Source organism: Gracilinanus agilis, chromosome 4 (assembly GCF_016433145.1).
Source record: "Gracilinanus agilis isolate LMUSP501 chromosome 4, AgileGrace, whole genome shotgun sequence".
NCBI classification, from domain to species: Eukaryota; Metazoa; Chordata; class Mammalia; order Didelphimorphia; family Didelphidae; genus Gracilinanus; species Gracilinanus agilis.
The window spans coordinates 265,124,662-265,196,750 of record NC_058133.1 but is presented as its reverse complement, the minus strand read 5'-3'; the positions used below and the strand labels follow the sequence as shown (position 1 = coordinate 265,196,750).

At 41.5% G+C, this 72,089-nt stretch overlaps 2 protein-coding genes across 2 annotated transcripts in view; one reads left to right on the top strand and one right to left on the bottom strand.

The window, feature by feature from the left end:
* The first annotated feature begins 29,466 nt into the window (after positions 1–29,466).
* Positions 29,467–56,113, top strand: MTCH1 (mitochondrial carrier 1). The gene is made up of 12 exons (XM_044674351.1): positions 29,467–29,775; positions 34,472–34,556; positions 41,801–41,907; positions 42,928–43,005; positions 45,058–45,115; positions 47,162–47,213; positions 49,381–49,440; positions 50,885–50,978; positions 52,115–52,162; positions 52,312–52,379; positions 53,015–53,090; positions 55,207–56,113. Exons 1-12 carry the CDS (start codon positions 29,482–29,484, stop codon positions 55,276–55,278), a joined length of 1,092 nt encoding a protein of 363 aa, XP_044530286.1. The 5' UTR covers positions 29,467–29,481; the 3' UTR covers positions 55,279–56,113.
* A 7,904-nt stretch (positions 56,114–64,017) lies between these two features.
* The window catches only part of PI16 (peptidase inhibitor 16), a 31,709-nt gene continuing 23,637 nt past the window's right edge, over positions 64,018–72,089 (bottom strand). Inside the window, exons 2-6 of the mRNA XM_044675292.1 lie at positions 69,753–69,974; positions 68,310–68,419; positions 67,934–68,022; positions 65,957–66,391; positions 64,018–65,634 (exon numbers count right to left, since the gene is read on the bottom strand). Of these exons, the coding sequence (XP_044531227.1) occupies positions 65,537–65,634; positions 65,957–66,391; positions 67,934–68,022; positions 68,310–68,419; positions 69,753–69,974 (954 nt within the window). The 3' untranslated portion in view covers positions 64,018–65,536. The remainder of the gene's footprint in view (positions 65,635–65,956; positions 66,392–67,933; positions 68,023–68,309; positions 68,420–69,752; positions 69,975–72,089) is intronic.

Below are 72,089 nucleotides of genomic sequence, written 5' to 3'. Positions count from 1 at the left end.
GAAACGGGGGAGAGAGAAAGATAAAGGAGAGGAGTGAGAGGGGGAGAAGAGAGGGAGAGAGAGGGAGGGAGGGAGAGAGAAAGAAAAAAGTGATGAAGGGAGAGAGGGAGAGAGAGAGAGAAAGATAAAGGAGAGAGTTATACCTCTAGAACAGAAATATTTTATGGTCAGCATATAGATATCATTCTAGCTGTATAACCTGTGCCTTCATCTCAGGTATCTCACTGTCAGAGTGAACATAGCCCTTCCACTTTCCACAAAGGTAGGCCAGACCCTAGATCCCTGTTGGTGAACCTATTGCATGTGTGCCGGAGGGGGCTGCTCCCCTTCTCCTCTCCACGTGCACCTAAGGATATTTCTCCCATCACCTGCCCCTCTGCCCAGCAGCCCAATGGAAGTGTTTCCTCCCTCCCCTATCTGGGGTAAGGGGGCAGCTCACATGTGACATCAGGGTTGCAGTTTGAGCACTTCATTTCTAAAAGGTTCGCTATCACTGCTCTAGATCATATCTATCCATGCCACCTATAAACTATTTCCATATGGTAATATATTTATACATTATGGTTTTGCACAATATACATAACACATGACAGAATATTATATATTATATATAACAGAATATAGAATACATCATACATAATAAACATTTAATATACTTTATGTATTTATATATTTATAATTACATACAATAAAATTATATATTATATATAAATATACTTATGTTTGTAAGCAGTTCACTAGGGATGGGATAGATATGACCTGGCTAGAAAATGGATAGACATGAACATATTATCTAAACTTAGATAACATGTTTATGTATATATGTAAATACATGCCAGACAGTTTGTATGTCTATATACCCAAGGGTATACACATATGTGTCACCCAAGGAGATGCTGGAGCCAAATACTAAATTTTAAATTAATTTCATCTGTTATTTTCTGAGAGCCAAGCCTGTATCTTACAAACACATACAGGAAAAGGAATTCTTGCTACAATCTATAGAACAGGTAGTTATCCAGTCTCTGTTCAATCATCTCCAAAGAGGGGGATCCCATGCCCTCTCAAGTCATTCCGTAACTTATTCAAAGACTTAGGTTAGCTGTGTGACCCTGGGCAAGTCACTTGACCCCCATTGCCCACCCTTACCACTCTTCCACCAAGGAACCAATACACAGAAGTTAAGGGTTTAAAAAAAAAAAGACTTAGGTGAACTGACAAGAAATGAAATAAAAAGAACTATAGAAACACCATACAAAATGACCATAATAATACGTAAATTAAAATATTAATAACAGCTACAAAGATGCAATAGAACACTGTAATTATTATGATACAGTTTGGCATCAGAAATAACAAAATGCACCTTCCTAAGGTCGAGAAACATGTATTTTTCAATATGGCCAATGTGTCTATTGGTTGGATAAACTGTGTTAGTTTGTTACAAAAGAAAGCTTTTTTATTTTGGAAGAGGAAGGGAGAAGAGGACGTGCAAGGGAAAAGTGGGGGGGGAAGATGATAATTGTGATACAAAAACTAAAACAAAGAAAACAGTGTCAATAAAATGGTTTTTGCTTTTGTTTTTTAAATACACAGAAGAAAATGGAAGCAAGTTCAGAAAGGGATATGTCCTATTGAGTTAAACATGATACATTTTTTAAAACCTTTACCTTCTGTTTTGTAATAACTACCAAGTACTGAGTATTGGAGTGGTAAGGGCTAGGTAGTTGGGAATAAGTGACTTGCCCAGGGTCACCCAGCTAGAAAGTGTCTGAGGTCACATTTGAACCCAGGACCTCCTGTCTCCAAGGCTGGTGCTCTATCCACTGAGCTGTTCCATGAATTACAATTTTAAAAATATGATCCAGACTACACAGTAGAAGTTCAAAGTTTCATATACAGTCCTTTTTTTCTGTTTGTTTGTGTGTGTTTGTGTGTGTGTGTGTGTGTGTGTGTGTGTGTGTGAAAATGTCTGTGTTGGTTTGTTAAATTAATAATAAAAAAGAAAATTAAAAAATTAAATTAAATGTACCTCTCTCCTTTTGTAGCAGACTAAGTTTGGAAGAGGCAGTGGACAGATCAGATCTAGAGCCAGGAAGAGCTGAATTCACATCCAGCCTTAGACACTTATTAGATGTGTTACCCTGGGTAAGTCACTTAATCCATTGTGCTCAGTTTCCTCATCTGTAAAATGAGCTGGAGAAGAAAATGGCAACCCACTTCAGTATCTTTGCCAAGAAAACTCCAAATGGGGTCATGAAGAATGGGACACAAACTGAAACAACTGAGCACCACTACACTGCCTTTTGTTTCTCTTGCCTTCTAGTCCTTCCTTGACTCATTTCATAGCTCTTTCCACTATTCCACACTTCTTGATAACCAGAGCACTTGATTTGAACCCTAAGGTCCTGGATTCCAATCCTAGTTCTGCCATTTACCCACCTTGTGACTTAGGACACAAGTCACACTGCCTCACTGGGCCTCAGTTTCCTCATCTGTAAGATAAAGGAGTTGGACTAAATGACCTCCATGTCCTTTTAGGTCTAAGGCTATAATCCAGTTTCTCTGCCTATCAGGATCGCAGCTCTCCCAGCAGGATGAGGGCTCTGCTAGCTGTATCCAGATACCATAACTGTTTTCTGTTCTATATTTTGTCTCAGTTTCTGCTTCTGCATTTCTACCCCCAAAAAACCCCAATTTAGTTTCTATTTCCTCTTGTCTCCAACCCTGCTCCCAAGAAGCCAATAGCTACGGAGCATGTAAAAAGTTGCAGATCCTCTAAGGAAGTACCCCCCTTCCCCCAAAGAGCATCAGGAAGGGCTTCTCCACCCCACCCCCTACACACGTACAATAAGGGGTTAGTTAATTCTGCCTATAAAACAGAGGGTGATCCTGGTGGATGATTCCAATTCTGACACCTTTGTGAGAGAAGACAGATTTGGCTCCTGAGTACTAGGTAATGGGGGTTCACTAAGGGCAGGGCAATACTGCAAAAGGACTGACTAGCTACTGTGCCTAAAGTGCTGAAGAGAATTGGGATAGGTCAAGGATTATAAGAGCTGTTGTGAGATCCTAGATTTAGAGTTGAGAGGAACCTTGTTGTTGTTCAGTCGAGTCCAACTCTACATGAAAAACCCACTTGAGATTTTCTTGCCAGATACTGTAGTGGTTTGCCATTTCCTTCTCCCTTCTTTTGACAAATGAGGAAACTGAGGTAAATATGGTAAAGAGACTTGCCCAGGGTCACACAACTAGGAAGTGTCTAAGTTTGGATTGGAACTCCAGGTACCATACTTAAAAAGAAAAATGTTTTTTAAACCCTCACCTTCTGTCTTAGAATCAGTACTGTTCCAAGGCAGAAGAGTGGTAAGGGCTAGGCAGTGGGAGTTAAGTGACTTGCCCAGGGTCACACAGCTAGGAATGTCTGAGGCCAGATTTGAATGCAGAACCTCCCATCTCTGGACTCTCAGTTCACTGAACCACCCAGCTACCCCAGTTTCCATACTTTATCCACTGTGCCACCAGACCTTAGAGGTTATCTAGCCCCACCCCTGCAAAAGAGATAAACTCATTAGAATTTTATTTACTATTTTCTAACTCTGCTCCTTCCTACCTGTATGACTTTAGGGAGGTCATTTAATCTTTCTAGCCTCAGTTTCCTCATTTGTAAAATAAAAGAGTTGGACTCCCTGACTGTAAGGTCTCTTCCAGCTTTAAATCTATAACCTGTGCTGGAAGCATGCAGCCTTACCTTACAGAATGTAAGGGTTTTAGGGGGAAAAGAAAAGCCTACCTCACCAGGTTGCTGTCAAAAGAGACATTTATAAAGGGCTTAGCACAGTGCCCGGCCCTTAAGAAATGCTTATTTCTTTCCTCTTTCCCTTCTCAGCCTGAACCTCAAAGAGGAATCCTCTCTACCATGTAGCTGACAGACTGCTTCCACAGTTCATGCTTGAAGACTTTGAGGGAAGGGGAGCCCACTAAGGAAACCCATTCTTCATCTGGGCAGTGTTCATTTTAGGAAGCTTGCCCCTTTATCTGACCTAAATTTGCTATCAGCAGCTTCCGTCTAGGGCTCCTATTTCTGCATTTTGGGACCAAGAAGGAAGAACCTAAGCTCCCTTCAAACACCCGAAAACCACCATCATGTTCCCGCTGAGTCCTTTCTTCTTCTCTAGGCTGAAAATGTCCATTTCCTTTCAGTGGGTCCTCAGAAGGCTTCATCTCCATCACTCCCACCAGCCTGGGGACCCTCCTCTGCACACTCTCCAGTTTGTCAATGTCCCTCCCAAAATAGGATAGCCAAGAACAAAAACAATGCTCCAGAGGTAGTCTGACAAGGGCAGAATACAGTCTATCATTCTGGATGCTTCATTTCTCCTTAAGCTTCCTAATATGGTTTTATTTTTATGGCTTACCTTCTGTCTTAGCTAAGAGTGGCAAGGGCTGGGCAACAGGAGTTAAATGACTTCCCCAAGGTCACACAGCTTCATGTCTGAGGTCAGATTTGAATGCAGGTCTTCCTGACTCTAAGCCTGGTGCTCTATCTACTCAGCCACCCAACTGACCCCCCTCCTAATATAATTTCAGTTTTCTCAATGGTCCTTTTATACCATTGACCCAAATTAAGTTTGTATGTCCATATCTTTTCACATACACACACACACACACACACACACACACACACACAAATACACACACAGTGTAGTCTAACCACAACTCCCCTGCCATGTCATTGTGAAAATAATTTTTTTTAAACCCTTACCTTCTATCTTGGAGTCAATACTGTGTATTGGCTCCAAGGCAGAAGAGTGGTGAGGGCTAGGCAATGGGGGTCAAATGACTTGCCCAGGGTCACACAGCTGGGAAGTGTCTGAGGTCAGATTTTAACTTAGGACCTCCCGTCTCTAGGTCTGGCTCTCAATCCACTGAGCTACCCAGCTGCCTGCTTGAAAATGATTTTTTGAAACCAAGTGCAAGACTTGTATTTTTGTTGAAATTCATCTCACTAATTTTGGCCTTTCAAGATCTTTTTGAATCTTCCCTCACTTCACATTTACCGTGTAGACCTTGTATAAAAGCCATTTGGATCCACGTCCTATTATCTTTCTCATTTCTCATTCTTATTCTCATTCTCATTCATGTGTGTATTCTTCCTTTCTGTATTCTTCATAGCACCTAACGTAATGCTGGTCCTATAGTAAGTACCCACCAAAATTTTTTTTGAATGAATGTTACTCATTTCTTTTTCCTCTAAAACCCTTACCTTCTGTCTTAGCTGCATGTTTCCAGCAAAGGTCATAGATTTAGAGTCAGGGAGTCCAACTCTTTTTATTTTACAAATGAGGAAACTGAGGCTAGAGGGCTAAAATATACAAATAGAATGTTAAAGCTGCTTTTCCTAAGGTGAACCTTCCTAAGCTTCCAGGACGGGTGATGGACACTGAAGCTGCTGAAAGAATTCAGAGTCCCCAAGCTAGAGAATGTGGATCCATCTGCATCGTTGCCATGGCCTCCTTACTTCTGACTCTTACCATCTGTCTTGCGCTGCCCCTCCACCTTCTCAACTTCAAGTCCTTGCCATCTGCCCTGCTGAAATACCCTAAGGAACCACCAGCCTTGCCGTCCACCTTGTTGCTGAACCTTTAGGACTAACAGACCTTTCCATCCACCCTGAGGATAAACCCTCCTTGTATATGTTGCCTCCTTTCATTAGAATGTGAGTCTTTTCTGGGAAGAGATCATCTTTCTTTTCTGCCTGTATCCCCTGACTGTATCATTAGTGCTTGGCATATTATAGGTACTTAATAAATGCCTTTTCATTGATTCATTTATTCCCACTGTCTAGCACCAGAGGTTGAAGCTGGAACCCCAATATCATCCCAAACATACGAAGCATACAATGCCCTGTCTCTAGGAGTTGCCACGTGGTGTCCCATCTTATCTGTCTACAGAGCCAATTTCTGTTCACCTCCTCTCTAAGCTGAAGAGTCAGGAATGAGAGGAGAACATCCTGGAAGAGTTTCTACAACTAGAAATGGTGCCAGCGGAGTAGGTGGGAATGTAGGGAGAAGAGAGACATTTTAGGAGCCAGGCAGTGATTTGAGAGACAGAAGAGACTAAGATTGGAGTGGTCAGAAAACAGGAAAAGGAAGCAAGAGGGGAAGAAATGAGGTTACAGTTCAATCAGGGAGAGTTGTACAATCCCATACCAACTTTCACAGACCAGACTCTGACTTAAGAAGTTTTCCAGATCCATGATCATATATGTAGTACACCAATACCTATCCCTCCCATACAGTTATATGCCATCATATACATGCAAATATCCGATAAGCACATACATATATGTTTTATATATACATATATAGATTAAACACACACACACACACACACACAGCCTCTTTCTTGCCATTTTCTCCTACATCCATTTTCCTGACCCTCCAGGGCTCTACACTGTCCCTGGACAGGATGGGACATGGTTTGTTGGAGACAGAGAGAGGCACAAGCCAGGGAGAGAAATGGGGATGAGGTCAGGAGTTAGTGGGCTTTTGGTATCTGGATGGATTTGAGATTAGTTGTAGCCTAAGGTTCCTGAAGGATGGAATTCTGAATAAAGGGGACTTGGGACTCAGGCAAAATCATACAGGGGAAAGAGTCCTAGCTCTGTAGTTAGAGGACCTGGGGTTCGAATCCTGCCTCTGACTCTGCCTTGTGGGACCTAAAGCAAAGTTACTTCCTCTCTCTGGACTTCAGCTTCCTTATCCATAAAATGAAAGTATTAGACTAGATGGTTTCTGAGCTCCTTTCTCAGTCTAAATCTACAAAATAAAGATCCTATTACATTTTTTTAAGAAATACTCTTTCTGCCTTTGTAACAACTCTAAGACAGAAGGACAAGGGTTAGGCAAAAGGGGTTAAGTTACTGGCCCAGGGTCACACAGCCAGGAAGTATCTGAGGCCAAATTTGAACCCAGGTCCTTCCAGTTCCAGATTTATCTCTCTATCCATTACGCTATCTAGCTGCCTCCCAATCTTATTCATTCTTTTTTCAAGAAACCCTTACCTTCTGTTTAGAACTGATATTAAGTGTCGATTCCAAGGCAGAAGACAGATTCCTAATATGGTTTTATTTTTATACCTCACCTCTTGTCTTAGCTAAGACAGAAGAATGGCAAGGGCTGGGCAATTGGAATTAAGTGACTTGTCCAGGGTCACACAGCTAAGAAGTCTCTGAGACCAAATTTGAACCCAAGATCCCTCCTCTCCAGGTCTACTTCTCTATCCACTTAGCCACCTAACTGCCTCCAATCCTATCAATTCTAAAGATACTAAAACTGTATCCTATCTGCTAGACTAGTGGCCCTGCCTCCATCATTGCCAGCCCCCATCTACCAGGTTCAGCCTCTTCCTAAGGTCCTAGCATCTTTCCCAGGCTCCCCAAACCATACCTGCTATCTTCAAACATAGTCACCAGGTTAAACACCTTTACCAAACTATCTCCTTCTCTCTCCATCCTGTAGGGCACCAGAGACCTCTGCCCTTCAGTCTGCCACACAGAAATGAAGGGGGCGAGTTTCCAGCCACCAAATCCAGCAATGGTCCTACTGTCCTGTCTGCAGCCTAAGATATTCAGGAAGTGAGCCCCATCCCTGCTGGGTGCACACTCTGCAGTCTTGTTCCTGCCTTCCCCAGAAATGTGGAAAGAGGAAGGATCCCCCCCCCCCCAGCAATGATGCTCAGAGTAGGAGGAGCCCAATAGGGACTGTGTATCCTCCTTGGCAGAGGAACAAAATCTCGTCCTGGGGGATCTGCCAGCCCTAGGGTCTGCTAACACTGCAAAGAGAACTGGAGAGATCAAGCAAATCCCCATTTTCCAGCTGGTTGGGTTTTTTGTTGCTGGGTTTTTTTTTTAATCCTTACCTTCCATCTTGGTTCCAAAGCAGAAGAGCAGGAAGGGATAGACAATGGGGATTAAGAGACTTGCCCAGGATCATACAGCTAGGTAGAGTGTGAGATCAAATTTGAACCCAGGACCTCCTGATGCCAGGGCTAGCACTCTATCCACTGAGCCACCCAGCTGACTCAGAAGGGACATCACCCCCTTATTTCTAGAATGGAGGTCTTTCCGAATTCAACTTAAGACCTCTTTGGCATTTTTAGCTGCCGAATCTCACTTTAAATTCACATTTAGTTTACAGTCCACTCAAAATCCCAGGACTTCTACAGACAAACTGCTGTCTAACCATGCCTACACTATCTTTTGAGTAAGAAAGAGAATGAACCTAAGCCCAAAGAAGGGGAAGTGACAACCACTTGTCAGTGCCAACTTATTGTCCAATTGGCATTTCTTCCTTTTTTGTTTTTAAACCCTAACCTTCCATCTTAGAATCAATACTGTCTATTGGTTCCAAGACAGAAGAGCAGCAAGGGCTAGGCAATGGGGATTAAGTGACTTGCCCAGGGTCATACAGCTAGGAAGTATCTGAGGTCAGATTTGAATCCAGGAGCACTCATCTCTGGCCCTGGTTCTCAATCTACTGAGCCACCTAGCTGCACCAAAAGCTTAAGACAGATTTTTTTTAAAATTATATTCATAGAATTCAATTAAAAATTTTTTTTAATCACTGATTTTTCATGTGGTGTCAAACTCAAATAGAAATGAATCCCTGTAGCTTGATAAACTTAGAAAACTAGATGGTGCAGTAGATAGAATACCAAGCCTGGAGTGAGGAAAACTATCTTTCTGAGCTCAAATTCAACCACAGACATCTACTAGCTATGTGACCCTGGGCAATTCATTTCACCTTGTTTGCCTCAGTTTCCTCATCTTTAAAATGAACTTGAGAAGGAAATGGAAAAAAAACCCAACAAACCTATCTTGGCCAAGAAAACTTCAAATGCGGTCATGAAGAGTCAGACACAACTGAAAAATAATTGAACAAATGTTGTATCTAATTTATTAAACATTTCCAAATTATATTTTAATCTAGTTCACCATGGGTGGTTGGGGGACCTTGCAGTCCCTCAATTTGGCACTTCCAATAGACTAATTGGCCACTGAAATCCTTTCTCTTTCTCAAATTTTGTGATTCTCTGATGTTGACAGTATGCCCAGAGTAAATAAATGCCATCAATTGCAAATCATCTAAAATTATTCCAAACAAAAAGTATTTTTAAAAAACAAAAAAAGGAAAAATTAAATTATCTCTAACATATTTATGTAGGTGCAAGATTGAGCAATATTCCAATGTTTTTCATTATAATTTAAAAAACTGTATTAATGATTCTCTGTTCTGATTTGATTTTATATAAATTTTAGAAAATATATAGTTTAAATGTACTTGATTAAGGAATGTGGGAAAGATATACAGCCCATGGGTAACATTTTATTTAATCCACTTAGTTTCCTTCCTACATTAGCACTTGTCACAATGGTCAGTAGGATTAAAGTTGTTGTATTCCTGTTCTAGATACAGTTAGTCATCGAAAACCATTCATTCTTCCAGTTTTGAAAGCTTTGAAAGACTGCACTGTAAATACACAAAGGCAAAAGGAAATCTAGTTATCTGACACTCTGGTTTTTTTCCTTTGCTTAAAACCGCTCCTAAATATATAGGTGTATAAATAAATATATATAATGTGTGTGTGTGTATAATTTAATTAGCAATGACAAAGTAGGATCCATGACTTATTTGGTGATTCCTTTTGTAGCTCATTCTCTTTTCTCATTGATGTCTTCATGAGGCATTACTGCTTTTGTCCCCTTTGTCTAGCCTTTGCAGGCTTTTCCCCATAGCTTTTGTTCTCTTGAAATTGGTATCTAAAGGATTCAAACTAAGGAAGTGAGAAAGATACACTACCTGGAGTGATGTCCCTAGACCATTCACTTCAAAGTCATCCTCCAATTATCCCTTCATTTTCATTAGCTGTTTCTTCATCTTATTCATATTATATTGCTCTACATTCTGGTTTTAATTATATTTCTACAACTTCTTCAACAAGTATATCATTGAATTTATTGTTAGAAGCTCATCCTTTTCCTTCTTTAAAAAATATTCCAAATTTGTTTTGCTTGCCTTCTCAGCTAGCGGGAGAGGGGGACAAGAGAGAGTGAGAATTAAGAGCTGAAAATAAAATAAAATAGAATTTAAAAATAATTATTATTCCCAAAGAGTTACAATCTATTCTCTCTAACATTTTTCTTTTCTTTTTGCAAATCACCTCTTTAGTGGTTCCTTTAAGGCCTGGAACCCATTACATTTCCATTTTTGTCTTTGCATTTATTTTATTTTCTTTGAAATAGCTGACAGAGTTGCCTGTACTTAGCAATTTGTTCTCCATTATCTTGAATTTTCTTATATCTTACAGTCCCACTATACTTACTCTAATTTCACCTTGTTGTTTTTCTTCTATCTCCATCATCAGAAGCCAAAGAAGGCTCGAAGTCATGTCAAGTGTAGTAATATATGCCTGTAATCCCTGTTACCTAGGAGGCTGGGGCTCAAGAATTATTTGAGTTTAGGAGTTCTGAGCTGCAGTAGAGCTAAAGTCTATGGGTGTCTACATGAAGCCTGGCATCAATACAGTGAGTCCTCTGGGTGTGGGAGGCCACCATGTCTAAGGAAAGGGTGATCTGGCCCAGCTAACAAACAGAGCAGGCCAAAGCTTCCATTCCAATCAGCAGGGATCAGACCAAGGCTGTGCTGGTTGTTGCTTGGTTGGCTTTTGTCCTTCATCCCTGAAAAGGACCAAAATGACTTGCACAAAGTCATCAGCCTCACTCTCTTCCAGAATCAGTGAAGTCCAGTAGCCAGGCAAAAATCAAGATGTCTAGTGATGGTTTGGGATGCAGTGATGCAAAGAACTTGGCGTCTTTGATGTCTGACCAAATTCAAAGCACTGCACAGTGCCTACTTCAGCCACCTTCGTGACTTTTGGAACAAGTTGTTTTCATCGGCCCATTCCACTGGCAAAGTCATCACATGCCTAGTGTAGACACTCTTCTAATTCACTGATAGGTTTGAGGTCTGCTGGCTCCCCTCAAATTGTTTTAACCTTCCTATGGAGACAGTTTATCTTGGTTACAGCTTCTTAGAGCTATGGGTGAGAGCTCATTGGCAGGGGATAAAGGTGGATGAGTAACCCTGAAGAGGCTTATACCAGAGGTGTAACCTTCCATGAATACCCCTTACACCCCAAAGAACCAACCTGTACTTCTGCCTGGTGTGCTGATAACTGTTTAACAATCAGCTCATAGGATTGGGTGGAACTATGTATGAAAGACACGCTTTTATTATTTTTTTTAAAGTATATTCCAATTTGCATTCAGAGTTCATCATTTCTCTCTCTGAAGGTGGAAAGTATCCTTTCATCATGAATCCTCTCGAATTGCTTTGGATCACTGTATTGATCAGAGTAGTCAAGTTCTTCATAGTTGACCATCATTACAACATTGCCATTACTGTGCACAAAGATCTCCCAATTCTTCTCACTTCACTTTGCATCAGTTCATACAGGGCTTGCTATGTTTTTTTTCAATCCCTCCCTTCTGGATGGCTAGAAGGCACAGTGGATAAAGTGCTTGGCTTGGAATCAGGAAGATCTGAGTTTGAATCCAGCCTCAGCCACTTACTAGCTATGTGATCCTGGGCAAGTCACTTAAACCTGTTTGCCTAAAAAAAAAAGTAAATCAAAGTATTAAAATCACACCTTTCCTTAATTTCTTATAGCACAATAGTACACCATCACAGTCATATATGATCACTTGTTCAGCCATTCTCCTCTATTTCCACTGATGAGCACCCCCTCTATTTACAATTTTTTGCCACCAAAAGGGTTGCTATATTTATACATATGGATATGGTTATCTCTTTTTCCCTTTTCTTTGATTTCTTTGGTGTACAGCCCTAGTAGTGGTATTACTGGGTCAAAGAGTATCCTTAGTTTTATAGCCCAAATTATATTCTAGGATGGTTGGACTAGTTCACAACTCAATCAACAGTGCAGTAGTGTACCTATTTTCCCTCAGTCCTTCCAATATCTATCATCTGTGATAGGTGTACAATAATACCTCAGAGTTGTTGTAATTTATATTCTTCTAATCGATAGCAATTTAGAAATTTTTTTCATATGACTATAGATAACTTTAATTTCCTCTTCTGAAAACTGCCAGTTCATCTACTTTGACATTTATCAGTTGGAGAAAGGCTCTAAATTTTAAAGTTGAACTCCATTCTGTATATAGTTGAGAAATGAGATCTCTATCAGAGAAATTTGCTGTAAAAACGTTTGATATTACTTCATTTTCTATGGTACCGTTGAACAAAATGCTGTTTCTCTCTGATTATCCCTTTTAATTATTAGGTCTATTTTTGCTTTTGCTATGTCTGAGATCATGATTGTTACTCCTGCCTTTTAAATTTCAGCTGAAGAATATTAGATTCTGTTCCAAACTTTTATTTTAACAGTGTGTGTAAAACACACTTTTAAGTTTAATTTATATTATTAACATTTTCTCCATCACTTTCATAAGTCTAGAAGATCAACAAAATAATAAATGAAGACCAGATTTGTTTGTTTCTTGATTTTGGAGGTATAAAAGCTCACACTAAAATTTTAACAATGGCTCTCTCTAAACCTATATGAACTGGCTTCAGCATACTGGATAGGACCTTTGAGTAACTGTTGTCTTTCCAGGCAGAATGAGATAGGGAGAACTAGTTTCATTTTTTAAAAAAATCCTTTCCTTCTGTCTTGGAATTAATAGTAAGTATTCATTCTAAGGCAGAAGAGTGGTTAGGGCTAAGCAAATGGGGTTAAGTAATTTGCCCAGGTTCACACAGCTAGGAAGCATCTGAGTTTAGACTTGAACTCAGGACTTCCTATCTGTAGTCCTGGCTCTCTATCCACTGAGTCACCTAGCTTCTCCTGCCCTAGTTTCATTTTTTAAAAGAAAAAAAGAGAAAGGAAATATATGTAAAGAAACTTGTCTTCTGTAACATTTTTTCTGACTGCTATAAGTCTTTCATGCTCAGTCTCACTCAGGTAATCTCCACAAATGATGTTCCCAGCAGCACCATGGAAAGTGGAAGGAATTCTGAATTCAGAGCTGGAAAACCTGAGTTCAAATTTTGGCTCTGCTGCCTACTGTCTTTGCGTGATAGGATAAATCACTTAACCCTTCTGAAGCTCAGTTTCCTCAAGTATAAAATGAATAGATTGGACTAAATGCCTACTAAGGTCCTACAGGAGCAAATTGAGGACTAGCATCTCTGGTGTGAGGGCTTGCCATGTCCTTTTCAGGGCTGCTCATCCACCTTTGGTGTTCTCCTAGATCTCAACTCACACTTGTGGTTTTAAGAAGTTGTAGCATGCCCAGAGGCTACACCCTGATAAAACCATCTTGGTAGATGGCTAAACCAGGCTGAGGGTAACTGATGGACCACAAAGTCATTGGTGAGTTAGGGGGTATCTATTCCAAACATTTGAAGACTTTGCAGAGAATAACTTGTTCCAATGGTGGCTGAAGCAGGTACTATGGAATGCTGAGTGTCTGGTCAGCTATGGTGAATTAGAGTATTTTTTTCATATGATTATAGATAACTCTGATTTCCTCTTCTGAAAACTGCCTGTTATCTCCTTTGACCATTTATCGGTTGAAGAATGGCTTTTATTTATATGAAATCGACTCAGTTCTCTATGTTTGGGAAATGCAGCCTTTATCAGAGAAATATCTGCTTGGGCAGACCCTGAAGATGCCAAGTCACCTACTGCATCCTGGACTACTGCTAGTCATCCTAACTTTTGGTTTGCTCCTGGACTTGATTACTCTGCAAGAGAGTGAGGCTGATGGCTTTGTACAATTCTTCCTTGCATAATAATCCAATTCATTCACAAGTTAAGACATCACCCCAGTGATGTCATTGGCCTTCTTCAAAAATGAAGAACAAACAACAACATATCACACATGAAAAATTAGGATTGTACTTCAGGATAAAGTCCCTAAACAATCTGAATGAAAAATCCATCTTGGTCTTTTTTTTTTAATGTGCATATATTTTATTGATGTTTTTTGTTTTCACAATAATTATTCCTTAATATTAACTACTGCACTCTTAGCACTGAGCCCTCTATTGTGACAAAGTGAGAAAAGTCCATTTTAATTCTGTGTCATTTGATTACTAATATTAATTTGTTACATTCCCTTCTCCGTCAAAAGGTCATCTCTTATCACAACTTCAATAGAAGTCCTTTCCTGGCCAAATTGAGGAATGTCATTGAATAGTTCTGCTCTTCAGATATCTGCTCTTTTAGTAGACTAGATTGAGCCCCACCACAACTGGAAATCTGAGTTCTGTTTACTCTATAAACCGGACCTAGACTGAGTTACATCCCTATTCAGAGGGCATGAACTTGTGTCTTTTCTCCTCTCATTGAGGTTTGGAATGACTTGGATCATAAAGGAAAAACCTATCCAGATTGAAGTGGTTTTCCTTGCCCAGATTTCTGGGGCCTGTTGAAATTTCATGACCAGGCCACATTTTTAACCCCCCCCCACACACACACACACACTCAATGGTGTAGTAATTGGGAAGTCTTGAAAACTCTTAGCCCACCTTCTTATTATGTATCCACCAGCTAGAGTTGCCTTTTTCTGGTTAGGGTAGGGCCCAATAATGTGCTGTCAGGAAGGCGGTGGGGTATTTAAGATCACCCAAGATGCTGGGTCTTGGTCTTTGGTCACCAAGAAAGATCACTGACCATCAATTTATTGATTATTGCTAGTCTAGTTAATAAATTGATCTTTCGGGTTCAGAATTTTGTTTTTTGGAATTTTATTTACCACAAAACAGTTAAGTAAAGGCAATTTATATAATGTCAATTTTCTTTTAACTATCAGTTTCCAAATAATGTCTTGCACTAAACTCTTTTAACATCCTTTTTATCCAAGATCTAAGCAGTTACTAAGAGAAAGTCTTACTCATTCCAGAAATGATTCCTCCCCCAAATGATTGGGAGTAATGACCAGAGAAAAAGAAAGAAGAAAGTCTTCATTTAATTCAGGTAATAGAAGAATTTCTTGAGTTCACTGTTTCCCTGGCTGAAAGATCCTTGAATAGAGCAGTCAAAGAGGCTTCTAATATTTTTAAGAAAATGATTCTTCAGGGTATGCCAAAATGTAAGTTCTATTTGAAGAATTAAAACTGTTAACTGAGCTTTGACCTGGCTTCTATAAATTTGTTGTATCTTACTGTGGAATTTTGTCTTGGAGAATATTATAATTTGTGAGCAAAAATAGCTTGTGTGAGAGAAAGCAATTTTTAAAGGCAGGATGGATTTCTTTCCCTTTTTGGATTTCGCTAAGCAGAGATGCTTGTAATTAGAATGAATGAATTCACAAATTGTCTTTGGCAGCCTTTCACCCAAAACAGAGTATACAATTTTTCTTCTACAGTTCCTTCCAGTTTCAATTCTGCGATTTTAAGATTCAGACCTGCAGATGGAAAATAGCTGGGTTTGTATGTTGCTATGTCTATTTCTAAGGCTATATCATTTGGCTTATAATGATATTTATTATGGTTGCCCCTTTTTACAGATAAGGAAACTAAGGCAAGATGATAGTAAGGGATTTCTTCAGAACCACACAGCTAGAAAGGACCTGAGGCCAAATTTAAACTCAGATCTTTCTAACATCAAGACCAACGTGCTCTGTGCTGCCACAGATTATGTTTCATCACCAAATGTAGTGTCATTTGGAACAAACCTTTGATCTACAAAGGAACAATTCTATTCAAATTCCAGTTCATCATTGACTTCTTAAATTTTTACTGGCTGCTTCTGGGGAATCACAATCTCCACCTGAGTCAGACTAGTTTATGACCTTGAGTTGAGAATTCCTTAACTTTTCTCTAGAGGGCCAGGCTTTGTCTACTGCATTTTCAGGAGTATCTCAAAATTTTACAGGCTTTTGAACATATTCTTCTTTCATTCTCTCATTCCAACTATGAACAATTTATTGATATAACACTACCTTTAAATCTAAATCACTGAACAGAGCTAGCAAGTCTTTTGTCTTTAATCTATTCCATTTCTTGTTGCAAACTACTTGTGGAGGGGTAATTCCATCTGCCTGAGGGGCATTTTTATTGACTTTTCTGGATACGTGAACCAGGTTGCTTTGGGAACTGCTCAGTTGTATCAACTTCAAGTCATCAAACATTTATAAGTGCTTACTGTATTCAAGTAGGGAAGCTTTGTGAGCACTGGGCTTGGAATCAAGAAGACTCACCTTCATGAGTTCAAATCCAGCACCCTATATGGCTCTAGGGAAGTCACTTGATGCTCTTTGCCTCAGTTTCCTCATCTGTAAATGAGCTGGCAAAGAAAACAGCAAACTACTCCAGTATCTTCACCAAGAAAACCCCAATGAGGTCATGAAGAGTTGGACATGACTAAAATGACCAAACAAGAAAACTGTTTTTAAGTACTACTGTGTGTGCTGAGCACTATGAATGCAAAAGATGAAAACAAAAATGTCCCTCTCTCCAAGAGCTTACAGTTCCCTGAGGGGTTGGGGTGAGGGATATATGCACATAAATTTTTTAAATGACAGGGTAGACTAGATTCAGACAAAGTACGAAAAGAATATTTGCAAAGGAAGAAAACATTTTTATCTGAGAAAGTCAGTGATGGCTTCTGAGAGGAGGTGGCAATCTGGCTGAGCTTTGGAAGAAAGAAAAGTTTCAGGCTTTTGTTTTTGTTGCTGGTTTCCCAATCTTGCCCAAGCTTCTCAATGCTGGATCCCATTACTGATTCAGAAAGGGAGATTTGACTGCTCCCTTTTCTGTCTGGACTGCTTTGTTCCTTCTTGACCAAACTAATGACTCCCTATTTCCAAGGGCTCACCATTTTGATGCCAGAAAGTATAGACTCCAATCAGACTGGCTCTACAGTGACTCAGAATAACCAAGCTCAGATGTCCCACCAGCTTCAACCTGCTCAGGAGCAGGGATTATAGGAATGAGCCACTACTATGTGCAAAACAGGATTCTTTTTTTTTTTTTAAACCCTTTCCTTCCATCTTAGAATCAATACTGTGTATTGGTTCCAAGGCAGAAGAGTGGTAAGGGCTAGGCAATGGGGGTTAAGTGACTTGCCCAGGAGCACACAGCTGGGAAGTGTCTGAGGCCAGATCTGAACCTAGGACCTCCCATCTCTAGGCCTAGCTCTCAATCCACTGAGCTACCCAGCTGCCCCCCAAAACAGGATTCTTAAAAGGCACAGAAGAGAAGAAAGTGAATTCTAGGCATGGGGAACAGCCAATGTGAATGCTGAACTATAAACTATATGAAGAATATACACTACATGAATGAGGGTAGAAAAATAGTTTCTAACTAGATTGTGAAAGGCTTTATTATTTTATCATTACCTTTTAGCTTAGACTCAATATTGAATATTGGTTCCAAGGCAAAAGAGCAGTAAGGACGAGGCAATGACGAGTAAGTGACTTGTTTAGGGTCACACCGTGTCTGCAGTCAAATTTAACCTCTGGGGATGGCTCTCAATCCATTGAGCCACTTAACTTCCTCCCAAGTTATTTTATTTTATTTATTTTTTGGTAGGCAAACAGGGTTAAGCAACTTGTTCAGGGACACACAGTTTCTGAGGTTAAAATGAAAGTGAATCTTCCTGATTCCATGACTGGTACCCTATCCACTGTGCCCCTGGCTACCCTGTGAAGGACTTTAAATGTAAGACTAAGGAGTTTGCATTTTATCCTAGAAATGATAGGGAGCCCCTGAAGAGCTTTGAATATATGAGGAGCAGAAAGATTACTTTGTCAGCAATGTGGACGATGGATGAGAAAAGGCTCAGACTAGAAACAGGGAGGCTATTACAATAGTAAAGGAACAAAGACTTGAATTAAAGTAGGGTCCCAATAAGGGGAAAGAAGGAGGTGGTTGAAGATGGTATGGAGGGAAAACCAAGATTGGTCAACCCATGGGGTCAGGGAAAGTGAGGGAGGAGGAAGAGTCAAAGATGGAAACTAGAAGGTAAACAGGTATGTGACATAGTGTATGGACTTGGACCTGGAGACAGGAAAACTGATCTTGCTGACTTCAAATCCAGCCTCAGACACTTACTAGCTGTGTGACCCTAGGCAAGTCAGTTAACCCTGTTTGCCTCAGTTTCCCTATTTGTAAAATGAGCTGGAGAAGGAAATGGCAAAACCACTCTGATATCTTTGCCAAAAAATCCTTAAATGGGATTGGAAAGAGTCAAACACACAACTGAACTACAAACTGAAAGGTGTTGCTATAAATTCAAATAGGGAATTTTGGAGAAGAGGTAGGTTTAGGGAAGATGATGGATTTCAGTTTTAGATATATTATGTCTGAGGTGCTGATGGATAGGAGGATATCCAGGTGGCAATGTCTGGGAGACAGGTGGAATCTAGCTACTGTATTTCAAAGGCAAGATTAGAGCTAAAAGTACACACTTGCCAATCATTTCCTAAGAGATCAAACCAATGAATAAAACAATAACAGTGACTCATAATGAAAAGTGCCATCCACAGCCAAAGAAGGAACTGTTGGAGTCTGATTGCAGATCAAAGCATGTCATCTTCCACTTTATTTCCTTCCTGACTTTTTTATTGCATGTGTGATATGTGTCTTCTGTCACAGCATGAGCAATATGGAGATATGTATAGCATGAAAGCACTGGTATGACCTATATCAGACTATTTACTTCTTCAAGGAGGAAGTGAAAGAGGGAGAAAATCTGAATCCTAAAATGCTGTCAAAGAATAGAACTGTCAAAAATTGTTTATAAATGAAGGAAATTTAAAAATTAAAAGACAGTGATAGCAACAGTAATAAGGTAAGTCTTCCTGCAAGCCCCAGGGCTCTAGCCATTTGGCCACCTAGTTGCCCACCTCTAAGGAACAAGCATGTTTGAGACAACTGATGGACCTAATCCTTTAATCTTCATTTATCCACCTTAGCCCTCCCCCTCCCAAATCCCAGTCTATTTTGGGATAACTCTTCCATCATACCCTCTGGAGTTTCTATTTTATCATTAATAGATTACCCTGTGTCTTGGACCTTTTCCTCTCATACATATTTTGGCACTCATGGAGACCAGACTCTCCATAGAGAATACCCTACATCTCTAACCATCCTTTTTAGTACTAGTTAAACTTTCTCATGACCCTATTGACACATTGGTCATGGAAGGCGAGTCAGAATACTTAAAAAAAAAAAAAAAACAACTCTTACTGTGTATTGGTTCCAAGGCAGAAGAGTGGTTAGGGCTAGGTTATGGGGGGTTAAGTGATTTGTCCAGGGTCACACAGCTAGGAAGTATCTGAGGCCAGATTTGAACCTAGGACCTTTCATCTCCAAGCCTGCCTCTTAGTCCACTGAGTCACCTTGTTGCCCCCTGCCTTCCCTGGAGTCAGAATACTTCTTGTTCCCCATTGCTACTTTCAGATCATCTCTCTGCTGCCATCATATAGCAATTTCTTCTCCTCCAAGGTTCACTTTATTCATACACATCACCCAATACAGGTACTCATGGCAGTTATCTACTAGCCCACAGGTCAACTCCCACCTCTGAATAGGAGAATTCCACATGCATATTGATGTTTCTTCAAATCTCCTGACTATCCTGTAACTCAATCTCCTCAACTCACAGGACCTGCTCCTTCTAATCCACCTCAGTCATCCATAGGGATGGTCATGTTCTTAATCTCTCCATTACTCACAAGTATTTCACTTCAGTGATTAAGAACTATGAAATTCCTTTATCTAGACATTCCAGGAAGACTTCCCCTCTATCTCCACCTACAGGCTTCCTTGGTTTCCTTTAAGTCCTTTTGTGAAAGAGAACTCAAACAAACAAAAGAAAGGAGAAGAAATAAAGTGAAATATAGTGTCTCTGTCTGCACTAAGATTCCATCAGTTTTTTCTCTGAAGGCAGATGGCATTTTTCCTCATGAGTCCTAGAGGATTTTCTTGGATCATTGTATTGCTAGGAATAGCAAAGTCATTCATAAATGCTCATCACATAATATTGCAATCTTGTACACCCTTCTAGTTCTGCTCACTTCACTTTGCATCAGTTCATGTAGGTCTTTCCAGGTCTTTCTTAAATCATTCTTCACATCATTTCTTATAGTATAATAGTATTCTATTACAAACATATACCACAACTTGTTCAACCATTTCCCAATTGATGGACATTCTCTCAGTTTCCAATTCTTTGCCACTACAAAAAGAGCTGCTATAAATATTTTTGTACAAGCTAGTCTTTTCCCCTTTTTAAAAATCTCTTTGGGATACAGACCTTGTAGTGGTCTTGCTGGATCAAAGGGTATGCATAGTTTTAAAGCCCTTTGGGCATAGTTCCAAATCACTCTCCAAAATAGTTGGATCAGTTCACAACTCCACCAGCAGTGCATTAGTGTCACAATTTTTCTACATCCCCTCCAGCATTTATTATTTTCCTTTTCCATCACATTAACCAACCTGATAGGGGTGAGTTTTTTAATTTGTTAAATTAAGTTGTTTAATGTGCATTTCTCTAATCAAGAGCAATTTAGAACATTTTTTCATGTGATTATATATAGCCTTGGTTTCTTTATCTAAAAACTGCCTACCCATATCCTTTGACTATTTATCAATTGGGGAAATGATTTACATTTGTATAAATTTGACCCAGTTTCCTCTTTTCTTTTAAAAAAACTTTTATTTATCTTTTGTCTTTATAGCTTTATATTTCTCTATTCCTTCTATATTGAAAACTCTCTTTGACAAATAAAACAATTAAGTAATTAAGTAAAAACATCTGATACATGCTTGTCTGACAATATATATGTAGCAACAGCAGTAATTATACGCTGAGTTCATGAGTAGGTTGACAGATGTCTTTCACTCTTACATCTTCCTTCACTACCATTTCCTGAGGGCTAGGCGACTCCTTCTCTTGAAGACATGGCTTTGTCCCTAGTTATTCTTTTGGCACTGCTCCTCTGGGCAAAAGGTTTTCCTTTCAATTAGACTTCAGGAATGGCAGATTTTTTAACTCAATGCCAGTCCAGCCAGTTGTAATCTCATCTTCACACAGTCAACTGCCTAGGCACTTTTTCTCATTTGTTTAGAGAAACTCCAGCAAATATACTCTATTTGTCCTGAAAAGTTAAAAAATAAATCACTAACTACTCATTCCCAAAACTAATCAAAAGCCTCAGTTTGGCAAAAAATATTGCCATTTTATATAACTCTCTCTCTTCAGGGAAGTTTCCAATCATAATATCATAAATATAGAACTGCAAAGAACCTTAGAGGTCATCTAGTCCAACCCCATAATTTTAAAATAAAGAAACCAGACAAAGAAATGTTAAGTTAACTTGCCCAGTGGCACATAGCAAATCTGATCCCAGATTTGAACTCAGGTTTTCCTAACACCAAGTTGAGATCCTTATTCTTAACTGTTGCTCCTTGATATTGCCTTGAAGCAAAAGTTTAGCAATATAATAGTAGCTGTTTAAGATAATAAAGAAAACTTTTAAAACATAAAGATTTATGCCTCCTACTTGTGTAATAGGATGGACAGAAATGCAATTGAAGGAAAACATGAAGTCACTGGCCTTGGTCTGCAACCGAAATGTATTTCAGCAGGTACAAGATCTACCCCCTGTTTGAGTCATGCATAATTTGTCCACATTGCCTAAGCTTTGGTGCTGGCAACCTCCTATATGCCCCCCCCCATTATGACTGTACCTCTTTGCCTTCTGTCTACCTGGCTCCTATACCTTTTCACCTATTTCCAGTAAGTCCCAAGGTGAGAAGGTAGGACTTTAAGTCAATATTATTCTACTCCTCCCAGCCTCATTAGTCCAAAGGTCAGGACTAAACTTGTGGAAGTGTGTTGTTTGAGGAAAAGAACTGTCATTTCTACTCAAACCAGCAAGTATCTATGTCCAGTGTTCTGTTCTCCTAGTAGGAGGTATGACCAAGATAGAATTTTATATATATACATGTATATATATATATATACATATACATGTATATATATATAGCATGACTAATATATTATATAAAATATATTACAAATATAGAATAAATATAACATATAATATATAATTCTTTGTCATGAGGAAAAAGGCATGATTTTAAAAATACATACTTTCTCCAAAACCTTCATTGTTTTCTTTTTTATTGTTTATCAAAATTCCAACTTCCTTTTCATGATTTTTAAAATTAACTTTAATGTAATTTAAAATTTAACAATTCATAGTCATCATGTATATTTTTCTTGGTTCTGCTTATTTTGCTCTACCTTTATTCATACAGATTTCCTTACATTTCTCTAATTGACTCATGTGCTCGATCCTTCCCTCCCATTCTTGACCCTATAGCTAACAAATTCAACACGATACTGTCTTTTACTCTTTAATCCTGTATTCCCTTGGCCTGTCATTGTCCAGGCTTTGCCAAAACCTAAGAATCATTTTTGATCAGTCTTCCTTGTCCTTCTCATTCTTTGATGGATTATTATTTTATCCTGGCCCCTGTCTATGGGTGTACCCCAAGGCTTTCTCCTGGAACCTCTTCTCCCTCACTCCTCCCCCTCTCCTTTCCTAGTGGCCTCACTAGCTCACAAAGGCTCAGTTATCAACTCTACACACATCACTACCAAATCTACTCATTCATTAGTCTCTATATATTGTAAGGATGGGGGATGGGACAAAAAGAGCCAGAAGAAGGCTGTTGGTGACACTTACTGACAGTTGGGACCAGAGAGGATTCTGAGAGGCTCCGGAGGAAGAAGGAGGAGAGGAGGAAGACTGAGAAAGGGAGGAGGAGAACATCCCAGCTCGAATCCAGTCCTGAAGGCTTCCTGAGGATCTTTCTTTGGACATTGATACCCCGATTCCCTGGTCAAAGGCATCCCATCGCATCTCACCCAGCAAGGCTTCAATAATCGAGTCAGCTAAGTTTGGGGACTCCATTTTGGGAGCAATCTCTTAGGCTCCTTCCCCCATTACCCAACCTTGCTGAGAGACCCTTTCTAGTCTAAGTTAAAATTATGGAAAAGGATAGACATAGAAACAGAAGGAGAAGGGACAAGGGGAGAGACACTTAGGAGTGGGAACCCCAAAGGTTCCCACCCAAGTGATGGACCCCATAGAAATAGAGAAGAGAGCATCCCAAAATCCCTATATTGATATTAATAAAAGCCATTCATTAGTCAGATAGTGTTTCAGGGTACCTGAGAGACGAGGGGAGGGGAATCACAGCTTGGTCTGGCTGCCTCCATCTTGAAGCCAGACCACCTGTTGTGAAGTTGACTGACCTCAGAGGAGGCTTGTGTGAACCCCAACCTCATTCAAAATCAGATTGGGGTCCCCCATACCTCCTCTTATAGGGAAGCCTTGCCCCCAACTCCTGTAGGACAGCACAACCATCCAGGTCACCCAGTTTAGGGGTGATGCCCCCTCAAAGTCTCAGCAGTGTATATTTGGCAAGAGGGGAGAACTAGAAGAGAGTCTCACCCTCATAGATTTTCTCTCCCTTCTATTATAACATTTGGTTACTGGCTCTGTTTATTCTTAAAATATATATACAAATAATCTCCTTCCTAAATTCCAATCTCAAATTACTTGCTGGACATCTTCACCTGGATATCCCTTAGTCATCTAAAACAGAATTCATTAGATTCCCACCAAAAACCTACTTTTTTTCTGAATTTCCCTATTTCTGTCAAGGGCACTACCAACTGCTTTGCTGCCTTCTCTCCTCACCCCCTCAAGTTCTACAGCCATGAACCATGATCAAATCAGCTCTGTCATTTTTCTGGATGGAGCAAATCAATACACTCCCCCTCACCATCTTAGCTAGACAGCTGTGTCCCAAAAGTTTTAAGGCAGTTTTAAGCTTTGAAGCTTTAGGTTTAAAACCTTGTATTTATATTCCCAGCACTTAGTGTAACACTTGGCACATAATAACTGCTTAATAATGTTGTGGGTTTTTTTTCATTTCTTCATACTTATAGTCACCTAGGTTCATATTCTAAAGTCATTCTTGACTCTTCATTCTTCTTTGCCCACATTATCCAGTCAATTACCATATGTTGTCACATCTATCCCCTCCAAAATCTCTTGTATCTGTCCCATACTCTCCAATCACAAGGCCACACTATTTCAAGACCTCTTCATCAAACACAGGATTATTTCAAGAACCTCCTAATTTGTTTTCCTGACACATCTTTCCCTTCTTTTCCCCATCCTCCCTCTACCCAGCTGCCAATTCTGTTTTTTTTTTAAACTCTTACCTTTTGTCTTAGAATTGATAAGTATTTATTGGCTCCAAGGCAAAAGAACATTAAGGGCTAGACCAAAGTGGGTGCTACCGCCCCCTGGTGGGTGCTGCAGTGATCCAGGAAAGAGGTGATGGTCACAGGTGCATTTATCTTTCCTATTAATTGCTATTAAAATTTTAAAAATTAATTTCCAGGGGGCTAAGCAATATTTTTTCTGGAAAGGGGGTGGTAGGCCAAAAAAGTTTGGGAACCACTGGGCTAGACAAAGGGGGTTAAGTGATTTACCCAGGACCACACAGTTAGGGAGTGTCTGAGGCCAGATTTGAACCTGGATCTCTCATCTCTAGTGTAAAGGATCCTGATAATAGAAGATCAATAAGCACTTGAATGAGCTTGATGATAGAAAGGAGAATTTTTAACTGATACCTTTCCCCTAAGAATCTTCAGCACAGATCAGGCCAGTACAGGCTTCTCTCTTTTTAACTTGTTTAATGAAAGTAAGCAAAGTTAGGGAAAGGATGGGTTGAAATACAGAGGAAAGAGAGATTAGGAATGAATCCTAGAACCTTGCTTAACTAACTAAACCTATAACAAATCTTCTGGAGTTTTCAGGTGAAGCTGACTCACTGAACCTGCCAGGCAAATTGTTTTAGTCAGGCCTAAGGCCTGACTTTAGTTTCTTGATGTTCAAGCTCAGTTCAAGTTGGTTTGAGTTAACAGAATTGATCTTCAATAAATATTGAATCTAAATAATATATTTATTATATATTATATATTTATATAATATATAAAATAATATAAATAATAAATAATAAATAATTGAATATAAATAAATAAATATCTTCTTTTTGGTGTTTAAAAAGTTGCATATTATTAATGATGTATAGGAATGGATGCTGATAGCATTGGATGAGCAGTGAGCCTAGGTAACTAATCCTTTAAGATATAAGTTAAGTTTAGCTAAGAGACAATTTTGAAATGCCTACCTTCCCGTTGTTCTCAAGACTGATACCCTGAGGACAGAAATCAGTCTCAATTTATAGGGTGCTCTCAACAGACTTTTTGGTCTCATGCCAGCTCATGCCACTCTGCATTCTGCATTCCAACCTCAGTAACTGGTTACTATCCTGGCCCAATATGGCTTCTTGCAAAAGTATTTATAACAGGTCTGGCTCTCTATCCACTGAGTCATCTAGCTGCTCCAAAGTAATATTCTTAAAATCCAGGTGTAACCATACAACTATCAATAAAACTCAATAAATTCTAGTTATTTTTCCAGGACCAAATACAAACTCCTCTATTTTGTATTTAAAGTCACAACCAGGCTCCAACCTACCTTTCTGGGTTTATTATATTCTATGCTCTTTCACACACTCTACAAGCTAGACAATCTGGTCTTGTTACTGGTCTTCATATGTGACATTATATCTCTCAACTTTGTGCTTTAGCACAGGCTGATCCCCTTCCTATAATGCATGTCCTCACCTTCATCTCTTAGAATTCTTTAATTCCTTTGAATCTCTACTCAAGTGATACTCTCTATATGAAGCCTAGTTTGATTTCCCCTTCCCCCTGCTGCAGCCACCCTTCCTTATCCATTACTTACCTTGTATTGATTTTGTTTATTCTTTAGTGCAGGTTGATATAAGCTATGCTCCTTGAAGGAACTGTCTCAGTTTTGTCTTTGCAGCCCCACTCCTAATCACAGTGCCTGACACATAGAAGATGCTTAATGACTGCTTGTTAATTGGTTGACTGAAGAATCCTTTCCTGATTCCTTAGATTTGCTCGTTGCTTTTCTCTCCATATTACTTTCTATTTATTTTGTATAGGATGAGAAGGAGAGTGTGTAAACCCTGAACGAATTGAGGATGAGTGCCTCAATCAACCTGTTCAAATTATAGGCATGAGCTATTGTTAGTTCCAGATTAAACCAGAGCCTACAGATCAAATGGATTGGACACATGAAATACCTAGTGATTATATGACTTAAAGAATCAGCCACACATCTTCCTTGCCTATTATTTTTCTTTATCTTTTTTTAACTTTTAAAATTTTTTGCAATTATTTTCTGACATTTCACTATTCAAATTCTTTCCCTCCAACCCTTCTCTCCCTGCTTCCTGTGGTGGTAAATAGTTTGATATAGATTATACCAGGGCTATCATGCAATACATATTTCTATATTTCTCATGCTGTGAAAGAAGACATATATCACACACAAGAAAAAATCCATGAAGGAAATAAAGTGAAAACAGAATGCTTTAATCTGCAATCAGACTCCAACAGTTTCTTCTTTGGCTGTGGATAACATTTTTCATCATAAATCCCTTGGGCTTATCTTGGAAACTTGCACTGCTAATAATAGGTTCATCTTTCACAGTTGATCACTGTCCAATATTTCTGTTACTATATATGGTGTTCTCTTGGTTCTGCTCACTTCATTTTTCATCAGTTATATAAGTCTTTCTAGGTTTTTCTGGACTCATCCTTTTCATCATTTCTTATGACCCAATGGCATTCCATTACAACCATATACCACAACTTGTTCATCATTCCCCTATAGTTAGGACATCCCCCCTCAGTTTCCAATTCCTTGCAACTACAAAAAGAGCTGCTATAAATATTTTTGTACAAGTATTTCCTGGCCTATTCAAATACACTGATTATACTTTTGAAGATTAGCTCTTAAAAACAACTGCTTGAACACATGGGTTGATGTGGACATGATTGGGGATATAGACTTGAAACGAACACCTTAGTACAACTATCAATAATATGGAAATAGGCCTTGATCGATGACACATGTTAAAACCAGTGAAAATACACGTCGGCTATGGGGGGGGGTCATTGGGAGGGTGAAGGGGAAAGTATGAACTTGAATCATGTAACCATGGAAAATTTTTCTAAACAAATAAAATTAATTTTTAAAAAAGATTAGCTTTTAGCTTTTTCCCTTGCACCTTCTTCCAAAGTACAGCACAACTGCTTCCAACTGAAAAGAAGCAGAAGCCTGGGTCATAGCTCTAGACCAAGAATTCTTAATCATTTTTGTATCATGGACTACTATGGCGATCTGAGGAAGCCTATGGACCCCTTTACCATTCACCCAGGCTGGAAACCTAGGTGTCATCAACTCCTTGCTTTCTCATCTTCTATGTCCATCTCATGCCAAGTCCTAGCTATTTACCGTCGCATTTGCTCTTGAATAAGCTCCCTTTTCTTTTCTGACACTGCCACCACCCTGGTGCAGGTCCTCATTATCTCACTCTTGGACTATTTTAATTGCCTGCACCAAATTAAGAACTCTTTCATAAGAAAGGGCCTGGTGGCAGCTAGGTGGGTTCAAGGGATTGAGAGTCAGGCCAAAGACAGAAGATCCTCCATTCAAATCTGACCTGTGTTAAAGAAAATGTGGGTAGAGATGGATATATATGTATAATGATAGTGATGTGTATCTGTTTATGATCTCCTCAACTGCAGTTGGTGGGGAGGAACACCTAGTCCTCTCACCCTGGCTGCTGCTGTAAATTATTCCCTTCTCCCCGACAGGTTTGGTTGATAACAGCTGCCCAAGTAAGGACCCTTGAGAGGTTAGATGGATGGTTAACCTCTCCAGGCCCAACCTGGGGTTAGATAGATTGGTAATGGGCTATTGATTAGCTTTGGATAATTATCAGGATCTGACTGCTTATTTGAACTCCCTTCCCAAGGGCCATGATAGAAAGACCACTCAGGAAGGCACTTGTTATTAAACACTGTTTTATCTATAGGTAGGGAAAGGATAACAAGGTCAAGGATTGGGGGTTGGAAACCCTATTGCTCTATTATCTATTAAACTAATTAACAAACAGAACTGGAGCCTATTGGTCTTCACCCTCTCTCTATCTCTGGCCAGACCTATTGCTGCAGATAAATAATGATCTTTTATTCTCTCAGCTCTCTCACCAGTAGTGTTGTTGGTTCACTAGCTCTCAAAGTCTAGCAAGGAAATAGATTCAGGCTTTTCCTACCCTCTTCTTCTTCAACTACCCTTCACCCTTCAACCACCCTTCAGCCACCCTCTGCCCAGAATGATTCACAAAGGCTTGCTCAAGTCTCAGCTCAGAGATCTGTGATCTCCAGTTCCAAGCCTCTGAGTCCAGAGACCTCCTCCACTGTAGCTGTCAGGGGGTATACATAGGGTGAGGCTAACCAACGTTTGCCCTGGCTCACAGCACCTGGGAACATTCCAAACTCTCAACTGCCATCCCTGAAAGTCAAGGTGACATCCATCTCATCCCAGATTAATAATTATAACACCTGTCATTTCGTGTGTCTAAGTACAAGTCACTTAACCACCATTGCCCAGCCTTTACTACTCTTCTGCTTTGGAACCAACATCCAGTATTGATTCCAAGAAGGAAGATAAGAGTTTTTTAAAAAGGGAGGGGGAACCTCAGAGGTCATTTAAGTCCACTTGACATAAAGAGAAACAGACTTAAAGAGGTTAAGAGACTTAATTTGCCCCAATCAAAGTCACACAGGTAGTAAGCCTCAGAAGCTGAACCCAAGTCCTTTCATATGTTCATAGATTTCGAGCTGAAAGAGACCATGTAGTCCAATTACCTCATTAAAGAAACTGAGGCCCGGAGACGTTAAATAATTTGCTGGAGTTCTGACAGAGCTCGAAATCGAACTGGTGGCGCAAGCTGCCTCCTACTACGTAAGCAAGGAGCTCTCCAGAGTCCTGCAGAGTTAATGCTTTTATGTGTTACCGAACTCCTCCTACTCTACCATATGGAGCTGCCCATGCTTCCAAATCGCTGGCAAGTGCCAACCTCTGATGCTGCAGGAGAAACCTTGCGGGCATCTCGAGCGAACAATCACCAAATCGCCACCAAACCCGGGCATCCAAGCTCGTAGAGCCCTCCTCCTCTTCCCCACGGCCATCTTCTTGTCCTCCCCAGCCCCAGGCCAGCGTGGCCAGCCTGTGCCAACAGCTTCTCCTCCCCCTGCCCCCCCCTTTTCTATCCCGAATGGTACAGCCCAGCCCCGGCTCCGCTCTCCCTTTCCGAACCAGAATGACCGAAGATCGCGAAGGGGAGGGTGGAGGGGGGAAAGCGCCGTTCCCCCGTCACGTGACAGGGAGTGACCTCGCTCCTGGACCCCATGGGGGCTTCTGACCCGGAAGTTGTGCTTTGGACTTGCTGCGGCGCTGGGGGGATGGTGGGAGCGGGCTTGGGAACTGCAGGAGACGAACCTGCTGCCCCGCCAGGGGCTAGGGGTTGGGGGTCGCAGCCCCCACGGCCGCCCCAGCCCCCGTCCCGGGGCGTGGAGGCCGCGGCCGCGGCTGCCCTGGGGACCGGGGATAGTTCTGTGACTACCGAGGCCCTGTTCCTGGCGTTGGGAGCCGGCGTGACTGCGCTGAGCCACCCGCTCTTCTACGTGAAGCTGCTCATCCAGGTGCGCCCGGAGGACTGGGGGGCAGGAATCCGGGGGAATGGGGGAGGATTAAGGAGAGGAGAGGGAAGGCGAGGGGAGTCAGAGGAAGAGGGGAAACTTGAGGGCAGGGGAGAGAGATGAGAGAGAAGACTGGGGAGTCTTAAGGAGGGAAAGGTAAAGTTTGAGGGGAGCCCTTAGTGCAGGCAGATGGGGGGAGGTGAAGAAGGGGAGCAGAGGATTGAGGGTGACTGAAAGGGGAAGAGGAGGTACAGTAGCTAAGGGGGAGACTACTGAAGAATGGTGGGGAGAGGTATAGGAGTTTGGAGGTATGGGGAAGACCAGTGAGAGGTGAATTAGGGTTAAGATAGTAGATTAGAACTATGGGGGGGGGTGGAGGAGAGATCCAATTTGGGGGGAAAGAACCCATGAGAAAAAGAATGTGATGATGGAGGAGGAGGTTAGTGATGGATACTGGAGAGAGAAGCCATTGGAGGGAGATGCATGTGTAAGATTTGGAGAATAATGGAATGACACTGGGATTCTTGGGTGACAAGGTAGAAGGAGCTAGGAGCTGGAGAAATTCAGATCTGAGTCTTTAATTTTAGAGCCAGGAGGGATCTATTACAGCCCCCCTCACTTTAAGTTAAATTCTGTTATTTTCTGTTAGCAAGCATTTTGTTTTTTTACCACCTTCCTGACTTAAGAAAGACAAAACTCCTATAAACAAATAGACACAATCATGCAAAACCGGTTCCCATATTTGGCCATGCCCAAAAATTTCAGTCTCATTCTACACTTTAAGTCCAATCACCTCTTTTTCTGGAAGTGAGTAATATTCATTATGGAATCACTGGAATTATGGGCCTCCTCATTTTATAGCCTGGGAAGCCGAGATTCAGAGACGTTAGTGACCAGCCCAAGGTCACGCAACAGCAAATTATTCTTGAACTCCTGAGTCTCTGTAACTCCAGATATTCCATCAGTTGGCACATCTTGTGATTTCTACCCTCACAATATCTCTTAATTCCTATCCTTTCTCTCCACTCACACAGCTACCAACTTAGTTCAAGCCCTTTTATTTCTGGCCTGGGTTTTGTTTGTTGTTTTTTTAATCAGCCTCTTAATAAGTCTACTGCTTCAGGTGACCCCTCCAGTCTATCCTATATTTGGTAGCAAAAAAATTTTCTTTAAATACAGATCTAACTATGTGACTCAATCAATTTTGGTAGCTTCCTCTTATCTTCTAGGATAAAATATGAACACCTTAGTTTAGCTTTTAATGCCCTTCACAATCTGGCTACAACCTATCTTTCCAGCTTCATTGGAAAATTACTCCTCCGCCTTGGACTCTTCTGATCTAAACAAAGTGGCATTCCCTCTGTTTTTCACATTCTGTACTGTACGCCTCACAGAATCCCTCTCTTGAAGAGGCAGCTTAAACACCATTGTTGAGCCTTTTCTAATCATTCCAACTGCTAGTGCCCTTCCTTCCTAACTAATTACTAGTTACTACTAGTAGTATCTCACTACTTTTTATATATTTATATTTAACTTTATACTTATGCTGTATATGCTTTTATATGGCCTTGTCATATATTATACCATTGTTTGAATGTAGGTACTTTGCAAGTAGGGATTTTTTTTTTCATTCTTTGTGCTTATATCCCTAGTGCCTAAACCTAGTGCTTAGCACAGAGTTGGACCTTAACAAAAACTTGTTGATTGGTTAACTCCAAATCCAGAGTTCTTCATAACTGGGAACAGAACTAGGAACAATTAAGATTCAAGGATGTGTGGAATGGATGTTAGCAAAAATTTGAGGTGACAGTTTGGAAATATCATGGAATGAAGTACAAAGGTATAGGAGATGCGCACTAGAGGTGATTTAGATTTTAAGATGATGCTATTTGGGGAATTGAAATCAAATTTGCATGTGCAGTTACATGTGATCAGTGTAGGGGAATATTTAGGATGTGAATGGAAGGGTGGGGGAATAAATATTCCTGGATTACTGAGAACTGGAGAAGCTTGAATTTGAGGTCATTGGCTAGTGCAGTGAGACATTTAGGTTTGAGATTGAAGAATTGTGAAATGGATGTGACATCTAGGTATGAGTAAGATTTTGAGTTACTGAGATTTGGGGAGATTTAAAATGAGTGTGATGCTCGAGTTTAAATTTTGAGGTGACAGTTTTGGGGGAATTTCAAAATGAAAGAGAGCTCTGTGTTTGGGTATAATGGGGTACCTCAGTTTTTTGGTTTGTTTTTTTTTTTTTTAGCCCTTGTACTTTGGTGTATTGTCTCATAGGTGGAAGATTGGTAAGGGTGGGCAGTGGGGGTCAAGTGACTTGCCCAGGGTCACACAGCTGGGAAGTGGCTGAGGCCGGGTTTGAACCTAGGACCTCCTGTCTCTAGGCCTGACTCTCACTCCACTGAGCTACCCAGCTGCCCCCGGGTACCTCAGTTTTGAGGGTGAATAAAGTTGGGGTAGACAAATAGTGCCTGAGAATGGGAGTGATTTACATTTGGGAATGGTATATGTATGGAGGGTGGGGCACAAGCTAGATTTAACAACTTTGAAAGTAAATTTAGAATTGAACATGACATGGAAATTGGAATAATTGATATTTGGGGGTAATTAGAAATAAGTGTGTCAGAAGAGGAACTGGGGATTGGAGAGTAGTTGGTTGTCTTTACAAGTCCTACTAAGGAAATGAGGAGTCTTGCTTTACAATGGACACAAAAGGGAAAGATAGAGCCTAGGACTGGGCTACCTCGGAAAAGGACAAAGGGAAACTAAGGGGACAAAAAGGGTACTTTTTTTTGTACACCTGATTGAATTAGCTAGCTCCACCTAAACTGCTTTAAGGTTTATTGTTAATCTGAGGCATGTGACAAGGTCAAGTGTGAGGTCTTGATGCTACAAACTTGAAGTTCTCAAGATCTTAAGAAATTGGGGTTTCTAGATTCCAAGTTGACAACCAGCATGACTCAATTAAGAAGAGGCCTTTCAAAGCTCATATTATTAATTTTTCTTGACTGAGTAACTAGTCATCTAGTAACCCAGATCAGGAAAATGCTGTACCTGGATTTTAGTGAAACAAAGACAAAGGCTTATGCTATTTTGGGGGGAGAAGGCGTATAATGGAAAATTGTGGGCCACAAAGCTTGTTGGAATGAGGACTGGCTGAATAGCTAGACACAAAAACTCATAATTGATGGTTTTATAGTAGCTTGAAAGGTTTCCAATTAGAGTACCCCAAGTATTTGTGCTTTGGTTCTGTGCTATTTTACCTTTTAAATCAGTGACTTCAGTAAAGGCATGCTTAACAAATTTGCTGATGGCACAGAAGCTAGAATTGGTAGAACATTATGGTAGCTAGAATAAGTTGAAAATTAATAAGGAGAAGGGTAGCTAAGTTAGTGGGTAGAGCATTAAACCTAGAGATGGGAGGTCCTGGATTCAATTTTGACCTTAGGTACTTCCTAGCTCACTGAACCCCCATTACCTAGCCCTTGCCTTTCTGTTCTAGAATTGTCACAGAACAGAAGAAGGTAAGGGTTTTAAAAAAACAAAACAAAACCCCTAGCAGCTCTGTGGATTGAGAGTCAGGCCCAGAGACAGGTCTTGGCTTCAGGTACTTCCTAGCTTTAAACTGTGTTTTAAAAATCTGTACCCTGGCAACTTCATTTCCCAGCATTCTTTTCTTGCATCCCAGTGTTGCACCCTGATGTGGTTTTGTTTATAAATTTGCTGAAACCCATGCTGAAGGAACTTTCTGGGGGACTTTGGCTTTAGAATGGTAGGCTGCTGGGTCTCTGGCTCTTTGCTCTGCACACTCGGCTGAAGGAACCCCTTTTTGCTCTCATTTTGTGTTACTAAAATCCTATAAATTTAAATACTTGGAGTATTTATTCATTTTTAGTCTTACATTACCCTGGGCAAATCTCTTAACCCCAGTTGCCTTGCCCTTGTTCTTTTGTCCTAGAGTTATCCCAGGTACAGAAGGTAAGGTTTAAAAAAACCTTTTGGAATGGGCCATGTTGGGAGGTAGTATATTCCCCTTTGTTGGAAATCATCAAGTATAGGCTGAATATGTTGACTTTGTTAAAGAGGGAATTCTTATTGGGGTTAGACTAGATTACTTTGCAGGTGAAAGGTTATGATTTGGGAACTTGGATTTGAAGATGGCCCAGCTCATAGAGTATTAAAACTTGAAGGAATCTCCTTAGAAATCAAGTCCAACCCATCATTTTATGTAGGAAAAAGTAAGTTTAGAGAAGGAAGGTGATTTGTCCAAGGTCTCAGAGCTAGGATTTTAATCATGTAGGAGAAGACGTGAGTGGAATTTGTTTATGATTGATGGTAGGCATGACTGGAATTTAGGGGATGTTTGGGAATAGAAATACACTTATTGGGAATGAAGAAACTGGCATTTGGTGTATTTGTCTATTTGGTTTCTAGGGGGCTAACTGAGAGACTTAAGGATGATGACCATCTTGGATCTCAGTAGGGAAAATGATATTGGGGGGGGGGGGACTAGGCATATGGAAGGAATGAGGGAGAAGGGTACAGGGCAGAGGGACAGAGCAAAGAGATTTGTAGGGTCTTTGCCATGAGTAGAGCTTAGAAGGGGAAAGAGATACCAGGAGACAGTGACTGGGATAAAGATGGTTGAGCATAAACAATAGTCTGAGCTTGTTTTCTTTATCTGAAGGTTGGGCATGAACCACTGCCTCCCACTGTAGGGACCAATGTGCTGGGGAGGAAGGTCTTCTACTTGCCCAATTTCTTCACCTATGGTGAGTGTTCTCTACATCCATCATGGGAAAATGCTTGGGGAAAGAGGTATCAGATCTGAACTATACTCAACTGAGCTGGAAGAGAAGAAATCAAACTGCTGGCTGAATTGAGTGGGTCAGGCAAACAGTACAGTCATTCAGTTTGGCTTGAGCCAGGGGTGGAAAAGGGAATTTGGAGAATGTAACTAAAGACCAAGAAACTGATATTTTATAGTGCCTGGTCAGCCAAAGGTAGAAAATGCAGCTTTGAATCTAGCTCTTCATAGGAAGAATTCTATACACATACCAGTACTTGTCCCTGTTTGGTTTATGAGGATCAAACAGGTACAGAAGGGAGACACCTACAATTGGAAGCTTCTGAGTCCTCATTCTCCTATACATTGTTGACCACTAATGTTGTAATGAGCAAAAGATGAAATGACTAAGGAAACAAAGGTTTGATCATCTGAGCATATCAATTTGTTAAGCAATGCACAACAGTTTCCTAACAAATTTGAACCAAGTCTGGTCCTCAGTTTAGGGCTAGACCCCACATACAGGGAGAGACAGGATTCTATCCATTTAAAAGAATCAAATAAATCCATTTCATTAAAAGGAAGCAATATAACATTAGATAATCTGATTTCTAATTGGATGAAAGATTAGGGACTTTCCAAGTTGGAAGGAGGAAGGTGAACAGGTGGATTCCCTAAATTCAGGAAAAGAGATGCCCCACTTCTCCCCGAGTGTCTGAAAACAATCAAAGGGACATGAAAACAATAACTGATTGATCATTAAGGGGCCAGCTTTCACATCAAACATGAGTTGCTTGAGATGAACAATTATGAGAAAACTCCTTACATAAATGTTAGGATCCTTTGTTTCTTGTCAGCATAACCCTAAGTCCTTGGTTAAGGGTCTTTAAACAACAGGTACAGATGGTCCTTTTTCCCAGCTGTGCAAAGCTAAACAATGTAATAAAATTTTCTCCCTATAACCACAATTGAATAAAGTTTTCTCATAGGACAGAATTTGGACTAGGCCCATAATTGAATAGAAAGGGAAGTGAACTAGCTCCAGAACTGAGTCACAAGACAGAGTCAGTGTGATTCACTCAGTTCCACAATTAACCATCTGCTGTCCTAATCCCCTCAGTTTCTCTCAATACTAACTATGCTTCAGTGCTCATACTCAATTATCATAGAATCTTTTGAACTTCATTATAGAGAAGTTAGTGCCTTTTGCCTTAGAAGCAGTTCATCCCACCCTCTCAGAGATACACTCTATTGACTTGAGTTATGAAGAATGTGTTTTACACCCACTCAGTAGCATCTCCTTATTAGTGATTTCAGAACCTGATGGTGCAGAAAGTACACCGAACTATAAATAGACTACTAAATCTTAGACTAGCACTATGACCTCAAGCCAGTTCCTTAATATCTTTTGAGTCCAGTTTCCTCATCTTTAAAAGGAAAATATTTATATTACCCACCTCTTGGGTCACTAGGTAGCTTAAATGAAATGACATATATAATGCTTTGTTACTCTAAAACACTATCTACATAGACCAATTACAGACTAATGGGAGGTTAAAGTGACTCTTCAAGGTAACCTAAGGAGACCTTTTTGGTGGCAGTACTATTCACCTGTAAAATGGGTCTGATACCAAAAGCGATTCCTTCCTTCCTTCCTTCCTTCCTTCCTTCCTTCCTTCCTTCCTTCCTTCCTTCCTTCCTTCCTTCCTTCCTTCCCTCCTTCCTGCCTTCCTTCCTTTTCTACTCTGATGAAAATTCTCATTATTTTTCTCCTCATTCTTTCTTTCTGGTCAGTCATCTTTATTTCCCAGCATTCAAAGAATATCAGGAGATGTGGGTGCAACTTGTCCAAAAATGGTTCCTTTTCTCTAATTTCTTAGTCAAATTTAAATCCAGCCTGCCATCATCTGTTCTTTTCATGAAACTCTCTACCTTTCACCCTTTGGGTTAGTTTAGAATGGCTTTGGGGAAAGCTTCATTACAACAACCACCAAAAAAAAACCTTGGACCATCTGTCTCTTCTTGCCCTAGATCTCTTGACCTCCATCTGTCACCTCTTTTCATTTCATACATTAACTGCTAGGGAAATAAAACAGATCAATTTTCTCCCTACCCTTTCTCCCCTCACTATTGGGAGCAGAGACCAGAGCCTGGCAGAAATAGTATTCCTTTGGGGAAGTTACTTCATTGTTTTTATTTATTTAAAGGGGCCAGCCTGCCTACCCTTAAATGAAGATTGAAAGAGGATAAGAGACCTTTTTTAATTCAGACATTGCTGAGAAAATGTAAAATGACATCAGAGATATTGGAGAGGTCATCAATAGGAAAGAAATCAACATCTTAAAGCAGAAAATCTTGTGTTTTGATGGTTTTTCTCTATGTGTGATCACATGGGGGTCTGGGATAATTAAATTCTTTTTCATATTACTGTTAGCTATTGATAGCTCTGAAAAGAGACTAAGGAGTACCCTTTAAGACACCTTTGCCCATTTCCCCTGCCTCTCTTCCAGATGGAAACAGTGTCCTAAGGGGCTCTATATTTGACTTGAATAGGTATTAGGAGTAGAGATTTAAAATTTCTGTCATCATAGTTTTCATTTTAATGACAATCTAGGTCCTAGAGAGTTCTTTGGACAATCTGGAGAGTTCCTAGATAATAATGTAAAGAATAGTAAAAATAGTTCAGTCTCTTAAGTTTTACAAAGCACTTTCATTGTGGTAACCTTGTGAAGTAGAGAATGAGAGTGTTTTTATCTCTATTTTAAAATTGGAGAAATGAAAGCTTAAAATTAAAGCTTACCTTAAATGGAAACTGGTAAATGTCTGAACTGAGATTTAAATTCAGATTTCTAGCTCCAAGTCTAGCACTCTTTGTCCAACCTCCTGTGGTTCTAAATAACGGAAAGAATGCCTTGAGAAATGTTACAAGCAGCCACATTAAAATCATTACCAGGAACAATTCTTAAAATAATAGATAGAGGGGAAGCTAGGTGGAGACAGGAGGTCTTAAGTTCAAATCCGGCCTCAGATATTTCAAAGCTCTGTGACCCTGAGCAGCTCAACTAACCTCAATTGCTTAGCCCTTAGTGCTCTTCTGTCTTGGAACTGATACTTAATATTGATTCTAAGACAGAACGTAAGAGTTTTAGGAGGAAAAAATCATAATGTTAGAGATGGGGGGTGCTCTTAAAGATTGTGCATTTCATCCCCTTTGTATTAAAGGAAAAAACTGAGGCCTGGAGAAATTGAATGACTCAGCTTAGGTTGTAGCAGAGCTAGATTCAGCCTTTTGTATCTGTAGCATAGACACTCAAGTCACTGTTTATGGAAAACCAGTACTAGATGGCTTTGCATGAACTAACTACTGCCAATTTCAATAATAACTCTCTAACGCATAGGCGTGTACACAAACATAGCTTTGGTTTCTCTTGCATAATCCTAGTCCCAGTATATTTTGGTGCCTCCATTTCTTTACTCCATTCCCATATTCCCTTCTAACCCTCTTTTTCTCTCCTCCCCCCTGGACTCTTGTGCATCCAGCCTTTCCAAAGTCCCCTCATTACTATCTTCTGCCCCACCCCACTTTCCCCTTTCCCATTGAAGAAACTTCTAGGGGCCAGAAAGGTGCCAATAGGAGTTGGCTCCTGAGTATCCATTCGTGTTGGTTGTTAAACCAGAGGGTGATCAGACTCCTAACACAGCAGCTTATCAGATCAAGAAAGGCTATTAGCATGCTCTGAATTGGGCAAGAACATTGTCTAATATTTGCTTATTTGAAGAATTTGTCCTTTATGGGGTTAACGCCCTTTCTTCAGAGACCAGTGTAGAGAATGAGAAGCATCATCAGTTTTGGGCTTACTTGCCCCGTGCCAGTTTTGAGGTATCTTTGAGGAGCTCCAGCCATAATAGTCCAACAGATACTCCCTTGGATTTCTGCTCTTTTTTCCTTCAGATAATAAGCTGTCACCTCTGATCATGTGCCCTCATCCCAGCTCTTTGAGATGGGGAGAAATAAGGTTTCTTATCCCTTTTTTCATAGAAATTTTTCATAGAAAGGGAATTGGGTGGTTTCCCCAGGGTTACCCAGTGAGTTTTTATGATGGCTAGCTGTCTTTACTTTGCCAAAATGTATGTTCCTAAGGCATAGGTGTCAGACTTGAAGCTCCCTGGCTGAAGGCTGCTCCTGAACCAGATTAAAATATAATGGGATGAAGCTACATGGTTCAGTGGATTGAGAATCAGGTGTAAGGGATTGGAGGTCTGGGGTTCAAATTTGACCTCAGATACTTCCTAGCTGTGTGACCCTGGACAAGCCACTTAAACTCCATTGCCCAGCCCTTTCTGCTCTTCTGCCTTGGAACCGATACACAGTATTAATTCTAAGACAGAAGGTAAGAGTTTAAAAAAAAAGGTAATGGCAAAAAGCTTAACCAAAAAAAATGTGTTTAACAACAGAGATAATATTTAGTTTGTGGTTTTCTGAGTCAATATATGACCCATTAGAAACAGTTTTTATTTGTTTGATACCACTGTTCTGAGGAACACTTGGAGCTAGTAAAAATCTACTGCATTACAGGGTTTTTATTGCATTTTTGTTTTTTGTTGCTGGTTTTTTAGGCTCGTTGACATTTTTTGTTCTTTACACCTGTCATTCCTGGATATACAACTGACTGCCTCCCTAAATACCCTTGTCCTCCTGAAATACTCTCTTGTAACAAATGAAGAAGGTTAAACTTTAAACTTTAAGATTTAAATAATCTAGATTCAGATTACCTTCCATGGTTTATGGCTAGAAATAATTAGAACATTTATTAAGCATTTACTCTGTTCAGGATACTAGCACAAGAGATACAGATAAAAGCAAGCAGATAGTCCTCCTCCCACATGGAAGGTTTACAAAGCACTTCTACATGGGAAATAGGTAAATTGAGGACTATCCCCATTTTACAGATAAAGAATCTAAGATTCAGAGAAGAAGCATTGTTTTGAGTTAAGATTTGAACCCAGGTTTCTAGATTCTAAGCCCAGGGCTGTATCACAGCACTATAGCTTTATTTTTTTATTTTGTTTTATTTTTAAGGGGTAGGCAATGGGGATTAACTGACTTGCCCAGGGTCACACAGCTAGGAAGTGTTTGAGGCCAGATTTAAACCTAGGACCTCCTGTCTCTAGGCCTGGCTCTCAATCCACTGAGCTACCCAACTGTCCCCACAGCACTGTAATTTTAGCCATTTCCTGATGCTGTTTCCTCCTATCCTTATATCTTTTCCCCCTTTGTCTTAATTTCTAAATATCAAAAGTATCCACCTGAAACAAACATACTGGTCATTTTTACAGAGAGAGTCTCCAGGGGTAGCTAGGTGGCTTAGTGGATAGAGCACCAGGCCTAAAATCAGGAGAATGGGGATTCAGATATCTGACCTTACAGAGTATAAACAGAGAGGATCCAGTAAGAAGTGAGTGAATTAGGGCTGCAATTGGGGAGAGGTCTCTGTACTCAAACTTGGGGAGGACTCTCTGAAACTCGAGCCCACACTAGACTTATACTTCTTGTGGTCATGGCTATTTGTAAAGTTTGCAGGCTGGATGGGTGGGTGGGGCCGTGATTTATCTTTTTGGGATAATCCTAACCTCAGATGGTGACAGAGCTGGAGCCTACCAGGGATTTTGCAAACCATCTCAATTGCAGCAGGGTCTGATGGCCTGGTCAGGAGTGACAGGGCTAGGGGACCAGTGTGGGGGTAGAGCAATGAGTCTATAGATAATAGGGGGCTTGGGGATGCAAAGCCTTCAGAAGAAGGACCTCATTTGTAGGGGAAGGGAGTGGGGAGAGGGCACACATCTTTGGAAAATAAAAGGATTTGTATTAGACGCCAAAAAAAACCCCAAAATATCTGGCCTCATTCACCTCCTAGCTGTGTGACCCTGGGCAAAGTCACTTAAGCCCATTTGCCTACCCCTTGCCCTTCTGTCTTAGAGTTGTTACTAGGACAGAAAGTAAAGGTTAAAAAAGAAAAAAAAAAGTATCCAGTCTTTCCCTAAGTGGGTCAAATTGGGGTGGGAAAGTTCTACATTTTCTTCTTTCATTCTTGCAATGTATGTTCATAGCCACCAGATGTCTGTAGAGAACTGAGCATCTAGACACAGGGGAAATAGGTGCTAGACTGAAAGTAAGAGGATTTTTAGATTTTCAGTAGACTTTAGTGGTATTAAAATGACAGAAGATTTGATCCAGCAAAATAGTGATGATTTAGAAAGACCTTTCTGGAGCAACTAGACAACCAAAGAACCTACCTCTTCTATACTGATAGGTTTTTGAAAACAGGCCATTTGCTAGCATTCAGAGACTGGGCCCTCTCTCCTCTAAAGCCCTGATTGTAAGCCAATGCAGGAGCCAGTTAGATATCTCCCAGGCCACTTGGCAGGTCCCAGTTACTACCCAGAATGCCTTTTGAAAAAATTGAGTTTTCTTCTTAAGGTTTTGCATAGTAGAATGGGTTTCTTATTTACATTGTTGGAATTACCCAATTGAAACACTACAGTTGAAACTTGTAGTGATTTGCTTTAAAGTTGTCTAAGGAAAATGTTTAAACTTTTTTTAAAAATCTTACCTTCTGTCTTAGAATTAATACAGTATATTGGTTCTAGGGCAGAAGAGCAGTAAGGGCTAGGCATTGGGGGTTAAGTGACTTGCCCAGGGTCACACAGCTGGGAAGTATCTGAGGCCACATTTGAACCCAGGACTTCTTGCCTCTAGGCCTGGCTCTCCATCCACCAAGCCACCTAGCTGCCTCCGTGATGCCTTTTTTTAAGTAAGGAAAAGGGCCCAGAAATAATAATTCATATGTAGTGCTTTTTTGTACTTACAAATATACATTTTATCTCAACAGTCCTGTGAGGTACACAGTGCAACTATTATCCTCATTTTACAGATGAGTCTCAGAGAGGGAATGTGACTTGCTTAGGGCCATCTACCTAGCAGTTGTCAGAGGCAAAACATGGACCTCAAGTCTTTCTGACACTAGAAACAGTGCTCTTTCTACTATACTAAAAGAAAAGCTGATTTTAAAAAAGTTGGTGCCTAGTCTCTTTTAAATCATATTTGAAGTACACATGACTGTTAGACCAAGGGGATAGTAATTTGATCAAATTTAAGTTGTGGTGGCTAGAGATGGAAATTAATTGTCAAATGGGATGGGAATGAAATCTATCTTCTCTGCTTTTGTGTAGCCAGACACATTGTGCAAGTGGATGGAAAGAGGGGACTGTTCCGAGGCCTGAGTCCAAGGCTTATGTCTAGTGCTCTCTCCACTCTGTCCCGGGGCAGCGTGAAAAAGGTGAGATCATGTCCACATATCTTGGCACACAGCTAATCTGTGTGGGCCTGGATTGATAACTTCATTTTAGAAACAGAATGTGCCCTGCTCTATTCTAAAGTGTTGTACTCTGTTCTGTACATTTGGTTAAAACCATTTGACCATCACTTCCTGATTTTGGAAGACTTTGTCCTGGTACAGATTCTTTTCTCCAGTTATAGACCCTTCTGAAAAAAATTATAATTTGTTTCTTCATTTCTCTCAGTTGAGTAACTGAGACACAGAGTGACCATTCCCTAGAATAATAGATTTAGAAGTAGTAGAGATGTTGGAGGCCTTCTCTCCCAACCCTCTTATTGTGTAAATAAGGAAGGCAGAGCCTAAAAAGGTTCAATAACTTGCCTAAAAGATCTCACCTAAGGGGCAGGTGGGTGACTCAGTGGTCTGAGAGCCAGGCCTAGAGACGGGAGGTCCTGGGTTCAAATTTGATCTCAGATACTTCCTAGCTGTATGACCCTGGGCAAGTCACTTAACCCCCATTGCCTAGCCCTTACCGTTCTTCTGCCTTGGAACCAATATACAGTTTTGATTTTAAGATGGAAGGTAAGGGCTTAAACAAAAATAAAAGGTCTTGCCTATATTTAGTAAATTACAAAGCCTGAATTTGAACCTACTGATTCCAGATGCAGCAATTTTTCCATTACACTGTCCTGCCTGCTTAGATCAGTGTAGGACATAATTCATAATATTTGGGTTTTTCCTAGTCCACCACAAACAATTACTATAGACCCATGAAAGCAAAGTGAGCATTTTGTTTGTCCTGATAACTTTAAGAGTAGGCCACTTCTGAGAGAGTCACCTTAAACTCATCTGATGGGTACTGTAGAAGAAAAATTGAGCAAGGGGTAGAGTCTGCTGAAGAGCTCCCCAGGGCCTTTTTCATCTGGGCTACTTTTCTATGACTATCTAACAGTTACACTTAGGCGCAATGCCGGCTTACATTTAGGAGATCCTTTCCTCCTTTTTCATTCTGTATCTCAGGCCTTCCCTTTGGAGGAGATAGAACATGTGTCCAACAAGGATGATATGAAGACATCACTGAGGAAAGTAGTGAAAGAGGTAAGTATTTGTACTTCATTTGGAGAGGCAGGTAGGTGGCTTAATGGATAGAAATCTCGGCTCAGAAATAGGAGGTCCTGGGTTCAAATATGACCTCAGACACTTTCTAGTTGTGTGACCTTGGGCAAATCACTCTATTGTCTAACCTTTACTTCTCTTTTGCCTTACACGGTATTGATTCTAAGACAAAAGGTAAAGATTTAAAAAAAAAATAAATTGGGCCAGGGGAGAGTTGGCACTCACAGCTTTGAGCTGGAGTTAATCATCATCTGGTGGGAGTTTAGGGGGGGCGGGGCAGGGGTGTGGAGAAGAGAAGGAAGGGTGAGTAGTAGTGAACAGTGGTCACTCCCATGTCCTGCCTGAGTAAAATATTAGCTTGAGGCTGTCCAGAAGGGATGAGAAAAAACTTATTTGGTGGCTTCTCAATTTATCTTGGTTTATTGGTGGTTTGTTTTTTGTGAGGTTTTTTTGGTAGACAAATGGGTTTAAGTGACTTGCCCAGGGTCACACAGCTAGCAAGTGTTTGAGGCTGGATTTGAACTCATAAAGATGAGACTTCCTGAGTCCAGACCCAGTGTTCTATCTATGGTGCCACTTTGCTGCTGCTCTCCCTCAGTTTTTTTTCGAGAGCTAGAGATCTTTTTAACTAGTGACGTTATAAAATTATATTTATCTACACATATAATGTTCTACTCCACTGTGTGTGTGCATTGGATACATTCCCTGTATGTTGGAAACTGAGCATCTAAGAATGTCCGTTCAGGGATGGATTTAATGAGTCAGAAACATTAGTAATGAACTAAAGAGCTGGGATATATTATGGAAAGGTGAAAGAAAAGCAAACTGATGAGCTCCAAATATTACTTGAATAAGATGAGATAGAGTAATTTAAGGTCTTGTCTTTCAGTTAGAGAAGGTTTCCTGGGGATGGTAAGATTTCATAGGAAGTGCCAGGGGTCATAAGTGGTATAAGCTTTCATGATTTAGGAGAGCACTTACAGGAAGAAGTAGGCTGAATGGAACAGGAATTGAGCAAATGTCCATTGGAGAAGTTGGAGATGAAGAAGGAAATGAGGGTAGCTCAGTGGATAGAGACAAGCCTGGAAACAAAAGGTCCTGAGTTCAAATGTGACCTCATATTTCCTAACTATGTGACCTAGGGCAAGTCACTTAACCCCAATTGCCTAGCCCTTATTGCTCTTCTGCCTTAGAACTGATACTTAATATTGATTCTAAGACCCGAAGGTAAAGAGGGGTGTGTGTGTGCGCGTGTGTGTTTAAAGAAAAAGAAACATTTAGATGTTTACCTCCCTTTAGCAAATGGTTCAGAATACCAGGAATGGTGAAGTTAATGAAGTTACAAGGAGAGAACAAAAGCCAATCAGGACCTAGCTCAGATCCTTCCTTCTCCTGAGTCTGAAGCCTTTCCCAGTTACTCCAGCTCAAAGTGCTGTCTCCATCTTCTAAACTATAGGACTTACTGTCTCAGAGACCACACTGTTCATTTAAAAATCTCCCACAGGATATTATTGGGGATGTAGACACTAAACAATAACTCTAGCCCAACTATCAATAATATGGAATTAGGTCTTGTAAAACCCAGTGGAATTGTGCATTGGTTAAGGGGGGTTGAGGGGCTTGGGGGAGAGGAAAAGAACATGAAATATGTAACTATGGGAAAATATTCAAAATGAAAAAAAAAGAATCATACAAATAAAAAAATAAAATAAAAATCTCACACAATGCCTAGCACAGTTTAGATGCTGAATATTTGTTTGTTGATTTAAGTGATAAGTAAATGATTCTGAGACTCACCTCTTTTCTTTTAATTTTTGAATTCTCTCAGCTGAGAATTCTTTCTCAAACCAGTGTTGCAAATCCCAGCATCCTGGATTGCAGAAATCTGGGGTGTTACAGAGTAAGGGTTCATCTTATAAGGTATCTTTCTGATCTGGTCTGTCACACTGTGAACTGTTAGATCTTGGTTATTTTCTACATAAAGGCTAAATAGAGTTCCAAGATTTGCTCCTAACTCCCTACTTTTTTCCCCAGACTTCCCATGAAATGGTGATGCAGTGTGTGTCCAGGGTGCTCTCTCATCCCCTACATGGTGAGTTTGGGGGAAAGTACAGTTAAAATCAAATCTAGGGGGCAGCTAAGTGGCTTAGTGGATTGAGAGCCAGGCTTAGAGATGGGAGGTCCTGGGTTCAAATCTAGCCTCAGACACTTCCTAGCTATGTGACCCTGGGCAAGTCACTTAACTCCCATTGCTAGTCCTTACCTCACTTCTGCCTTGGAACCAATATACAGTTTTGATTCTAAGATGGAAGGTAAGGGTTTAAAAAAAAAAAAAGAAAATCTAAAATTGTTCCCATTTGGTCCAAGTCCTACAAATAAGTAGGAATCACAAGTAAGGACTCTCCTTTGGTCTGTCAACTAGAGGTAGTGGAAGATTCAAAAGCTTATGTTCCCAGGTGATTAATTAGCTGAAACTTCCTGGTGTGTAAAGCCCTTGACACTGCATTGTTAGAACAAAAAGCAAAGCATCTATCATAGGGTAATTATAATTTTTCGTGCTCAGAGAGAATAAAGTGTCCAAGAATCTATCTCTGTTATTTCTGTTTTTCGGATCATATGATTTAGAGGTGTAGAGGGACCTTAGATATCAACTAATCCAACCTCCTCCTTTCAGAGGACAAATTTGAGTCCTAGTGAGATGAAGGAATTTACCCATCTCACACAATAAGTAAAATGAGGGTATGAATTTGAGTCCTCTTGTTAGTCTGATTGGAATGAACACACTGACAAAAGAATTTGGATGGGGGTGAGGGGGGCCACACAGCATGTGACATGACAACAATAACACATGGGATATTCCAGGCAAAGGAAAAGCGTAAACTAAAGTACATAAATGGGAAAACTGGAGTATGTTCAGAACTGAAAAAAGACCAGTCTGAGGAGAGAATGGGTTTTGTGTGAAGAGACATTTCCTCACATAAGTCCATTCCCTTTCAGAAGTCATCATAATATTATTATTTTTTCTTCTTGACAATAAATTCTCTTAATGCAACCATCAGCATGTCATTAATAAATTACTACTGGAGAAAGAGAAATGCCAAGTAACGAAAACATAAAAACTCCCTTAGCATTTTAACACATCTCTAACTCCTTTCTTTATCTCCTCTCTCTTGTCAATTTTTTCTATAGTATAAGCTAAAAAATGTTTGATTTCCCAGTCTGTCCAATACTTTCTCCAGTGGCTTATGATAACCAGTTGGTTGTCACCCTTTGATCACCCTTTGATATTGTTTAAATTCTACTTTTAAGGCAGGATTGAGGTTATTCCTGTGTATCTTTTTTGCCTGATTCGTACTAGATTGAACTAGAAAAGCTTCTGAGAGCCCCCCCCAGATAGTCTATCCCAACTCACAGAGATCTTGGCCTGTGATGTAAGGAGTTTCACCTTTATTATTATTTTTTAATATAAAATATTAATATAATATAAAAATTACTGAGTGAGTTTCACCTGTGATGTAAGGAGAGATCACCTACTCTGCTCCCAAATGAGTTGCCCAGTGCTACACAGGGATAAGTAAGTAGCAAAGCTAGGATTTGAATTAGAATCTTCTGTTCGTCTGATCTGACAAACTAACACACTGACTGACATCAGAGTTTAAGCCTGTAGAGACTGAAATGGAAAGGATCAAGGATGACATGCCTTGCAAAAGAACAGCACAAGTGGAAGTTTGCAGAGGTGGGAAGGCATGTGCCATGTTCAGAAAAAGCAGTAACTACAAGTCCAGTTTAATTAGAAGATAGGGTGTGTGTTGGGAATTCCCACATAGGAAACACAGAACTGAGAGTGAGAAGTAGTCTTTGAGATCCACTAAAACCATCATATCATTTTTTAGAGAAGGAAACTAAGACCCAGAGAAAGGACTTTACCAAATTATCCAGCTAGCAAGTGCAGGTACAGGCTTCAAATCCACATTGTCTGCTCCTGGTCTTGATACTGTATCACAGATATCTTCTCCATTCTTCCTTCTGTGTGATGCATACCAGTTTTCAAATTAGGTACCCTGAGTCCAAAGACATTGGTGAGTATGGGCATTGGTATACCTGACTACTTGTATTTAGTTCTGTTTTCCTCCTTTAGTCATCTCGATGCGCTGTATGGTCCAGTTCGTGGGGCGGGAGGTCAAATACAGGTGGGTGATTCTGAGTATCCTTTGATGCAAACTTTTGTTTGCTGTTTAGCTCTTCAGTGGGAATGTCTAGGTCTAGCTTCTTTACCATCTCACCTAAGGTCTCCCAAGATCTCCATCCATTGCCCAGATAAGCTAGTCTGTAAGAACTCAGCCTGCTTCTTGTTCCAACCTGAAAGCTATACTGCTCTTGTAACCTAGAGCTTTTCTAGTCATATGAGAACTCAGGTGTCTATAGGCTGCTCATGTACTTATCTGGGGCTTTTCCAATCTCCCAGTCAGGGCTGCTTGAAGTTTAGACCTGGGGATATAGCCTTTCCAGGACTGTTAAGATCTGGAGAGGATAAGTAGCCTTCTTACATCTTTGGATCCTAATATTCTGTTCTAGTATGAGGTCCATTTGGTCTGTAATTCCCTGAGCTCAAGAGCGAACCCAACTTCCCAAGATAGCATAAGATCCAGTGTGACCCTATGGTCAATCTTGGCTATATCCCCTCAAGTTCACTCATACTTTTTCCCAGCTGTCTTAAAGTTTTCTGGCAACACTTAGTAACTTGGCTTCCCTGTCAGCCTATAGTATCATGATTACTGTGTTCTCTGGGTTCATTTGTTCATTCATTAATTTATTCAGTAGACATTTACTGAATATATACTATGGTCAGGGCACTATGATATGAGACATAGTTCCTGCCCTCTTTGTTTAGTAGTGATTATGCATCCCCTGTTCTTCTCTGAAACTCTGCATGTACAAAAGAGACTGGCTCTGGAGAAACTCTTTATACTGATGCAGAAAACTTCTCCAGGACTCTTTGTCCTCAATACTTACCTTTTTCCCTAAATCATACATGCTGGACTCGGGCTGCTTTTTTCAGGACAGCATGATGTTTAAGCATGCCATGACATGGTCTTGGGCTAGCCACCAGGAACCTGGACCCAGTGTCCTTGACCAATAAGGGGAAGTGATGGGAGAGGCCAGGAAGAAATGATCTGGCCAATATTTTCAACATACCTTGTCAAATTCCTGTTTGGAAAGGGTAGGGAGGCCTGCTGGATGGGAGGGTATCCTGTAGAGGAAAGAAGGGGAGGTACACCTAATGGCACAGTGTTTCAAGGGATTTGACTCCCGCTGTCTTTCTCTTTCCTAGGTTGCCCAGTCCCAGCTAGGCTTTGAATATGCTCCACTCAGGTCAGGACAGTTGATAGTTTATAGCTTTAGGTCTCAGAAGTTGCTGTTGTGTCTCCTTTGCCTTTTATGCCTGTGATGCTGTCACAGCCACCACCCTGCTCCATGTCAGAAACAAGCCTGTTGTGAAGGCTGGGCGTCAGAAGCCCAAGTCCTCTCCTCCCTGCTGTGGTCTGCTGCTCTTCCTAGAGACCACAGCTGCTTCTCCCACTTAGAAGGACCTGCTTGTGCTTTGAGGCCTTAGAGGCAGCAGGAGGCTTGGCCAACCTCTAGCCTCTCTCCACAGTCTTCCAGACCAAGATTTTGTGTGTACTTTCCCACTGCTATTGCCCAACTCTCATTGTGTGGTTTCTGAGTCTCCTGGGAAGGTCCTTTCCATGCAAATAGGATAATAGGATTTAGCAATTCCCTTCATTTTAACCCCTTCATTTTACAAATAAAACCAGTGAGGTTAAATGGCTTTCCCAAAGTCACAGAGGTATATAATAATAATAATAAAAATAAAACAGTTGGGATTCAAAGCCTGGACCTCTGACTTCAGAGCCAGTGCCCTTCCTACTCTATCCCCCAATTGGCCTTTGTCCCTTCCAGTGCCACTGTTTGACCCTGCTGTCTCCTCCACTGAAAGTTTGTTTAGCTATAGAAAAACACTAAGATAAAGTAGAGGGGGCAGAGGCCCATTTCCTAGTGGCTGCCAGAGCTGGGAGAAAAGTCTTTGAAATTCAGGCCCCACAAACTTGTGGCAATGACCTTTTTCCCCATTTCCTGAGCGATTTTCATCATACCCTGCCCCTAGTTACTTTGAACATTGAGAGTTTTCCCAAATAAAGAAGCTAAGTCTGTATTGTTCTCTCCTTGGAGGGCTTACTGGTAACTGAGAATAGTCCTCTGCCCACCTCACAAATGGGTCAATGGCTGTGGGCATGTGGTGTCGCAAACAAGAGGGTACATGTCTCTCTCTTATGTATAATTTTGTCTTCCCTGCAGTGGTGTATTGAGCTCCATTGGGAAGATTTTCAAAGAAGAAGGACTGCTGGGCTTCTTTGTGTACGTGAGTTTAATTCTCCCTTTCCCTTCTGTCTTATTGATTGACCTTTGAGGCCATGGACAGTTGAACTTCAACTAAAATGGGGCTTTCGGGACTTTGTGTCCCAACCTGAGCTCTAGCATTAATCCTTTCCCCAAAAGCAGATGATCAGAATTAGAAGTGTCCCCTTTATTTCATAGATGGGTTTCAGAAGGGGCCAAGTGATTGATCCATGATCACCCTGATGGAGCCTGGGCTGTGCCTCAGAACCTGGGTTCTCTTCTTCCATCCCGGGGCTATTTGTGATATACTCTGTGTCCTTTGTCTCCACATCTGCACAAGTGCTTCATTTGGTTATTTCATCTTGGAAATATCATTGTGTTATTGAATGCTTAGATGCCATAAATTCTGAATAGGGCCCCAAAGCAGGATTGGGCTTTATTTCATAACATGCAAGGAGGTCAGCAGTGGGTGTGTCCAGGCTACCAGGTATAAGGGCTACCTAAAGCCCTCTGGATTTTTCCTATACCTGTATTTGGTGTGCTGCTTATTTTGTAACACTTCATGCAAATGCCTCTCTAGTATCTGTCACGCCTTAAGAGTCCCGTGCCTGGGGGCCAGGTACAGATAGGTTTCCCACACAGAAATTGTTTGCTCCGTGAGTTCATCTAGAAGAGCATTAGTTAAAATTCAACCCTCCTTGTGGGGCGTTTTTGAGATTTGTACGATATGAAGGGTGGAACATCCTGGAGGAGGGGGTGGAGAGAGGTTTGTGGAATGTGTTTTATGTGATTCAAAAAAACATACATTTCATATGACATAAATATTTTGGTTAAATTGCCAATAAGAGACTTCTCGTTCAGGTCAGTACAGTCTTAGGAATGTGAAAAATCTCAATTTTGAGAAAATCACATCCTGAGTGATTTAAAGGAAACTGATGATGTGTGCTAATTTGTAACCTTGGGACAGGAATGAGCATTCTTCTACAAATAGGAAAACAGTGGACATAGCAGATATAGTATGTGGCTTGGCCCCTTGTTCCTGTTCCCAAGTACTTTATGGAGCAGGGCCTTATTTCCTCTGAAGCCTGATATATTGAAGCTCCAGAAAAGGCTTTTCCCTTACCTTTCACTGAAGATCATAAAATGAGAGTCTCTAGAATTGGAAGGGACCTTGGAGATCTAGACCAACCCCTTTGTTTTAAAGATAAGGAAACTGAGTCCCAGAGAGGGTTTCCCCTCAAAAGTAACCTTTAGCTTGCTTGCCCAAAGTCACACAGCTAATCAGAAAATCCAGAGCTTTTGTTCTCTTTCACTGCATCCCGCTGCTGGAACCCAGGTATTCTCTCACCTTTCCTGCCCCCTGGGACTTACTTGTCATATACTTATTAACATGCTTCCACATTCCATGTTGGGGCTCCCAACTTGAACCAAGAATGTAACTGTTTTTGTACTTTGTTTTCAGAGGCTTGATCCCTCACCTCCTGGGAGATGTGGTCTTCTTATGGGGCTGTAACCTTTTGGCTCACTTCATTAATGTCTACCTGGTGGATGACAGTGTGAGTCACTCTGCTGGGGTTTGAGGGATGGCTGGAATTCAGGTTCCCATAGAAGTAGCACAAGGACTCATCTATCTTCATGTATAAAGAAAACATTTCAGAAATAGAGACCTATCTCTTATTGGATCAAAGATTTCAGACAGAGCTTCCATGAGTCTGGGTTTTATAAATAAATGTAAGGCTTGGGAGAAGCTTTTTAGCTTAAGCCAAGAATATATACTTTGTTTGCTTTTTCATTTAGGTTTCTCTTAACTTCTTGAAAACAAATCCTGAAACATCTATTTTTACAAAAAGGATGAACTCTTCTGCATCTAGGCTGCCATTAGAGAATACCTTGTCTTAAGAAAGAAGCCTGGTTCAGAGGGCCTTTTAAGATAACTTCCCAGCTCTGAGATTTAATGATTCTGTGATTGTTATAGTTTTTTAAAAGTTTTCCATGATTAATTCAAAGGCTAATGTTTATAAAGAGCATGTAGACTTCTTGTCCTTTCCTTAAATTGATGTGATTTTCCATGTCTAAATGTCTTTCAGAAAAATCTGTTTAGAACTTGGCATGCCTAATGTTGTTTGACAGATTGCCACACTTATCTTGGCCCTTTATTCCTTTACCCTGCCTCCATAAGTCCTAGCAGGTTTAACCTAATATCCATTTAAGAATTTTATTATGCCAAATTTATTCAGCACTTCTCTCTTTATACCTTACCTTGGTCCTAACATAAGATAAAGAAAACCAATTAAAAAACAAACAAACCTTTACCTTCTGTCTTAGTATCAATTCTAAGGCAGAGGAGTGGTAAGGGCTAGGCAAAACTGGTTAAGTGACTTGCCCAACGTCACACAGCTAGGAAGTGTTTGAGGCCAGGTTTGAATCTAGGACCTCTCAACTGCAGGGCTGGCTCTCTATCCACTGAGTCACCTAGCTGCCCAAAGGAGGCCAATTTTTAAGGCCATGGGAAGGAGTCTGCTGAAAAAGGAAATTTGACACTTATGGGGTATTAATGAGGACTAGCTAGAACTGCTTCTGGGGAATTTCCTGAAAGGGAGGAGTGCCACAGTTTAAGTGGGACATGGTCAGGACAGATAGACACCAAAGACCTCTAGTAAATCTGACTTTCTCCTCTTTTCTTTCCCTTCAGTTCAGCCAAGCACTGGCAGTTCGGAGTTACACCAAGTTTGTAATGGGGGTATGTATGCAGCCAGTTGTTGTCCAGAATATTGTTGGCCTCAGGTAGGGCTTGGCATCCCATTCTTTATGGGGATTGGGATGTGGTGGATGGTGAGACTTGGAGTTGTCAGTACAGTTTATATCAGTATCGGCTTCTCTGGGTTTCAGATTGCAGTCAGCATGCTGACCTACCCTTTCCTCTTGGTTGGTGACCTCATGGCTGTGAACAACTGTGGGTATGTGTGTGTGAAGGGTTCTGATTCACATTTCCTTGGATCTGGGTTTTGAGAGCCAACTTGGGAGATCCTGGTAGAGAGAACTTGGGAAGTTCTCCTTCTCTGACTTCTAAAAACCCTTATGTTTCATCTTAGAATCAACACTGTATACTTGCTGCAAGACAGAAGAGCAGCAGGGCTAGGCAGTGGGGGTTAAGGGACTTGTCCAGGGTCCCCCAGCCAGGAAGTGTCCGAGGCCAGATTTAAACCAGGACCTCCCATCTCTGAGATTGATTCTCAGTCTACTGAATTACCTAGCTTCCCCCTCCTTTTCTGACTTTCTATGCTAAAAGGCCACATCCATCCCTGTCACCTTGTTAAAGCCAGCTCTGATGGCTTTCCTACTTTGTCCCTTCCCACCCTCACCGAAGATAAGGATCCTGCCTAACTGATCCCCACCCAGGCTAGGAAGCTGGTGGAAATATTCTTGGATCACTAATACCCTGTTTGATTGACTTGTTGAGATTCATGACATATAGAACTCCTCTCTCAAGTCCTCCTCATTGATTTATCCTTTATTCAGACCATGCCAATCCTCCTCCTTTTACCTTCTGTTGGTTCTAATCTTACTGTTCTTTGATCTTACTCCTGGGCAGGTTGCTGGCAGGCCTTCCTCCCTATTCCCCTGTGTTCAAGTCCTGGATTCACTGTTGGAGATATCTGAGCATGCAGGTAAATGGAGGTGGTTGGAGAGAATGACCTCCCTGGTTCTCTCTTATTATTTTTATTTATTTATTTATTTATTTTAGACCTTGCCTTCCATCTTAGAATCAATGCTGTGTATTGATTGGTTCCAAGGTAGAAGAGTGGGAAGGACTAGGCAATGGAAATATGGAGGTTAAGTGACTTGCCCAGGGTCACACAGTTAGGAAGTATCTTAGACCAGATTTGAACCCAAGACAACCCCCCCCCAGGAGGAAGGGGGGGCTGGCTCCCAATCCACTGAGCCACCCAGCTGCCCTCTTTTTATTTTTATTGATTTATTTTTAAATCCTTACTTTCTGTCTTAGTAATAGCTCTAAAATAGCAAAAGTTAGTAGGTAAACAAGATTAAGTGACTTTCCAAGGGTTTCATAGTTAAGAGTTGTCTGAAGCCAGATTTGAACTAGGTTCTCTCGACTCTGGGCCCAGTGCTCTATCTGCTGTGCTACCTAGCTGTACCAGTTCTCTTTTTAAATGTTTTATTGATATCTTTTGTTATTACCAAGTTCTTAAAGTTAAAGACTTCAATCTAGAAAAACTAACTTGTTTGTGAAATGAGTTTAATTCAGTGTTTTAGAAATGGATACCCAAAGAAAATAATAATAATAATAATAATAATAATAATTAATAATGATTAATAATAATAATAGGCAATTAAAAAAACCAAGGCCTATACGTTTGTAAATGATAGAAATAAGGTGAACCTGATGGATTATTGGGGGAAATGATAGATAATAAGGGCTCAGGTTTTTTTTTTGTTTTTTTTTTTAATAGTATTTTATTGATATCTTTGAGTTTCATAGTGTTCCACACTTATGGATCCCTGTGTCCACAAAGGAATTGTGTGAAAAAGATATCTACTACCCATCCCCCCCCCCACCTCCCTTCTCTTTTGTTGGGAACCTCATCCTTCCCTAGGCCTCTCTAGGTCCTAGATGAACTATTTAATTAGGGGCTGTTTTGATTCTAAGGCTTATCTGGTGCCATTACTTGTGTTAAGGAAAGAAATATCTTCCAGGCCCCTTTTCTGTAATAAGGGCTCATTCTTAATATTTCATGGTAATCTCAAATAGTCCATTCATGTTGTCGTTCAGTCATCCTGTAGTGCCTGTCTCACCATATCTTATTGATCTGGATTAAGCCTTCATCTAATTTATTTGGACATTCTTTTGTTTTTATGTCCTCTGCCTCGTCTACCTACTTACAGGCTAGAGACTTCTTGTCCCTGTGTGGCCTAATACATTGCTGAGCCTACAAGACTAGGATCTGTTCTTGGATCTGTTCTGACTCTGGTCCTGGAATAGTGCTTTACGATAAAAGAGGAGCAGTGCTAATAACTTGGGGATCAGTCAGTAAGTCTATCCTAAGGGTAGGTTATTTCAGGGAAAGACTGCAACGGCAGTTCTACAGGCAAATCAGGAGGATACTAATTTTCTCTGGTGATGCTGGTCATTTCTGAAACAAATTCCCTTGAACATGGTTCCAAATCACCAGACTATTGAGACCAAAAAAGATTCTTTTCCTTTTGGGATCCTTGTCTCAGGAGCCTGTTACAAAGCCTTGTGGCACTATGTTAACATCATCAAATAAGATTTAAAAAAAATTTTTTTTAAGATAAACAAGGCTTAAGTGACTTGCCCAGTCACACAATTGGTACATGTCCAAGGCCAGATTTGAACTCAACTCTTCCTAACTCTGGGCCCAGTCCTCTATCTACTGCACCACCTAGCTGCTTCAACATAAAATTCTTTAAAAATACATAAGTTGATAACTGCATACTCCCTGGGTTCTGAATGTCCTTTACCAGATCCATATAGGATTTGGCTAAGGAGAAAGTGCTATATGGTGGAAAAAACCCTGGACCTGGGCTCAGGACCTTGAGGAAATCACTTCTTTCTGTGCCTTAGGTTTTCCTATCTCATGATAAGGTTGGACTGGATGGTGTTGGAGGTTCCTCCTAGCATTAAAACTCTGGTCCTTTGATAGGTTGTGTCTGTTCTGTTTTTTAAATCCCGGGCCCAAAGCTGAAGCTGGGATTCACTTGAGAGAGAAAGGAAGGCTTCATCCCACTATTCTTTCTTTGCAGGGTCAGCTTTTCCGGGGATCCAGTCTGCTTTTCCGACGAATCTCAACAGCATCGAGCTTCTCCATTGATTAAATCAGAATAATTTGACTACAATAATAAGCACGCCATCTCCGCCCAGCCCTAAGTGAGGGCCTAATCATTGGCTTACCTTGTAAGATAATTATGTAACACAGGGGGGTCGGGATGTTTGCCTTTCTGGTGGTTATTAGTTATCCCTCAGTTGTGTAGACAAGAGGGGGTGTCAGGGAAGGGAGAATGGGCTTTTGGTTCATTCTAAAAAAGGCCTTACTTCTGTCCTGATTCTGAATTAAGAAGAGCTAAGACTGCTTGGCAGAGTGGGACAAGAGCCATTGGGAGTGGTTTCTGGGAAACAACCCAGAGGCATTGCAAAAGAAGTAAAAAGTATTATTAGGAAGGGCACAGAGGCTCACTCCATCACACCAGAGCCACGGTGGCAGCCGAGTCCCCCTGTTGGCCAAAAATCAGGCAGAGAATAGATGAGCAAAACTCTACTCTGCTTGGTTTTGCAAACATCATAAATAATAATAATGATAGCAATAGTTTGCATTTATATAGCCTTTAAAAATTTATGGGACATTTTCCCATTTTAAAAGTCTTCTATCACTTAGCTCTGTTGATTAATAAAGCTTGTGTCATGGGTTCTGGTTACCAGAACACTTTACATATGTTATTTTGTTTGACTCAATAGCCCTAAGGTGGGCAGTTTTTTATTCTGATTTTCATAGTCAAGAAACTGAGGCTCAGCAAAGTTGTCTTGTCTAAGATCACATGCTAGAAAGTGACAGATCTGAGACTTGAACCCAAAAGTTCTCTTGGGTGAGGGCTCTTTCCATTCTATGTTCAGGCTTTCCTAATGTGGTCACAGTAAATGTTTTTGAAAAAGAAATTTTATTTAATGTGATGATTTTGTCTTGTCCATTTTTGTGCTCAGTCTGCTTAATAAATGATGTCCATTGAGGTAAGAAATATATTACAAGGGCAGCTTGGTGGCCTAGTGGTTGGAGAGCCAGACCTGGAGATGAAAGGTCCTGGGGTCAAATGTGACTTCAGACATTTCCTAGCTGTGTGACTCTAGACAAGTCACTTAACCCCCATTGTTTTACCCTTACCACTCTTCTACCTTGGAACCAAAACTTAGTATGTATTCCAGGTCAGAAGGTAAGGGTGAGAGAAAAAAGGAATGTATTATATAGGACTGATATTTGATACTCCCAATTAAATGTAGTCTTTCTAAATATACTAGAATAGCAAAGAAGGAGTCTAGGCATCTTTGTGAGAGTGTTTTTCTAATAATGGGTTTCCTGGCCAAGTAGCATCAGAGTTGTCTAAGTAAGGGCCAAACAGTGAGGGGTTAAATGACTTGCCCAGGGTCACACAGCAAGGTAGGAAGTGTCTGAGGTCAGATTTGAACCCAGGATTTTCCATCTCTAGTCTTGGCTCTCTATCCACTAAGCCACCTAGCTGCCCCCAGCATAGGGTTTTTTGGAGTGGTTTGCCATTTCCTTCTCCAGGATGTCTCCCTTTTACAGATGAGAAACTGAGACAAGTAGGGTTTAAGTGACTTGTCTAGGGTCACACAAGCTAGTAAGTGTCTGAAATTGGATTCATACTTAGATCTTCCTGACTCCAGGCCCGGCACTTCCATCCACTATGCCACCTAGCTGCCTCAACCAGAGTTTGTAGGGGACTGCAAAATGAAAGCAGCCAGACCATGTGAGCATAGAGGCAGATAGGATGCAAGAAAGCATGGAGAAATTACTTTCTGAAGTAGCTTTGACTTGTCCAGTAGGCTGTGTAAGAGGGAGATTTTATAGATATATATTTAAAGTGTGGCCACCAGGAATCAACAATTCAGATTGATTCCATAATTAAAATAGACCCAAGTCAGGATTGGGTTTAAGGTAGTTTATTTACAATTAGGAAGGTAAAAGGTAAGGAAATAAAGAGAGGGAGAGGCTAGTCCAGGCCTGCAGAGGCCTGGATGGAGAGAGAAGGATAAAAGGCTAAATAAATTAGGCTACAAGCCACAAGGCCTAGCAATCAGATAGGCTAGAGCCTACTTAAGGTAGAGTTTGGAAACGCCAAGGTAGGCCAAGGAAGTCAGCCTAACTTACCCACGTGACAATTCAGAGCGGAAGCTGCCTGAGGTCTCCCTCAAGATCCTTCAGCACCAAGTTCAAAGCAGGAACTCCTTTAGCAGGAAGTAACCAACATACTTGAAGAGATGTGTCTTTCGTCACTTCCTGTGGGTCCACCTCTAATTCAAGTGGACAAAGGGCAGGCCCTTGTTCTTGATTTGTTACTTATTGTCACGTGTGGGTAACTCCATCCCCCTCCCCACTAAGGGAGGTGGGAGTGACATCATCTCGGGTAGGTAGAGTTTTGACTATGAGTGTTCTAGAGCTAATTCCATTAACACAGCTGGCACACTAAGCAGCACCCCACATCATTCTTGGGAAGCGAGGGACAGCCGATGTTGCCGTCAAACATTAGCAAATGTCATATTTAGGGACACTAGAAAGAGTGACCACAGAGGGGATAAACAGAGGCACATGCTGCCTGCAGCAGGCAGTTCCTCTGCAGGCCCCTCACCCCTAGGGCGTCTGCCAGTGCACGGTCCTGTGGGAACACAGAACAAGCCAACAAAGCAGTGCTATTTGCCTCGTCACTGCCTTTAGTGGCTTCCTTACTCTAGCATCCAGGATCCTTGTTACTCGTCAGAGAGGCTTCTGGGTAACTGGGCTTGATATTCCAAAGCAGGGGTGGAGAATTGGTGAGACAGGACAGCTGGGGCCGCAGTACTCCCTCCAGCCAGGAGCCAGGATGCTGCCCAACACTGTTGTTCTTACTCATAAGGAGACTTCCCTAGCGGGAACCTGGGGGCTAACTAATTGAGCCTGTACAGGAATGCATGCTGAACAGGGCCTTCTGGGGCTCTGATAACTGCACCTATAATGGGGGTCTCGGTGCTCCCTTAGCACAGTATGACCACTAACTCCCTTCCCTAGGAGCATAACTAAAACTTTTTTTTTTTTAAACCTTTACCCTCTTGGAATCAATACTGTGCATTGGTTCCAAAGCAAACCAAAAGGTCCCAAGATAAGGGCTAAGCAATGGGGCTCAAGTGACTTCTCCAGGGTCACACAGAAGTATCTAAGGCCAGATTTGAACCCAGAACTTCCTGTCTCCAGGGCTGGCTCTGTCCACTAAGCAACCCAGTTGCCCCCACAGTTAAACATTCTAACTTGCTAGAGATCTGTTTATTGAGGGGTAAGGACAGTGAGGTAATGGAAGAAGAAGGGAAATTGCCCTTGTCAGCTGTCTGGGTGCAAATCCTGCCTCTGCCACCTTGACTCTTTGGGTGATGTTGGGCAGATCATTTCTCTGGCCTCAGTTTCTATATCTGGAAAATAAGGAGGATTCTCTGGAGTAGCCTTCCAGGGTCCTCCTTGGTTCTAACTGCAGTCCTGGGTCAGAAGAGCTACCCTGATGAAGCCCCAGGGAAGTAAATAGGGCGCCCTCATTCCTATTTGGATGCCTTCTCAGCACTGTACCCATTAATAGCAGATCCAAGGAACAGTCCTGGAGTCGGCATTGAACTAGACCACGCTACAGAGGCTGTGGCTGCGAGGCCCATCTCTGGAGTGGGGTGTTGCACCTTCCTGTCTTAAAACCAATACTTAGTGTGTCGGCTGCAAGGCAGAAGAGTGGTCAGGGCTACGCAGCAGGGGTTAAGTGACTTGCCCAGGATCACACAAGTAGGAAATATCTTGAGGCCAAATTTGAACCCAGGACCTCCCTACTCCAGGCCTGGCTCTATTCACTGAGCCACCTAGCGGCCCTGTGTGGCAGTCTTCTAACAGGCAGGATGTCTGAGCTAAGTAGAGCAGGGATGCCCAGCTGTCTCATGGAACTGGATGTTCATTTTAGGCCAGTTGTCTGCAGACCTGGACCTTTGCCGAATGCTGACATTCCCTTAGGGAGGAGCACATCTGGCAGATACTCTCATTCTTCCTTCCTGGGCCATATCTTCCCCTTTCCTTCCCCACTCTCAGGCCCTTTAGTGCATCACCCTTTATTATTACTATTTATTTTTTTAATTAAAAATCTTTTACCTCCTATCTTAGAATCTACACTGTGTAATTCCAAGGCAGAAAGAAGTTAGGGCTAGGGAGTGGGGGTAAAGGGACTTGCCCAGGGTCCCACAGGTAAGCAGTATCTGAGGCCAAATTTGAACCCAGGACCTCTGGTCTCCAGACTTGGCTCTTCATCCACCGAGCCACCCAGCCGCATCCCAGCATCGGCTTTTGGTACGAGCTTTTAGCAAGCTTAATAGGGTATTGGAGTCTTTGCCAGTGCCAGGGACACATTAGGCACTGTCTGCTTGTTGAATGAAGTCTGCTCAAAAGACATGTGAGAATTGTGCCTCATTTCTCCACTCATACCTACCCTAGCAGAGCCTTTGTCCCAGAAAAAAATGGATCTTTTCAGGGCCCGGCCACCCTGGGAGTAGAATATGCTGGAAAGGCATCAGCGCCCAGGGTGGAGAGTGAATTGGATTTGTGGGCAGGCTTGTGGGGGCTCGGGGGAGATTCTGCTTAATGAAAGGTGTTCTACCTAACTGTCCTTCCAGCTGCCTAGAATTATTTCTCAGGAAGTGGCTGTGAAAGGAGAATACCAGGCAGGGGTCTGAGTAGTTGACTCTAAAACATCAGCTAAATATCCAAACCATCTAAAACAACTAAAATATGGCATCCTCTGTTGTCGAGTCAGGGAAGAGGGCAGGTCCAGCATCCTTCCCTGTTCCTGAATTCTCCATCCCTGGCCGGCTGACTACTTGTTGGCACTGGTCATGGGCTCAAGCGCAGGGCTCCTTCATACAAGATTCCTGCCCAAGGAAGATGAGGCAGGCCCAGGCCTTATGGAGGAGATGAGGAGGGCTGTATTACAGGCCTGTAAGGGAGTGCTTTTATCCTCATTTTTACAGTCAAAGAAACCAAGTTTAAGCGGCTTGTCCAGGAGGGGTCTGAGGCCCAGCTCTCTGGTCTACCTCGCTGTCCCTGGCAGAATGAATAAATCCTCTGGAGAGGAAGGCTCACGCTGGGCAGGCGCCCATAAGAAGTGTTTCAGGGCAAGTCTGAAGGCAGGATGGCAGCCCATGGAGTCAATAGGGAAGAGAGGGAGGGCCCAGTGGCATGGCCCACCCTCGGATACGAAGGGGACCCAAGGCCTGTTTCTCCCTGGCAGGGCAGGGGACGCCCAGGGGTCCACACACCTGCCCTGCTGACCGCCTGGCATGGGCCTGCCTGCCAGGGCCCTGGGACACACGGTGGGGGAATGAGTTTGGGCAGGTCCCTCCGATTTGCGCCAGTAGTTGCTGTTTGAAATGAAGGGGCCAGGCTCAGGTCGCCTTGATTCCACATCTTCCTCCCCATGGAAATAAACACTTACATCTGCGCTGTTTCTTCAGTTCTCCTCTCGCATGAAAGGTTTCTGCAGTCGTGCTCCTTGGATGCTCTACACACCTTTGCTACGAGGCCACCAGGGGATGGGGAGAGGGTGCTGAGCTTGGAGTCGAGAAGACCTGAGCTCTAATCCTACCTCAGACACTAGCTGAGGGACCTGGGCAAGGCACAACCTCTCTGGGCCTGGTCATGATGACCCATGAGGTCCCCTAATCCCAAACTCTTGGGTGTTTATATGTTTTCAGTAAATTGGCCAAATTTGGGTAATTATTGTTTTTGTTGATTAAGATTTGATCTGAAAATTCAGAAAGTTAATACATGTAGAGAGGGCAGCTAGGTAGCTCAGTGGATTGAGGGCCAGGCCTAGAGATGGGAGGTCCCAAGTTCAAATCTGGCCTCAGACACTTCCCAGGCCATGTGACCTGGACATGTCACTTAATCCCCATTTCCCAGCCCTTTCCACTCTTCTGCTTTGGAACCAAAATACGGTATTGATTCTAAGACAGAAGGTAAGGGTTTAAAAAAAAAATACATGTAGAGAGTCTGTCTTTTCCTAAAACTTGATTTTGAAATGCTTTTTTTTTTTTAACCCTTTTTAATTCTCAGAGAAACTCTAGGAGATGGTATTATCCTCATTTTACAATTGAGAAAGCAGAAGCAAACAGGTTAAGTGACTTGCCCAGGGTCACGCAGCTTGTGAGTGTCTGAGGGCATTTTTAAACTTGGGTCTTGCTAATTCCAGGTTCAGAGTTCTATCTATGGTGCCACTTAGCCACAAAAAAGAATTTGCAGGGAGGTTGCAAGGGAAATAAAGGTCAATAGGGAGGGAATAGAGGGGAATATCTGAAGAAAGGAATGGTGAGGGATCTACAAGGAGAACATAGCCTAAGATGAGTGTAGGGAAGGGATCTGTGTATGGAGGGGGAGGGGGAAGATATGCTGTTTTAATTTTGTTTGGGACTAGACAGATAGAAGAATTATGACTCTTTTTTTAATGCCCTAATCCTCCATTTCCATTCCAAGAAAGGCATGGCTCCCCAACCCTCTCTTCTCAACCCCTACCACTCATTCAGGAGAAAGTTCAGGCCCCAAGGCCAGATGGATTCACAAGTAAATTCTACCAACCACTCAAAGAACAGTGTAATACTACATAAACTATTTGGAAAAATTGGGGAGAAAGAAATCCTTCCAAATTCCTTTTATGAAACAAAAATGGGACTGATCGCTAAAACGGAGAAAGAAAATTATAAACCAATTTCCCTAATGAACATTGGTGCAAAAATTTTAAATAAAATATAAGCAAGGAGATTACAGTATTATATCACAAGGATCACATAACATGATCTGGTGGGCTTCATACCAGGAATGCAGGAACGGCTCAATATTAGGAAACTATCAGCATAATTGACAGTAACAAAATCAACAGAAACCATGATTATCTCAGTTTCAGAAAAAGTCTTTAACAAAATATAGCACCTACTCCTTTTAAAAACATTAGAAAACAATGCAATGATCTAGAACAGTGCTGAAGGACTTATGAGAAAGAATACTATCCACATTCAGAGAAAGAACTGTGGGAGTAGAAACAGAAGAAAAATAACTGCTTGAACACATGTGCTGATGGGGATATTATTGGGGATGTAGACACTAAACCACCACCCTAGTGCAACCATCAACAATATGGAAATAGGTCTTGATCAATGATACATATAAAACCCAGTGGAATTGTGCATCAGCTTTGGGGGAGAGGGAAAGAACATAAATCGTGTAACCATGGGAAAATATTCTAAATAAAAAAATATTAAAACAAAAAACATTAGAAAATATTGAAATTAAAGGAGCTTTCCTTAAAGTTACAAATGACAATTATTTAAAACCATCTGCAAGCATTTTCTGCAATAGAGCCAAATTAGAACCCTTCTCATTAAGATTAGGGGTGAAACAAGGATGCTCATCATCACCACTGCTATTTAATACTATAGTAGAAATGCTAGCAATAGCAATAAGAACAGAAAAATTAAATTGAAGGAATTAGAATAGGCAAGAAGGAAACAAAACTATTACTCTTTGCAAATGATATACATAGAGAACCCCAGAGAATCAATCAGAAAACTAATAGAAATAATGTTAGCAAAGTTGCAGGATGCAAAATAAACTCACATAAATCATTAACATTTCTATTTACCACCAACAAAGTTCAATGGCAAGAGATAGAAAACTTAAGATAACTGTAAACAATATAAGTACCTATGAGTATAGTTACTAAAACATCCAGCACCTATATGAACACAATTACAAAACACACAAATAAACTTAGACCTAAACAATTGGGAAAATGTTAATTGCTCATGGTTAGGTTGGGCTAATATAATAAAAATGACAATCCTACCAAATTAATTTACTTCATTAGTGCCATACTAAACTACTCAAGAATTATTTCCAGAACTAAAAAAAACCAACAAAATTCATATGGAAGAACAAGAGGTCAAGAATATCAAGGGAATTAATAAAAAAAATGCGAAGGAAGGAGGTCTAGCCATACCAGATTTCAAACTGTACTCTAAAGTGGTAATCATCAAAAGAATCTGGTACTGGCTAAGGAACAGAGTAATTGATCAGTGGAACAGGGAGTGATGACAAACAAATTAGGGGAACATGGAAAAGTTTTACCTATCAGACTTGTGGATAAAGGAAGAATTTATGACTAAACAAGACTGAATATGATAGAAAATAAAATAGATAATTTTGATTACATCAAATTAAAAAGGTTTTGTACAAATAAAACCAATGCCACCAAGATAGAATTGAAACAACAAACTGAAAAAGAATTTTTATAGCAAGGGTCTGACAAAGGCCTTATTTCTCAAATATATAGAGAACTGAGTCAAATTTGTAAGAATACAATACACTTCCTAATTGATAAATGGTCCAAGAACATGAACTGGCAGTTCTCAGATAAAGAAATTAAAACTATCGTCATATGAAAAAATGCTCCAAAACACTATTAAATATAATTTAAAATAACTCTGAGGTACCACCTCACACCTATCAGATTGGCTAACCTGAGTAAAAAGGAAAATAATAAATGTTAGGGAGGATGTGGGAAAATTGGGACTCTAGTATACTGTTGGAGGAACTGTGAATGGATACAATCATTCTGGAGAGCAATCTGGAAGTATGTCCAAAGGGTCATCAACCTATGCATACCTTTTGACCCAGCAATACCACTACAGGGTCTGTATCCCAAAGAGATAAAAGATAAGGGAAAAGGTCCTACTTGTACAAAAATATTTTTAGTAGCCCTCTTTGTAGTGGCAAAGAACTGGAAACTAAGGAGCTATCCATCAACTGAAGAAGGGCTAAGCGAGTTGTGGTATACAGTTGTAATGGAATACTATTGTGCCATGAGAACTGACAAGTGTTCAGAAAAACCTGGAAAGACATATGAACTGATACAAAGTGAAATAAGCAGAACCAGAAGAATGTATACAAAACAAAGCTAGATGATTGATCAGCTATAAAGGTCTAAACTCTTTTCAACAAAACAAGTTCCCAATGTGACCCCAAGGGACTCATGATTAAAAAAAGAACAACCAAAAAACCCACTATCCAAAGCCAAAGAAAGAACTGTTGGAATTTTGTTGCAGAACAAACTATACCATCTTTCATTTCATTTCCTTCATGAGTTGTTTTTTTTTTTTTTTATTGTACACATGACATGTCTTCTGTTACAGCATGGGGAACACGGAAATATGTATTGCATGAAAGCACTGGTATAACCCATAATAAACCATCTACTGAGGGAGAAGTGGGGAGGGAAAGAATCTGAATCACAAAAGGTCAGAAGACAAATGTCCAAAATTGTTTCTACATGTAATTGGGGGGAAAAAAATAAAAGAAAGTTAAAAAAAGAAAAGAAAGCAAATTAGTTCAGACCAAACTTTATTCAGGACTTTGAGATTGCTTTCTCCTGTCTCTGGCTCAGGGAGAAGCTTGTCCTTCATCTTAGCATAATCCCTACCTCAAAAGATGAGTGAGAAATCTCACTGCACCACCACCCACGGGATATATATCTGGGCAGAATCAGGCCTAGGGGCTTTCACCATGATTTACATTTATGTTTAGCCAGGACTCCAAACCTTAATGGATCCAAATACCCACCATTCCCTCCTTAAGCCACCCCCACTCCCCCAGCTCTCTGCCCTGGAGCTCTCCATTCCTCTGGGGTTTTGCACAGACTCCTCCATGGGCATGAGAGAGACCGTCCACCAGATGGATAGTTTTCGTTTTGGGGAAGCAAAAGGCACCTCCTTTGAAGGGTGAAAAGGGCATAGCGGGAAGGAGGCAAAGGACCTGAGCAAACCGGTGCTCAGACTTTGTTCCCCCTCATTATGAGGCTCGAAGGGCAGGAAGAGCCACAGACGTGCTGGCAACCGTAGAGATCTCTGTGACACGGGACTTCTGAAGGACGTGCCCTAAGACTTGGGGATGCCCATGGAGAAGGGCTGACATCTTGAGGTCATTTCCATTAAGAGGATTCACTAGTTTGGGGATCCTGTACTGATCTCAGGGTCTACACTCCCCGGGATCAGCCTCCTGAAGGGGTATGAGTGCAAGGAAGGGGCATACATGAGAGAGGGGCAGTGTGAGCACGGAGGTGGGCCTCTTGAACTAGAACCCTAATTCCTTGGTGGTAGATCCAGGGTATGTCCAGGCCCACAGCTGGGCACGCATCCATCCGTCCATCCGTCTATCCATCCATCTGCTCTCCTGCCAGGGGAAGACAAGGCCTTTTGGCTTCACGGCATACACATGTGGGCATGAGGCGTGCAAAGGTGGCACCTTCAGAAGAAGTAGCTCAGGAGGAGACAACTGAGTAGCCCAAAGAGAGAAAATTCCAAACGGCTGGAGGCCCTCCCCCAAATGATCACGTTTTCTGTGTCTAGAGAAGAAAGAGAGCCGAGTCAGCCCCAGCTGCTGTGGCCCCTTCCCCAGCTCATGCATCCTCTACCAAACATACTTTGCACCCCATGAATGTGCACTGGAGACCCCCAGAGGCCAACGGCAGAGGAAGCGGGATGCTCTGAGTGCCTGTGCGGCATGCTGGTGACGTTCCATGCGGTTACACATGCCGGGGTAGAGGAGGTCAGGAATGCCCCACCAGCATTCCCCGGCACCAGGCCTGGGGGTGTAGGACAAGGGACAGTCGGAGAGCCGTGCAGCTTGGAGAGCCGGTCAGGCAGGACTGAAGCGGTGGGCCTTACCTTCCAAAGAGGAATTCAGAGCCAGGGTGCGCCCACGCATGGCATTAGCCTCACCAGCTTGGGGGAGGTCAGGGGGGCCACTGGTGGAGGTGCCTGGGACCTCTTCCAACTTATTATTAGCCAAGGAAGTGGTAGCCTGAGTCTCAGAGGAGGAGGAAGAGGAGGAGGAGGGCAATTCTTGAGGTCCATCCTGGGTGGGCTCAACTCTGTCTGGCTTTGTCTTGCTGGCCTCTGTCTCTAATGATTTCAGGCTGGTTTCAATACTTAGCCTAGGGGAGGGGGGGATCCCCTCATTCAGGGAGGTCGAGGTTTTGGTTGCCAGGGAGAGAGGGGCCTCAGTCGCCAAGTTGGGTGAGGTCTCAGTTGCCATAGAGGTGGGGGCTGCAGTTGCTAAGGAGGGCGAGACCCCAGCCTCTTCTGGGCCTATGATTGGTTCTGACAAGAAATAAAGAGGGCTGGACATTAGTGCCACACTATGGGTCCTCAGTCCTCTTTCTTCTCCAGCTAAAATGTAATGCACCACATATTTGGATTCTTGGGAGGGTTAATTGAAGGAACCAGGCATGTTTGGCCCAGAGAAGACTCAAGGGCTAGGAGATGAGTGTCTCCCAAGTCTTTGTGGGGGGAGGGGGTGGGGGGGGAAGGGATTAGATGTCATGTCCTGCTTGAAAACCAAGGAACAGTGGGTAGAAGTTGCAAAGAGACCGATTGAAGATTGATGTCAGGAAGAATTTCCTCAAAAGCTTGTCACCAAGATCAACATTTATATATTTATCTAGAACTCCAAACTTTAATGGATCCAAATACCCCCAACACCACCCCTGTTCTCCCAGTTTCCCCCCTGTAGCTCTCCATTCCTCTGGGTTTTTGCACAGACACATATGTCTTGCCTCAATGGATATGAGAGAGACTGTACACCAGGTGGATACTATCTTCATTCTGGAAAAGCAAAAGGCACCCCCTTTGAGGAGGGTGAAAAGGGCATAGCAGGAAGAGGGGTGAAGGACCTGAGCAAACCTGTGCTCAGACTTTCTTCCCCTCACTATGGGGCTCAAAGGGCAGGAAGAGTCATAGACGTGCCAGCAACAGTAGAGATCTCTGTGACACGGGACTTCTGTAGGACGTGCCCTAAGACTTGGGTATGTCCGAGGGAGAAGGGATGATATCTTGAAGTCACTATCAGGGACCTCCTTCCTAGAGGCTCCTGAAAGGGATCCCTCTGCTTAGAGGTCTTCAAGAGGAAGTTTGAGTGGATTATGATAGGGTCTTCTTTTGTGGATGGATTGGATTAGTTGCTACTGAGTTTCCTTCCAACTTTGATTCTCTGACATGTCTCACTGGACCTCATTGCACTCCAGGGATGTACAATTGTGCACCCACAGCCTCCCCCTTCTCGGTGATGTGCTACCACCACCTTTCTTCTTCCCTCTCTACTCATATTTCCATCTTTCTAACTTCCCCTTTAATTAAACCCAGAACCAGCCACACTCTCAAGCTCAGTTTCCCCGCTATGGCTGTCTTCACCACTTCTATTTCCCACTCTGCCCATTCCCTTCTCACCCCATTGCAAGCTCTCAGACCAAGGGCACAGGATCCATCAGGTCTTCTTCTTTTTCCTAAACCTTACCTCCTATCTTAGAATCAATATTAAGTATTGCTCATAAGGCAGAAGAGTGGTAAGAGTGGTGAGAGTGTCTAGCCAGACAATGGGGGTTAGGTGACCTAGCTAGGAAATAATTCTGAGGTCCCATCTCCAGTTTGACTCTAATCACTGACTCACCTAGCTGCCTTCGGTCTATATTTTTATCTAGGGTATCTCCTTGGAGGGGAGCAGGAAGGAGCTCCACTTGTTAGCCTACAGAATCTCCAACTGGGGCCATGCTTAGCAGGCAGGATCCAGAAGAACTCTCTAAATGCTCCATGGCCAATTGACATCTCCAGGCCTTCTCTCTCCCCACCAGCCCCTCCACTACTTACCACAGAGCTGGTTCTTGCACTCGTAGCCCTCCAGGCATTGTGAACACTGTGGTCCCTCTTTATAGGGTTTCTGGCCCTTCACATTCCCCCTGGGAGAGGAGGAAGAGGAGGAGATGGAAAAGGGAAGCCTAATTCTCCCCAACCTCCTTCCCACCCACCTCCCAACCATTCCAGGGGGCAGCCTGGGAAAGTGGGAGAAACTCTGTCCTGAAAGTTGGGCTAGGTGGCTTTTAGTCTTGTCTCTGGCATCCATGAAGCTGTGGTGATGGTGGCCAAGTTCCCTTCCAACTCCAAACTCATCACATTGGGTGGCCACTCTCTCCCTCCCTTCTGTCCTTTCATTGCATCCCTCTCCCAGGTTCTGACGGGCACTCACGGGGGTTCATAGTTGCAGACCAGCACATGAACATTAGTCTCCATCACTCCCTCAAGTTTCTCACAGAAATGAGAACCACAGCCGATCCTCTCCGATTTTGCCCAGACCACCTGAAAGAAGCCGGAATAAAAGGCCTTTCTTTCTGGCCAGAGTAAGCAGGAGCCCTACAAAGCCAAAGCTCGAGGACTTCATCAGCCAACTGCCTCGAGACCTCCCACCTCATAGCCCACAAATATGGGTGATCCCCATGGGAGGTCAAGGACATTCAGTCACATCTGACTCTTGGTGACCCCATGGACCATACTGTCTGGCCAAGGTACTGAAGGGTTGGCCATTTCTTTTTCCACTGGATTAAGGCAAACGGAGAGGGTCACACAGCTAGACTGTGTCTGAGGCTAGATTTGATCTCAGGCCTTCCTGACTCCAAAACCCAGCACTCTTTCCACTGACCTTGGTACCTTCTCAGTGAGTTGTCTCTAGCATTTTCTCCTTCCCTCTCCTTGACAAAGCAAGGTCTCTCCACCCCCGCCCCCCAGTTCACGGCTAAGTCCTAGCTGATAGCAATGATTCACAGATAAGTGTTCATGATGCTTTATCAGGGTGACTTAGGAAGGAGGAGGGCAGGAGAGGAGAGGAGGGTGGGGGTGAAGATTTTCATCTTAAAGGAATAAAGATTCTTGGTCAAAGAGCTGAATTTGTAACTGGAGATTCAGGGAGGTGGAAGGGGAGGAGGAAGAGGTGTCAATATCCCAACCCCAAACCATTCCCTTTTTCCCCCCTTCTCCATTCTGAAAAGTTTCCAGTGTCAGACTGGAGATCATCTGAAATATTTAGATCCATCATTCCAGGAGTTTTACAAGGACTCCTCTGGGCTATTTGCCTTCACTGAAAAGGATCTCTAATGTTAGACTTGTAGGCTAGTGGTTGGGAGGGGAGATATTTCAGGGAGTGCTGACCATTATGGTGTCCAGGGGTCCTACTGAGACTGAGGCAACCCCTGGTGGTAATGAGAATCTAATGCAGAATGGCCTTACAGTCTAGAGGAGTTTATTGTTTGTTTTTAAACCCTTACCTTCTGTCTTAAAATTAATACTAAATATTGGTTCCAAGGCAGAAGAGCGGTAAAGGCTGGCAATGAGCATGTAAGTGACTTGCCCAGGGTCACAGAGCTAGGAAGTGTCTGAGGCCAGATTTGAACCCAGGACCTCCCATCTCCAGGTTTGAGTTTCTCTCCCCTGAGCCATAGAGGAAGAAGAAAGAAAGGCTTCCAAACGCCAGACCATAGATCTGAACACGGGAATTGATGGTCATATACTCGGACCCCTCTCTCTATCTAGGAGACTGGCAGGGCCCCATCTAGGCATTTCGATGTGAACAAGAAGTAACAGCTGATGTCTAGAGGACCTTCTTTAAGGACTTGGTCCTGCTCCCCCCACCCCCTACCTGGGTGTAGTGGCCACACATCTGTCCTTCTGCACAAGTGGCGTTGCCGAGGTTGTAATGCTCATGCTCATTGTACCACTGCTCCACGGCCAACTGCAGGTCCATCTCCCCTTCCGTGATGGCAAAGAGGTTCTCTCCTCGCCGGCCCCGATCCTTGTTGTGCCCCCACACACACTTGCTGGCATAGGTTTTGGCAAAGGCAGCCAGATCCTCATCCCATTTCTGAAAAAGTGGGTAGCATTAGGGAAAAGCAGGGAGAAACACAAGATCTAGTGTTGGGGGTATAGGGAACCACTCTGGGTGTAGAAGAAAGGGCACCTGGCCCCAGGCACTAGGTCTCTCCGGGTCTCAGTCTTCTTGTCTATAAAATGGGGACAATAATATCCGCCCTGCCTACCTTTCAGAGTATTCTAAGAATTGAATGAAAGAAATGGCGCACTTAGTAAAGCTGTATGGCACTAGGCAGAAGGCAGATACTGCTATAACCAATGCTTCTCTTTTAGTAGGGAGGGATCATTCCTTTCACTCACAGATTACTAATGCTGTGGTCCAGAAAAGGGTACTTGAGTTGGCTGGGTTTGGGTCTTGTCCCTCTAGTAGACAATCTCTCTTCCACTGCCTAGCACAGTGCTCTTTGTACACATAGTTGACACTTAATAAATGTCCGTTGAATTAGTTAATTAATAGATACCAGCTGATTTGGGTCTATTATGTAGTATTGGTCCAAACATGAGCCATACTATCCCCTTCCAAAATCAATCTCACATAAAATCAGTGTGACCCATGAACTGCTGTTTATTTTCATGTATATATGAAATTCATATATATAGTATATATATTTTATATTTATATATAAATTATATGTTTATATTTCTATATATTTTATAGCTAAACATATATTTCTAGCTATAAATTATATATTTTATATTTACACATACATTTATGTATTTTATATGCATACACATATTTTATATATTTCTATATGTAACTTATATATACTTTATATTTACACACATATTTATGTATAAATTATATATTTTGTGTTTCTATATTTTATATCTATGCACAAATTTCTAGGTATAAATTATATATTTTATATTTGGGCATATTTCTATTTATACATATACTTCTATATATAAATTATATATTTTTATGTTTGCACATATATTTTAAATATAAATCATATATATTATTTATACATATATTTCTCTATATAAATTTTATGTTTAAACATATTTCTATATATATGTTTTTCATATATAAAAATGTATATTTAAAGCTTTTCCTTCTGCCTTAGAATCAATACTAAGTATCACTTTCAAGGCAGAAGAGTGGTAAGGGCTAGGCAATTAGGGGTAAGTGACTTGCCCAAGGTCATATAACTAGGAAGTATCTGAGGTCAGATTTGAACCAGGACCTCCTGTCTCAAGGCCTGAGCTGCCCCATGATACCTATATGTTTTTTTTTTCTTTCAAAGACTTCATTTTAGGAATTCAACCTATATATAGTCTATGGATAGATAACCCTAACCCTAAATATAGTATATCTCGACCCTAAGTCTAAAACCAAAGAGGCTACATGTAAGGCTCAATAAATTTAGATTTCTATTGACCTTGTTATAAAATGTCTCTCTCTCCCTCACCCTCCACCTACTCTCATACTTTAAAGTTCCTTCAGCATAAGGAGGCATGTTTTAGTAACCAATTTGAGTTCAGGGCTGTGATCATGTGTTGTGTAGTACATTTTATAGATATGTTTAGTTCTGGTCTCTGTGCTATCAATATTTCCATAATTTAACATAAAATCATGAAAAGAACACAACTTCTAGGAGGAAAGAACTAAATATTATCTCATTTTTTTCCTCCCAACAACACTGGGAGATAGGTGTTGTTATTATTGCCATTTTATAGATAAAGAAATTGAGGCAAGCAGAGGTTAAATGACTTGCCCAGGGTCACAGAGTCAGTAAATATCAGAGGCAGGATTTCAATTCGGGTCTTCCCAAATCCAGGTCCAACACTCTAACCATAGCATAACACAAAAATTTTGTGGGAATCACATAACCAATATTTGTTGGAGACAGATATTTTTGTTGTATAGAAAGCTGGAAAGGAGACATCAGTCTAATCTGGTTCTTATGGGAAGGATGGGGATATCGAGGGTTTGGCTGTTGGCCTGGGCAGAGTCTGTCCAGCTTTCCCCTATTGCCTGAGGCCAACTTGGCTACAGTACTGCTAAAAGCTGTGGGAAAGCTGTTCTTTCTTTCACAAATAAAGAAATGAAAGCCAAGGTGAGGGGAACCTCTCCAAGTCTGTTGCCACCTTCAAATGAGAATGT

Coding starts and splice junctions, on each gene's coding strand:
- MTCH1 (XM_044674351.1), top strand. CDS start 29,482: ATGGGGGCTTCTGACCCGGAAGTTGTGCTTTGGACTTGCTGCGGCGCT. Junction 45,116..47,161: donor GCTCTCTCATCCCCTACATG/GTGAGTTTGGGG, acceptor TTCCTCCTTTAG/TCATCTCGATGCGCTGTATG. Junction 53,091..55,206: donor GGAGATATCTGAGCATGCAG/GTAAATGGAGGT, acceptor CTTTCTTTGCAG/GGTCAGCTTTTCCGGGGATC.